General features: G+C 49.5%; 1 protein-coding gene across 1 annotated transcript; it reads left to right on the plus strand.

The window, feature by feature from the left end:
- Positions 1-9,814: 9,814 nt before the first annotated feature.
- On the plus strand, positions 9,815-60,255 carry LOC129694286 (membrane-anchored junction protein). Its single transcript, XM_055630997.1, has 11 exons — positions 9,815-9,930; positions 19,053-19,157; positions 28,799-28,844; positions 30,972-31,047; positions 33,494-33,616; positions 37,406-37,434; positions 44,822-44,910; positions 51,875-51,947; positions 54,238-54,298; positions 56,303-56,503; positions 59,938-60,255. The coding sequence occupies exons 2-10, from the start codon at positions 19,057-19,059 to the stop codon at positions 56,497-56,499; spliced, it is 795 nt and encodes a 264-aa protein (XP_055486972.1). The 5' UTR covers positions 9,815-9,930; positions 19,053-19,056; the 3' UTR covers positions 56,500-56,503; positions 59,938-60,255.
- Positions 60,256-71,842: the final 11,587 nt, after the last annotated feature.

Here is a 71,842-nt window from a genome sequence, read left to right on the forward strand (position 1 = left end):
TTTTTGTCTGAGTGAGGCTAAATGCAAACAGCATCTCATATATCGCTTGGGCAGCTTATGAATATTGATTTCTCTAACTTCAGGTAGCCCCGGCATTCCCTCTCCCTCCATCCCTCCCCCACCCAAGTTGCACCAGCTTCTCGTTCTCACCCAACAAACAGCCAACAATGGCCTGTTTCCTTTACCATTAAGGTCACTTTTTTGCATATCTTTCATTCATAGTTCTTCATCTCTGCACATCTCTCATTCCTAACCAGTCTGAAGAAGGGTCTCGACCCGAAACGTCACCCATTCCTTCTCTCCAGAGATGCTGCCTGTCCCGCTGGAGTAACTCAGCGGGACAGGCAGCATCTCTGGAGAGAAGGAATGGGTGCCGCTTCGGGTCGAGACCCTTCTTCAGACTTAAGGTGCTGTCCCACAGTGGCGACCTCATCCGCGAGTTCTGCCCTCGACTCATACTCGCATACTCCACACGAGGTCCTAGGAGGTCTTTGTAGCTCTCCTTCATGCTCGAGAGTGGTCCCCGCGTACTCGAGGCCTCAGCTAGGCCGCGGCGTGTTTTCCAACATGCTGAAAAGTCCCCGCGAGTAAAAAAAGGTCGCCATGGAAAAAAATCGATATTTTCTTTACTCGTAGGTTTAGTCGAAGTAGGTCGGTGGAGGTCGGCATGTTAGTCGTAGGTAACCGAGGGGGTAGTCGAAGGTAGTCTTCATCATAGTCAAAGGGAGGTCGAAGGAGGTCATCTTCACTCTCCACTATTCGGTGTCCAAATTTCCCGAAGTTAGTTGTAGATAGTGGAAGCTGGTCTTCAACATAGTTGAAGGAGGTCTTCAACATGTCATTTTTTGAAACTCTCCTAAACTCTTCTAAACTTGCCAATTAGGTTGCCGCAGTGGGACAGCCCCTTTAGAAAGACCTATAAAAACCCTGTGCATTTATTTACCATATCTATTCCTATGAAGATGTAGGAATTTAAATGTGCATTTAACCTATATATTGCCAAGACTCTAGTCTATTCTTTATTCTATCTGATCTGAAAAGACTCTGTGCATCTAGCCATCTACTAAAAATACCCTATTTATTCCTAAAAGACCCAGTCCGAAGAAGGGTCTCGACCCGAAACGTCACCCATTCCTTCTCTCCAGAGATGCTGCCTGACCTGCTGAGTTACTCCGGCTTTTTAAGGTTTCAACAACAGTTTATCGTCACATGTACCAGTTGAGGTATCAGTTATTTTGCGTCAATCTTCAGTTTAAACCAGCATCTGCAGTTCCTTCTTACAATAGACAATAGGTGCAGGAGTAGGCCATTTGGCCCTTCGAGCCAGCACCGCCATTCAATGTGATCATGGCTGATCATCCCCAATCAGTTCCTGCCTTCTCCCCATATCCCCTGACTCCGCTATCTTTAAGAGCCCTATCTAGCTCTCTCTTGAAAGCATCCACAGAACCGGCCTCCACCGCCCTCCGAGGCAGAGAATCCCACAGACTCACCACTCTCTGTGAGAAAAAGTGTTTCCTCGTCTCCGTTCTAAATGGCTTACCCCTTATTCTTAAACTGTGTGTGTGGCCCCTGGTTCTGGACTCCCCCAACATCGGGAACATGTTTCCTGCCTCTAGCGTGTCCAAGCCCTTAACAATCTTATATGTTTCAATGAGATACCCTCTCATCCTTCTAAACTCCAGAGTGTACACATCCACCCTATCTATTCACTTGAGGAAGACAGCGAGAGAGAGAGAGTGCGAGAGAGAGAGAGAGAGAGAGAGAGGAGAGAGAGAGAGAGAGAGAGTGAGAGAGAGAGAGAGAGAGAGAGAGAGAGAGAGAGAGAGAGAGAGAGAGAGAGAGAGCGAGAGAGAGAGAGAGAGAGAGAGAGAGAGAGAGAGAGAGAGAGAGGGAGAGAGAGAGAGAGAGAGAGAGAGAGAGAGAGAGAGAGGAGAGAGAGAGAGAGAGGAGAGAGAGAGAGAGAGAGAGAGAGAGAGAGAGAGAGAGAGAGAGCGAGAGAGAGAGAGAGAGAGAGAGAGAGAGAGAGAGAGAGGAGAGAGAGAGAGAGAGAGAGAGAGAGAGAGAGAGAGAGAGAGAGAGAGGGGAAAAATCAAATGTTGTCGGAAAGAAACTGAAAAAAGTCCAGAGGCCCAGAAGCGTCTCATTTACGAAAAGTCTCAGTGCGGGCGGGAGAGGAGAGGCGGGGTAGAAAATCCCAGGGTGGTGAGACCGAGGTGAAAACAGGTCTCCGCGCTGCTACCGAATGCAGAAGGACGTCAGAGGCAGCTGGAGTTAAGATACCTACCCACACACATCCTGTTTTGGTCGGCTTTCCAGTAAGCCTTCTCTCGGTGAGAGAGTCTTCGGGCGCTTAGGAAACATCAGCATCGCACTCGTTTTTAAAATTCCATCCTCACACAAACAGGATGTTTATACAGATCTGAAAAGTGTAGGTAAAAGTGTTGGTTTAAAAACAATAAATATGAACAGCACCTTGCACACCAAAGACGTACATGTACGCGGGTAAATTGGCCTGGGAAATGTAAAAATAGTCCCTAGTGTGTGTAGGATGGTGTTAGTGTGCGGGGATCGCTGGTCGGCACGGACCCGATGGGCCGAAGGGCCTGTTTCCGTGCTGTATCTCCAAACTATACGAAAATAAACACCTCCTATTTCACTCTGGCAGCTTACAAACACAGTGGTGGAGGAAGGAACTGCAGGTGCTGGTTCAATAACAAGATGGAAGCAGGAAAAGGGTAGCAGGGAAGATTTACCAGGGTGTTGCCAGGACTAGAGGGTGTGAGCTACGGGGAGAGGTTGAGCAGGGCTGGGTCTCGATTCCTTCGAGTGCAGGAGGATGAGGGGCGATCTTATAGAGGTGTACAAAATCATGAGAGGAATAGATCGGGTAGACGCACAGAGTCTCTTGCCCAGAGTAGGGGAATCGAGGACCAGAGGACATAGGTTCAAAGTGAAGGGGGAGAAGATTTAATAGGAATCCTTTTCACACAGAGGGTGGTGAGTGTATGGAACATGCTGCCAGAGGAGGTAGTTGAGGCTGGGACTGTCCCAATTTTTAAGAAACATTTGGGCAGGTACATGGATAGGACAGGTTTGGAATGATATTGGCCAAGCGCAGGAAAGTGGGACTAGCGTAGCTGGGACATTGTTGGCCGGTGTGGGCATGTTGGACCGAAGGGCCTGTTTCCACACTGTATCACTCTATAACATATGGTAGGTTTAAGGTGGTTTAATAGGTACCTGAGGGGCAATGTTTTCACACAGAGGGTGATGAGTGTATGGAACGAGCTGCCACAGGAGATAGTTGCGTATAACAAGTATATTGGGTGTAACAACAGTCAAACGGTATTTGAACACGTACAATGTGTAGGAAGGAACTGCAGATGCTGGTTTAAACCAAACATTGACTCGAAAAGCTGGGGTAACTCAGCGGGGCAGGCAGCAACTCTGGAGATAAGTCTGAAGAAGGGGCTCCAGCTTTTTGTGTCCATCTTCCGTGACCACCCAGCAGTTTGAATATTGATTCCTCTAGCTTCAAGTGACCCTTGCACCCCCTCTCTCTCCGTCCCTCCTTCACACAAGTCGTGGTATTAGTTTCAAAGCCATCTTTCAAGTTCAAGTGAGTTTATTGTCATGTGTCCCTGTATAGGACAATGAAATTCAGCACACAGAACATAGTAGGCATTTACTACAGAACAGATCAGTGTGTCCATATACCATAATATAAATATATATACACATGAATACATAAACTGATAAAGTGCAAATAACAGAAAATGGGTTATTAATGTTCAGAGTTTTGTCCGAGCCAGGTTTAACAGCCTGATGGCTGTGGGGAAGTAGCTATTCCTGAACCTGGACGTTGCAGTCTTCAGGCTCCTGTACCTTCTACCTGCAGGTAGCAGGGAGATGAGTGTGTGGCCAGGATGGTGTGTGGGTCTTTGATGATACTGCCGGCCTTTTTGAGGCAGCGACTGCGATAAATCCCCTCGATGGAAGGAAGGTCAGAGCCGATGATGGACTGGGCAGTGTTTACTACTTTTTGTAGTCTCTTCCTCTCCAGGGCGCTCAAGTTGCCGAACCAAGCCACGATGCAACCGGTCAGCATGCTCTCTACTGTGAACCTGTAGAAGTTAGAGAGAGTCTTCCTTGACAAACCAACTCTCCGTAATCTTCTCAGGAAGTAGAGGCGCTGAAGAGGGCTGGTTAGGGAAAAGGGAAACGAGAGATGTAGACGGTGATGTGGCGAAAAGCGGGTGTTGCAGTACTCTCGTGCTAATCCCAAGCCAGCCTGTAGAAGGGTCTCGACCCGAAACGTCACCCATTCCTTCTCTCCAGAGATGCTGCCTGAACCGCTGAGTTATGTCCCACTTAGGAAACATGAATGGAAACCTCTGGAGACTTTGCGCCCCACCCAAGGTTTCCGTGAGGTTCCCGGAGGTTTTTGTCAGTCTCCCAACCTGCTTCCACTACCTGCAACCTCCGGCAACCACCTGCAACCTCCGGGAACCGCAGGTGGGACAGGGGCATTACTCCAGCATTTTGCATCTATCTCCACCTTGACCAATAAGTAACAATGGCCTGTTTCCTTTATCATCAGTACTCTTTGCATATTTCTCATTCACCTGTTCTATATCTCTCCATATCACTGAAGGGCATGGATAAGGTGACTGCAGATTTGTTATTTCCTACTAGCCAATTGTAGAGAATGACTCCGCTCATTACCGTGACATTTTGGGTCAGGATCCTTCTCCAGACTTGGCTCTAGAGTCATAGAGTCAGGCGACAAGCCTTTGTTCTTGTATGACGACACAGAAGGCTCTTTCTTATCCATTTAACCTTGTGATAGCTCACCCATTCACTCCCTCTGTGATCTTTCGGGTCGGGACCCTTCTTAAGCCTCCGTTATCGGCTTGGCTTCTCAATGGTCCTTCTATAAGGTTGCCTCCTGTCCAATTCACCTTTACTTTAGACTTCAGAGATACGGGGCGGAAACAGGCCCTTCAGCCCACCATGTCCGCCCTGACCATCGATCAAGAGACAAGAGTGTTTTATTGTCATGTGTCCCAGATAGAACAATGAAATTCTTCCTTGCAGTAGCAAAACAGAATATGTAAACATAGTACACTGTAAACAATATGATAAATGAGAAAAAAAAAGTTCAATGTGTGTATATATAGACACATACAAACACACACACACACATATATACACAGTGCCCTCCATAATGTTTGGGACAAAGACCCATCATTTATTTATTTGCCTCTGTACTCCACAATTTGAGATTTGTAATAGAACAAAAATCACATGTGGTTAAAGTGCACATTGTCAGATTTTAGTAAAGGTCATTTTTATACATTTTGGTTTCACCATGCACCTGCTGTAATTTCCACACGGTGAAAGCAAATGTATAAAAATAGCCTTTATTAAAACGTGACAATGTGCACTTTAACCACATGTGATTTTTGTTTTTCAATTAAATAAATGATGGGTCTTTGTCCCAAACATTATGGAGGGCACTGAATGCAGTTCAGAGCTAATTTGAGGTGGTAGTGGGTAGGGAAGAAGCTGCTCCTGAACCTGGATGTTACAGTTTTCAGGCTCCTGCACTGTCTTCCCGATGGCAAGGGTGAAATAAGGTGCGCCAGAGTACCTGGAGAAAACCCACATGGTCCCAGGGAGATTGTACAAACTCCGTACAGCCAGCACCCGTAGTCGGGATCGAACCCGGGTCTCTGGTGCTGTGAGGCAGCGACTCTACCACTGTGCCACTGTGCAGCCCACATGGCGGACTTTGGATTTTGCCTATGTAGTTGATGCACTACAAGTTCAAGTTCAGGTTCATAGGCAAGTTCGGTATTCCGACTGCACATGCCCAGGACATAGGTCACAAGCGAAAAACACTTGGCAGCCGTGCCGGAGCATGGACATAGACCTGCGCCTCATCCGCAGCCAGGATCGATCCCGGGTCTGCCGAACCGCAATCGCTGTCGAACCGCCACTGGGCCATCCCCGTCCCCACCCGAGTGCCCCCCCCCACCTCCCGGTCCAGGGGCGGCCAGAGACGTCGGGAGTCAGACGGGAGCGGCACCCCCAGGCCCACAGCCAGCGCGGAGAAGCAGCGCTAACTCCACAGCTCCGGGCTGGTGTCCCGTCAGTCCAGGCAGGGCTGTAGGTTAACCTGGCGAGACAGGCAGAATTTTTATCGCTTGTGTCCTTTGACAACTCCCATGATTCCTTGCGTTTTTCGGAATACCGAACTCGCTTATTGCCACATGCACCAATTAAGGTCCAGTGATATTTGGGTTACCATACAAATAAAAGAACGCAATACACAATAAATTGAACATAAACATCCACCACAGTGGAATCCACCATTCCCCACTGTGATGGAAGGCAATAAAGTTCAGTCATCTTCCTCCTTTGTTCACCCGTGGTGGTCGGGGCCTTGAACCCTCTGCAGTTCGCTGCTGCCGACGGTCCGATGTTCGAGCCTTCTCGTCGGGATGAAGGAAACTCTGGCGTCAGGACGGATTGGAACACGAGCTCCCGAGTCGGCCTCTCCTTACCGGAGACCGCGGGCTTCACGGTGTTAAAGTCCGCAGGCCCTGCGATTGGAGCACTTCCACAGCAATCCTCGGCAAAGGATCGCTCACTCCGCGATGGTAAGCCGCGCCGCGCTTGCGTCTTGAAGCTCCGGGCCGGTCTCCAAGTCCACAGGCACTTCCAGAGCACTGAGAACTATATTCTGCACTCTGTATCTTCCCCTTTACTCTGCTTATCCTAGCGAGCTGATTGCATATATGTACGGTATACCCGATAAGTTTGGATAGCACACAATACAAATCTTTTCTCTGTACCTCAATAAACCTAATCCTTCTTCAGACCTGAAACATCACCTGTCCATGCTCTCTAGAGATGCTGCCTGACCCGCTGAATTACTCCAGCACCTTTTTTTTGTAAACCAGCATCTGCAGTTCATTGTGTTCCACTGTACATACATTAATTACGTTACGTGGAGCGGCACGGTGGTACAGCGGTAGTGATGCTGCCTCCCAGCGCCAGGGACCCGGGTTCGATCCCGACCACGGCACAAGGGACAATTTTACATTTATACCAAGCCAATTAACGTACAAACCTGTATGTCTTTGGAGTGTGGGAGGAAACCGAAGATCTCGGAGAAAATCCACACAGGTCACGGGGAGAACGTACAAACTCCGTACAGACAGCGCCCGTAGTTGCGATGGAACCCGGATCCCTGGCGGCGTGAGGCAGCAACTCTATCCGCTGCATCACGCATCTGCTGAAATGCCACTGTCCTGAAACATCCTCTCTCCACAGATGCTGCCTGCTCGGCTGAATAATCCCAGCATCTTCACATGTCCACAAGTCGCAGGAGTAGAATTAGGCCATTCGGCCCATCGAGCCCACCGTCATTCAATCATGGCTGATCTCTGCCTCCTAATCCCATTTTCCTGCCTTCTCCCCACAACACCCTTGACACCCGTTCTAATCAAGAATTTGTCTATCACTGCCTTAAAAATATCCACTGACTTGGCCTCCACAGCCGTCTGTGGCAATGAGTTCCACAGATTCACCACCCTCTGACTAAAGAAATTCCTCCTCACACCTTTCAAAAAGAGCGCCCTTTAATTCTGAGGCTGTGCCCTCTGGTCCTAGACTCTCCCATCAGTGGAAACATCCTCTCCACATCCACTCTATCCAAGCCCTTTCATTATTCCCCTTCCCCCACCCTCCCCCCTCCCTTCATCTTCCCTCCCCCCTCCCTTCATCCTCCCTCCCCCTCCCTTCCCCCAACCTTGCCCCCCCTCCCTTCCCCCACCCTTCCTTCTCCCATCCCCCTCCCTTCCCCCACCCTTCCCCTCCCTTCCCCCACCTTCCCCCCCCTCCCTTCCCCCACCTTTCCCCACCCCTTCCCCCACCATTCCCCCTCCCATCCCCCACTTTTCCCCCTCCCTCCCCCCCCACCCCCTCCCTTCCCCCTCCCTTCCTTTTTTTTTTTTTGGGTTTTTTTTTTTTTTTTTGTTTGTATTTTTTTTTTTTTTTTTTTTTTTTTGTTTGTTTTTTTTTTTTTTTTTTTTTTTTTTTTTTTTTTTTTGTTTTTTTTTTTTTTTTTTTTTTTTATTTTTTTTTTTTCCCACCTTTCCCCCTCCCTTCCCCCACCCTTCCTTCTCCCATCCCCCTCCCTTCCCCCACCCTTCCCCTCCCTTCCCCCACCTTTCCCCCTCCCTTCCCCCTCCCTTCCCCCACCTTTCCCCCTCCCTTCCCCCTCCTTCCTTTCCCCCCCACCCTACCTCGCCCACCCTTCCCCCCTCCCTTTCCCCCTCCCATCCCCCCTCCCTTCCCCCTCCCTTTCCCCCACCTTCCCCCACCCTTTCCCCCTCCCCCCCCCCCCACCTTTCCCCCTCCCTTCCCCCTCCTTTCCCCCCCTACTACCTCCCCCACCCTTCCCCCCTCCTTTCCCCCTCCCATCCCCCTCCCTTCCCCCTCCCTTCCCCCTCCCTTCCCCCACCTTTCCCCCTCCCTTCCCCCTCCTTTCCCCCACCCACCTACCTCGCCCACCCTTCCCCCCTCCTTCCCCCCTCCTTTCCCCCCCCTCCCCCCCCTTCCCCCTCCCTTCCCCCTCCCTTCCCCCTCCCTTCCCCCACCTTCCCCCCTCCCCTCCCCTCCTTTTCCCCCACCCATCCCCCACCCCTTCCCCCACCCTTTCCCCCTCCCCCCTCCCTTCCCCCACCCTTCCCCCCCCCACCCTTCCCCCCCCCTTCCCCCACCCTTCTCCCTTCCCCCACCCTCCCCCCTCCTTCCCCCCTCCCTCCCTTCCCCCTCCCTTCCCCCCACCCTTCCCCCACCCTTCCCCCCCCACCCTTCCCCCACCCTTCTCCCTTCCCCCCCCCTTCCCCCCTCCCCTTCCCCCCTCCCTTCCCCCACCCTTCCCCCACCCTTCCCCCACCCTTCTCCCTTCCCTTCCCCCTTTCCCCCCCCTTCCCCCTCCCTTCCCCCACCCTTCCCCCCCCTTCTCCCTTCCCCCTCCCTTCCCCCCCCTTCCCCCCCCTTCCCTTCCCCCTTCCCCCCTTCCCCCTCCCTTCCCCCCACCCTTCCCCCACCCTTCCCCCACCCTTCTCCCCCCTTCCCCTTCCCTTCCCCCTCCCTTCCCCCTCCCTTCCCCCTCCCTTCCCCCACCCTTCCCCCACCCTCCCTTCCCCCTCCCTTCCCCCCCCTCCTTCCCCCTCCCTTCCCCCTCCCTTCCCCCCTCCCTTCCCCCTCCTTCCCCCTCCCTTCCCCCCACCCTTCCCCCTCCCTTCCCCCACCCTTCCCCCTCCCTTCCCCCACCCTTCCCCCTCCCTTCCCCCCACCCTCCCCCCTCCCTTCTCCCATCCCCCCCACCCTGCCCCCTCCCTGAGAGCTCTGGGGGAGGGGGGGGGGCGTTGCCCAGTGACGGGGCGGGGCCTATGGGCGGGGGCGTGGCCCGAAGGTGGAGCCAGTGACGTAATTAAGCGGGATCCAAACAAGGGGGCGGGGGTCAATGACGTAGACCATCCGTGGGGCGGGATCAATAGGGGCGGGGTCAGTGACGTAGGGGCGGGATCAATAAGGGCGGGGTCAATGACGTAGGGGCGGGATCAATAAGGGCGGGGTCAGTGATGTTGAACGCCAATGGGGGCGGGTAATCGTGTCGGTGACGCGTGTGGGCGGAGATCAGTGACGTCAGCGGGGGGGCGGGGTAATCGTGTCGGTGACGCGTGTGGGCGGAGTTCAGTGACGTCAGCGGGCAGGGGGGGGGTGGGGGCACGTGGCCCTCGGCGGGATCACGACGACGACGACAAAATGGCGGCTTTGGGCTGAGCCTCCACTGACTGAAACCAGCTGTCTGTCCCCCAGCATCCCTCAACCCGGCCCCGGGGCAGGGTAAATGCCCCCTCCCTCCCGTGTAGTGAGGGGTAAATGTGGACCTGGGGGTAAATGTGGACCTGGGGGTAAATGTGGACCTGGGGTAAATGGGGCCCTGGGGGTAAATGTGAACCTGGGGGTAAATGTGGCCCTGGGGGTAAATGCCCCCTCCCTCCGTGTAGTGAGGGGTAAATGTGGACCTGGGGGTAAATGTGGCCCTGAGGGGTAAATGTGGCCCTGGGGGTAAATGTGGCCCTGGGGGTAAATGTGGACATGGGGGTAAATGTGGCCCTGGGGGTAAATGCCCCCTCCCTCCCTCCCCTGTAGTGAGGGGTAAATGTGGCCTGGGGGTAAATGTGGACCTGGGGGTAAATGTGGACTGGGGGTAAATGTGGACCTGGGGGTAAATGGGGACCTGGGGGGTAAATGGGGACCTGGGGGTAAATGTGGCCCTGGGGGTAAATGTGGCCCTGGGGGTAAATGTGGACCTGGGGGTAAATGTGGACCTGGGGGTAAATGTGGACCTGGGGGTAAATGGGGACCTGGGGGGTAAATGGGGACCTGGGGGTAAATGTGGCCCTGGGGGTAAATGTGGCCCTGGGGGTAAATGTGGCCCTGGGGGTAAATGTGGACCTGGGGGTAAATGGGGACCTGGGGGGGTAAATGGGGACCTGGGGGTAAATGCCCCCTCCCTCCCCTGTAGTGAGGGGTAAAATGTGGCCCTGGGGGTAAATAGGGACCTGGGGGTAAATGTGGACCTGGGGGTAAATGTGGCCCTGGGGGTAAATAGGGACCTGGGGGTAAATGTGGCCCTGGGGGTAAATGTGGCCCTGGGGGTAAATGTGGACCTGGGGGTAAATGTGGACCTGGGGGTAAATGGGGACCTGGGGGTAAATGTGGACCTGGGGGGGTAAATGTGGCCCTGGGGGTAAATGTGGCCCTGGGGGTAAATGTGGACCTGGGGGTAAATGTGGCCCTGGGGGTAAATGTGGGCCCTGGGGGTAAATGTGGACCTGGGGGTAAATGTGGACCTGGGGGTAAATGTGGACCTGGGGGTAAATGGGGACCTGGGGGTAAATGTGGACCTGGGGGTAAATGTGGACCTGGGGGTAAATGTGGCCCTGGGGGGTAACTGTGGACCTGGGGGTAAATGTGGACCTGGGGGTAAATGTGGCCCTGGGGGTAAATGTGGCCCTGGGGGTATATAGGGACCTGGGGGGGTAAATGTGGTCCTGGGGGGTAAATGTGGACCTGGGGGTAAATGTGGCCCTGGGGGTAAATGTGGACCTGGGGGTAAATAGGGACCTGTGGGTAAATGTGGCCCTGGGGGTAAATAGGGACCTGTGGGTAAATGTGGCCCTGGGGGTAAATGTGGACCTGGGGGTAAATAGGGACCTGTGGGTAAATGTGGCCCTGGGGGTAAATAGGGACATGGAGGTAAATGTGGACCTGGGGGTAAATAGGTACCTGGGGGTAAATGTGGAACTGGGGTAAATGTGGCCCTGAGGGTAAACGTGGCCCTGGGGGTAAATGTGGACCTGGGGGTAAATGTGGAACTGAGGGTAAATGTGGAACTGAGGGTAAATGTGGAACTGAGGGTAAATGTGGCCCTGAGGGTAAATGTGGACCTGGGGGGTAACTGTGGACCTGGGGGTAAACGTGGCCCTGGGGAGGTAAATGTGGCCCTGGGGGTAAATGCCCCCTCCCTCCCCTGTAGTGAGGGGTAAATGTGGCCCTGGGGATAAATAGGGACCTGGGGGGTAAATGTGGACTGGGGGTAAATGTGGCCCTGGGGGGTAAATGTGGCCCTGGGGGTAAATGTGGCCCTGGGGGTAAATGTGGCCCTGGGGGTAAATGTGGCCCTGGGGGTAAATAGGGACCTGAGGGTAATGTGGCTCTGGGGGTAAATAGGGACCTGGGGGGTAAATAGGGACCTGGGGGTAAATGTGGACCTGGGGGGTAAATAGGGACCTGGGGGGGGGTAAATGTGGCCCTGGGGGTAAATGTGGCCCTGAGGGTAAATGTGGCCCTGGGGGGGGTAAATAGGGACCTGAGGGTAATGTGGCTCTGGGGGTAAATAGGGACCTGGGGGTAAATAGGGACCTGGGGGGTAAATGTGGCCCTGGGGGTAAATGTGGCCCTGAGGGGTAAATGTGGACCTGGGGGGTAAATGTGGCCCTGGGGGTAAATAGGGACCTGAGGGTAAATGTGGCCCTGGGGGTAAATGTGGCCCTGGGGGGTAAATGTGGCCCTGGGGGTAAATAGGGACCTGAGGGTAAATGTGGCCCTGGGGGTAAATGTGGCCGTGGGGGTAAATGTGGACCTGGGGGTAAATAGGGACTTGAGGGTAAATGTGGCCCTGAGGGTAAATAGGGACCTGGGGGGTAAATAGGGACCTGGGGGTAAATAGGGACCTGGGGGTAAATGTGGACCTGGGGGTAAATGTGGCCCTGGGTGTAAATGTGGCCCTGGGTGTAAATGTGGCCCTGGGGGTAAATGTGGACCTGGGGGTAAATAGGGACCTGGGGGTAAATAGGGACTTGGGGGTAAATGTGGACCTGGGGGTAAATAGGGACCTGGGGGGTAAATAGGGACTTGGGGGTAAATGTGGACCTGGGGGTAAATGTGGACCTGAGGGTAAATAGGGACTTGGGGGTAAATGTGGACCTGGGGGGGGTAAATGTGGACCTGGGGGGTAAATGTAGACCTGAGGGTAAATTTGGACCTGAGGGTAAATGTAGACCTGGGGGTAAATTTGGACCTGAGGGTAAATGTGGCCCTGGGGGTAAATGTAGACCTGGGGGTAAATGTGGCCCTGGGGGGTAAATAGGGACCTGGGGGTAAATGTGGCCCTGGGGGTAAATGTGGCCCTGGGGGTAAATGTGGACCTGGGGGTAAATGTGGCCCTGGGGGTAAATAGGGACCTGGGGGTAAATGTGGCCCTGGGGGTAAATGTAGACTGGGGGGTAAATGTGGCCCTGGGGGTAAATGTGGCCCTGGGGGTAAATAGGGACCTGGGGGTAAATGTGGCCCTGGGGGTAAATGTAGACCTGGGGGTAAATGTGGCCCTGGGGGTAAATAGGGACCTGGGGGTAAATGTGGCCCTGGGGGTAAATGTGGCCCTGGGGGTAAATGTGGACCTGGGGGGTAAATGTGGCCATGGGGGGTAAATGTGGCCCTGGGGGTAAATGTGGACCTGGGGGGTAAATGTGGCCCTGGGGGTAAATGTGGACCTGGGGGGTAAATGTGGCCCTGGGGGTAAATGTGGACCTGGGGGGTAAATGTGGCCCTGGGGGGTAAATGTGGACCTGGGGGGTAAATGTGGCCCTGGGGGTAAATGTGGACCTGGGGGGTAAATGTGGACCTGGGGGTAAATAGGGACCTGGGGGTAAATGTGGACCTGGGGGGTAAATAGGGACCTGGGGGTAAATGGGGCCCTGGGGGTAAATGGGGACCTGGGGGTAAATGTGGACCTGGGGGTAAATGTGGACCTGGGGGTAAATAGGGACCTGGGGGTAAATGTGGACCTGGGGGTAAATAGGGACCTGGGGGTAAATGTGGACCTGGGGGTAAATAGGGACCTGGGGGTAAATGTGGCCCTGAGGGTAAATGTGGACCTGGGGGGTAAATAGGGACCTGAGGGTAAATGTGGCCCTGGGGGTAAATGTGGACCTGGGGGTAAATAGGGACCTGAGGGTAAATGTGGCCCTGGGGGTAAATGTGGACCTGGGGGTAAATAGGGCCCTGGGGGGTAAATAGGGACATGGGGGTAAATGTGGCCCTGGGGGTAAATGTGGACCTGGGGGGTAAATGGGGACCTGGGGGTAAATGTGGCCCTGGGGGTAAATGTGGCCCTGGGGGTAAATGTGGCCCTGGGGGTAAATGTGGACCTGGGGGTAAATAGGGACCTGAGGGTAAATGTGGAACTGGGGGTAAATGTGGACCTGGGGGTAAATGTGGACCTGAGGGTAAATAGGGGCCTGGGGGGTAAATAGGGACCTGAGGGTAAATGTGGAACTGGGGTAAATGTGGAACTGAGGGGTAAATAGGGACCTGAGGGTAAATGTGGAACTGGGGGGTAAATGGGGACCTGAGGGTAAGTGTGGAACTGGGGGTAAATGTGGAACTGAGGGGTAAATAGGGACCTGAGGGTAAATGTGGAACTGCGGGTAAATGTGGAACTGAGGGGTAAATAGGGACCTGAGGGTAAGTGGGGAACTGGGGGTAAATGTGGAACTGAGGGGTAAATAGGGACCTGAGGGTAAATGTGGAACTGGGGGTAAATGTGGAACTGAGGGGTAAATAGGGACCTGAGGGTAAATGTGGAACTGGGGGTAAATGTGGAACTGAGGGGGGTAAATAGGGACCTGAGGGTAAATGTGGAACTGAGGGGTAAATAGGGACCTGAGGGTAAGTGTGGAACTGGGGGTAAATGTGGAACTGAGGGGTAAATAGGGACCTGGGGGTAAATGTGGCCCTGAGGGTAAATGTGGACCTGGGGGTAAATGTGGACCTGGGGGTAAATGTGGCCCTGGGTGTAAATGTGGCCCTGGGTGTAAATGTGGCCCTGGGGGTAAATGTGGACCTGGGGGTAAATAGGGACCTGGGGGGTAAATAGGGACTTGGGGGTAAATGTGGACCTGGGGGTAAATAGGGACCTGGGGGGTAAATAGGGACTTGGGGGTAAATGTGGACCTGGGGGTAAATGTGGACCTGAGGGTAAATAGGGACTTGGGGGTAAATGTGGACCTGGGGGTAAATGTGGACCTGGGGGTAAATGTAGACCTGAGGGTAAATTTGGACCTGAGGGTAAATGTAGACCTGGGGGTAAATTTGGACCTGAGGGTAAATGTGGTCCTGGGGGTAAATGTAGACCTGGGGGTAAATGTGGCCCTGGGGGTAAATAGGGACCTGGGGGTAAATGTGGCCCTGGGGGTAAATGTGGCCCTGGGGGTAAATGTGGACCTGGGGGTAAATGTGGCCCTGGGGGTAAATAGGGACCTGGGGGTAAATGTGGCCCTGGGGGTAAATGTAGACCTGGGGGTAAATGTGGCCCTGGGGGTAAATGTGGCCCTGGGGGTAAATAGGGACCTGGGGGTAAATGTGGCCCTGGGGGTAAATGTAGACCTGGGGGTAAATGTGGCCCTGGGGGTAAATAGGGACCTGGGGGTAAATGTGGCCCTGGGGGTAAATGTGGCCCTGGGGGTAAATGTGGACCTGGGGGGGTAAATGTGGCCATGGGGGGTAAATGTGGCCCTGGGGGTAAATGTGGACCTGGGGGGGTAAATGTGGCCCTGGGGGTAAATGTGGACCTGGGGGGGTAAATGTGGCCCTGGGGGTAAATGTGGACCTGGGGGGGTAAATGTGGCCCTGGGGGGTAAATGTGGACCTGGGGGGTAAATGTGGCCCTGGGGGTAAATGTGGACCTGGGGGGTAAATGTGGACCCTGGGGTAAATAGGGACCTGGGGGTAAATGTGGACTGGGGGTAAATAGGGACCTGGGGGTAAATGGGGCCCTGGGGGTAAATGGGGACCTGGGGGTAAATGTGGACCTGGGGGTAAATGTGGACCTGGGGGTAAATAGGGACCTGGGGGGTAAATGTGGACCTGGGGGTAAATAGGGACCTGGGGGTAAATGTGGACCTGGGGGTAAATAGGGACCTGGGGGTAAATGTGGCCCTGAGGGTAAATGTGGACCTGGGGGTAAATAGGGACCTGAGGGTAAATGTGGCCCTGGGGGTAAATGTGGACCTGGGGGGTAAATAGGGACCTGAGGGTAAATGTGGCCCTGGGGGTAAATGTGGACCTGGGGGTAAATAGGGCCCTGGGGGGTAAATAGGGACATGGGGGTAAATGTGGCCCTGGGGGTAAATGTGGACCTGGGGGGTAACTGTGGACCTGGGGGTAAATGTGGCCCTGGGGGTAAATGTGGCCCTGGGGGTAAATGTGGCCCTGGGGGTAAATGTGGACCTGGGGGTAAATAGGGACCTGAGGGTAAATGTGGAACTGGGGGTAAATGTGGACCTGGGGGGTAAATGTGGACCTGAGGGTAAATAGGGGCCTGGGGGTAAATAGGGACCTGAGGGTAAATGTGGAACTGGGGGTAAATGTGGAACTGAGGGGTAAATAGGGACCTGAGGGTAAATGTGGAACTGAGGGGTAAATGTGGAACTGAGGGGTAAGTAGGGACCTGAGGGTAAATGTGGAACTGGGGGTAAATGTGGAACTGAGGGGTAAATAGGGACCTGAGGGTAAATGTGGAACTGGGGGTAAATGTGGAACTGGGGGTAAATAGGGACCTGAGGGTAAGTGTGGAACTGGGGGTAAATGTGGAACTGAGGGGTAAATAGGGACCTGAGGGTAAATGTGGAACTGGGGGTAAATGTGGAACTGAGGGGTAAATAGGGACCTGAGGGTAAATGTGGAACTGGGGGTAAATGTGGAACTGGGGGGTAAATAGGGACCTGAGGGTAAATGTGGAACTGGGGGGTAAATAGGGACCTGAGGGTAAGTGTGGAACTGGGGGTAAATGTGGAACTGAGGGGTAAATAGGGACCTGGGGGTAAATGTGGCCCTGAGGGGAAATGTGGACCTGGGGGTAAATGTGGCCCTGGGGGTAAATGTGGACCTGGGGGGTAAATGTGGCACTGGGGGTAAATGTGGCCCTGGGGGTAAATGTGGCCCTGGGGGTAAATGTGGACCTGGGGGTAAATGTGGCACTGGGGGTAAATGTGGACCTGGGGGTAAATGTGGCACTGGGGGTAAATGTGGACCTGGGGGTAAATGTGGCACTGGGGGTAAATGTGGACCTGGGGGTAAATGTGGCACTGGGGGTAAATGTGGACCTGGGGGTAAATGTGGACCTGGGGGTAAATGGGGACCCTGGGATAATGAGTAAATAGGGCCCTGGGGGGAAATGTGGCCCTGGGATAGTGAGGAGTAAATGCCCTCCCCTTGGGTGGTGGTGGGGAGGGGTGGAAATGGGGATGTGAGGGATAAATGGGGACCTGAGGGATAAGAGCCCTGGGGTGTAAATGGAGCCCAGGGGGGTAAATGGGGAACTGAGGGGTAAATATGGTTGGGGTTATTGAGGGGTAAATGGGGCCCTCTGGTAGAACAGACCCTGGTGGTGGGTGGGAACACTCTTGGCCCTGTGATAGGTCTGTGCTCTGTCATGGCTGGTACATTGAGCCGGTTAGACAAACGTCGGTAGGACAGTGTGGGCAATGGGGTAAGGGTTGGCATGTCGACTGAGTCTTGCGCAGGGCTGGCAAACCTTGGCTGCTATGGCCGTGCTTAACTGTGGCGTTAACTCTGAGAGTGTGGGACCAGAGGGCAGAGCCTCAGAAGAAAAGGACGTTCCTTTTCTGAATGGGGATGGGGGAGGAATTTCTTTTGCCAGAGGGTGGTGAATCTGGAATTCATTGCCACAGACGGCTGTGGGAGGCCAAGTCATTGCGGAGATTCATGAGTTCTTGATTAGTACGGGTGTCAAAGCTACCGGAGAGAAAGCAGGAGAATGGAGTTGAGAGGGAAAAATAGATTAGCCATGATCTATATGTTGTGTATTAATGATTTGGATGAGGGGATTGAAGGCTTTGTGGCCAGGTTTGTGGATGATACGAAAATTGATGGAGGGGCAGGTAGTGTAGAAAAAGCAGGGACTCTGCAGAAGGACTTGGACAGGTTGGGAGAGTGGGCGGAGAAGTGGCAGATGGAATATAGTGTAGCAAAGTGTGGAGTCATGCATTTTGGTAGTAGGAATAAAGGCGTAGACTATTTTCTAAATGGAGAGAGAATCCAGAAATCAGAGCTGCAAAGGGACTTGGGATTCCCAAAACGTTAATCTGCAAGTCGAATCGGTAGTAAAGAAATCAAAAGCAATGCTAGCATTTACATACTTCAAGGGGGCTTGTATTAAAAAACCGGGATGTAAGCGGAGGCTCTACAAGGCGCTGGTCAGGCCGCATTTGGAATATTGTGAGCAATTTTGGGCACCATATCTGAGGAAGTATGTGCTGGCACTGGAGAGGGTCCAGAGGAGGTTTACAAGAATGATCCCAGGAATAAGTAGGTTAACCTATGATGAGGGTACACAAAAATGCTGGAGAAACTCAGCGGGTGCAGCAGCATCTATGGAGCGAAGGAGATAGGCAACGTTTCGGCCGAAACGTTGCCTACCTCCTTCGCTCCATAGATGCTGCTGAATGGCAGTGCTGGATCGAATGGTCTACTCCTGCGCCTATCGTCTATTGTCTTGTCAGATACGATAGAGCTGTTTGACAAACGTTTAGATAGACACATGGATATGCAGGGAATGGAGGGATATGGATCACGTGCAGGCAGAGCAGATCAGTTTAGCTTGGTATCAGTTCAGCATGGACATTGTGGGCTGAAGGGCCTGTGCTGTTCTGTTCCATGTTCTATAAGACTGGGCATGATGAGCCTTATGTAGGCTTGTGGCAAAAAGCCGTAGGCACGGTGGTGCAGCGGTAGACTTGTTGCCTCACAGCACCAGAGGCCCGGGTTCGATCCTGACTATGGGTGCTGTCGGTGTGGAGTTTTTGTACGTTCGCCCTGTGACCTGCGTGGGTTTTCTCCAGGTGCTCCGGTTTCCTCCCACACACCCAAAGACGTGCAGGTTTGTAGCATAATTGCCATCTGTAAATTGTCCCTTGTGGGTGGGAGAGTTCTAGTATACGGGGTGATCGCTGGTCGGTGCGGACTGGGTGGGACGAAGGGCCTGTGGCCCTTGTGTCTAAAGGGATCGGGGTATGGAGAGAAGGCAGGTATAGGATACTGAGTTGGATGATCAGCCATGATCATATTGAATGGCAGTGCAGGCTCGAAGGGCCGAATGGCCTACTCCTGCACCTATTTTCTATGTTTCTAGGGTGGTGGGTGTATGGAACGAACTGCCTGAGGAGGTAGATGAGGCTGGGACTACCCTAACATTTAAGTAACAGACAGGTACGTGGATAGGACGGGTTGGACGGATATGGGCCAAACACGGGAAGGTGGGATTAGGGCAGCTGGGATATATTGGTTGGTGTGGTCAAGTTGGGCCGAAGGGCTAGTTTACATGCTGTATCACTCTATGTCTCTACCAGTGGATGATTCCTGTCTCCTACCTGTTGCAGCCCAATGGCTCTGAAAGCCTTCACATACCCTCTGCCTGAGACACGGTTCATCCATGCGGGGCGGACTGTTTACAAGCTCAAGCTGCGTTACAGCCACCACATCAGGTAAGCTCACTGTAAGCCACCAGCTCTGCCTGATTCTAGAAAAATAGGTGCGGGAGTAAGCTACTCTGCCCTTCGAGCCAGCACCGCCATTCAATATAATCATTGCTGATCATCCAGAATCAGTACGCCGTTCCTGCTTTCTCCCGATATCCCTTGATTCCGTTAGCCCTAAGAGCTATATCCCTTGAAAACATCCAGTGAATTGGCCTCCACTGCTGTCTGTGGCAGAGAATTCCACAGATTCACAATTCCCTGGGTGAAAAAGGTTTTTCCTCACCACAATAATGGTGTTGAAGAGGTGTTTAGAGAGCCGCATGGATGTGGAGGGATAAGGATCAGGTACAACACAGGCAGAGGAGATTAGTGTAACCTGTTCCTGTGCTGTACTGGTGGTTACACAAAAAAGCTGGAGAAACTCAGCGGGTGCAGCAGCATCTATGGAGCGAAGGAAATAGGCAACGTTTCGGGCCGAAACCCTTCTTCAGACTCCGGCGAAGGAAATAGGCAACGTTTCGGGCCGAAACCCTTCTTCAGACCGTGCTGTACTGTTCTGATTGCTCCTGTGCTGATTCTCCTGTGCTGTACTGTTCTGATTGCTTATCAAGATAGAATTACAGGAATTACCCGATTCTCACCTATCTGTCTGGCCCTTATTTGATCACAATCTGCACCAGATAAACATGAACTACTGGAAACTCACGGAACTGATGGTAAAGTTCACACTGTTTTTCTCTCTCCCACAGTTATCTGGACTATATGTCCTACCACCCTCTACTGCTAAAGATAACATCAACTACTTTCAATGTTTCTGTCTCTGATGCATGTGATCCCAAGATAAGGCTTTCCATTCTAGGTCATCTAAGATAGAGTCGTAGAGTGGAAACAGGCCCTTTGGCCCAACTTGCCCACACCGGCCAACATGTCCCAGCTACACTGGTCCCACCTGCCCGTGTTTGGTTCATATCCCTCCAAACCTGTCCTATCCACACCGGAAATTGGAGGAACAGCACCTCATATTCCGCCTGGGCAGCTTGCATCCTGATGGCATGAATGTTGAATTCTCCCAATTTTGCTAGCCCTTGCTGTCTCCTCCCCTTCCTTATAACCTCGAGCTGTCTCCTCCCATCCCCCCGCCCTCGGGCTCCTCCTCCTCCCCTTTTTCCTTTCTTCTCCTCTCCCACCCCCCATCAGTCTGAAGAAGGGTTTCGGCCCGAAACGTCGCCTATTTCCTTCGCTCCATAGATGCTGCTGCACCCGCTGAGTTTCTCCAGCAATTTTGTGTACCCTGTCCTATCCATGTACCTGTTTCTTAAATGTAACTGTTTCTTAAATGTTGGGATAGTCCCAGCCTCAACTATCACCTCTGGCAGCTCGTACCATACACCCACCGTACTTTGTGTAAAGAAATTACCCCTCAGATTCCTAAAAAATCTTTTTCCCTTCCCCCTAAACCTATGACCTTTGGTCCTCGATTCACCTACTCTGGGCAAGAGACTCAGTGCGTCTACCCGTTCCAGTCCTCTCATGATGTCCTCTTTCTTTATCTCCCACCCTGCTGTCTGTTTATTTATTGTGTGTATATATATATATATGGTCTATGGTATATAGACACAGTGAACTTTTATCTCCTGTTCTGTATTATGTTCACATATTCTGTTGTGCTGCAGCAAGCAAGAATTTCATTGTCCTATCTGGGACACATGACAATAAAACTCTCTTGACGCTTGACTAGATGGATCCCTTATGCATGTGGCCTCTCTGTGCCATAGTTCTACTTTTAGTTCACATTATAGGAGTAGAATTAGGCCCATCGGGTCCACTCCTCCACTCAATCGTGGCTGATCAAAACTCCTTAGATTCTGGAGTAGTTCCAGAGGATTGGCGGGTAGCAAACGTAACCCCACTTTTTAAGAAGGGAGGGAGAGAGAAAACGGGGAATTACAGACCAGTTAGCCTAACATCGGTAGTGGGGAAACTGCTAGAGTCAGTTATTAAAGATGGGATAGCAGCACATTTAGAAAGTGGTGAAATCATTGGACAAAGTCAGCATGGATTTACGAAAGGTAAATCATGTCTGACGAATCTTATAGAATTTTTCGAGGATGTAACTAGTAGCGTGGGATAGGGGGAGAACCAGTGGATGTGGTGTATCTGGACTTCAGAAGGCTTTCGACAAGGTCCCACATAAGAGATTAGTATACAAACTTAAAGCACATGGCATTGGGGGTTCAGTATTGATGTGGATAGAGAACTGGCTGGCAAACAGGAAGCAAAGAGTAGGAGTAAACGGGTCCTTTTCACAATGGCAGGCAGTGACTAGTGGGGTACCGCAAGGCTCAGTACTGGGACCCCAGCTATTTACAATATATATTAATGATCTGGATGAGGGAATTGAAGGCAATATCTCCAAGTTTGCGGATGACACTAAGCTGGGGGGCAGTGTTAGGTGTGAGGAGGATGCTAGGAGACTGCAAAGTGACTTGGATAGGCTGGGTGAGTGGGCAAATGTTTGGCAGATGCAGTTTAATGTGGATAAATGTGAGGTTATCCATTTTGGTGGCAAAAACGGGAAAGCAGATTATTATCTAAACGGTGGCCGATTGGGAAAGGGGGAGATGCAGCGAGACCTGGGTGTCATGGTACACCAGTCATTGAAGGTAGGCATGCAGGTGCAGCAGGCAGTAAAGAAAGCGAATGGCATGTTGGCTTTCATAGCAAGAGGATTTGAGTATAGGAGCAGGGAGGTTCTACTGCAGTTGTATAGGGTCTTGGTGAGACCACACCTGGAGAATTGCGTGCAGTTTTGGTCTCCAAATCTGAGGAAGGACATTATTGCCATAGAGGGAGTGCAGAGAAGGTTCACCAGACTGATTCCTGGGATGTCAGGACTGTCTTATGAAGAAAGACTGGATAGACTTGGTTTATACTCTCTAGAGTTTAGGAGATTGAGAGGGGATCTTATAGAAACTTACAAAATTCTTAAGGGGTTGGACAGGCTAGATGCAGGAAGATTGTTTCCGATGTTGGGGAAGTCCAGGACAAGGGGTCACAGCTTAAGGATAAGGGGGAAATCCTTTAAAACCGAGATGAGGAGAACTTTTTTCACACAGAGAGTGGTGAATCTCTGGAACTCTCTGCCACAGAGGGTAGTTGAGGCCAGTTCATTGGCTATATTTAAGAGGGAGTTAGATGTGGCCCTTGTGGCCAAGGGGATCAGAGGGTATGGAGAAAAAAGGCAGGTACGGGATACTGAGTTGGATGATCAGCCATGATCATATTAAATGGCGGTGCAGGCTCGAAGGGCCGAATGGCCTACTCCTGCACCTAATTTCTATGTTTCTATGTTTCTATGATCTCTGCCTCCTCGTCCCATTTTCCTGCCTTCTCCCCATAACCCTTGACACCCGTTCTAATCAAGGATTTGTTTACCTCTGCCTTTAAAAATATCCACTGACTTCAGATTCAGATTCAATTTTAATTGTCATTGTCAGTGTACAGTACAGAGACAACAAAATGCATTTAGCATCTCCCTGGAAGAGCGACATTGCAAATGATTTGAATAAATAATAATAAGTGTCCGGGGGGGGGTGGTGATTGGCAGTCACCGAGGTACGTTGTTGAGTAGAGTGACAGCCGCCGGGAAGAAGCTGTTCCTCGACCTGCTGGTTCGCAAACGGAGAGACCTGTAGCGCCTCCCGGATGGTAGGAGGGTAAACAGTCCATGGTTGGGGTGAGAGCAGTCCTTAGCGATGCTGAGCGCCCTCCGTAGACAATGCTTGCCTTGGCCTCCACAGCCCTCTGTGGAAATGAGTTCCACAGATTCACCACCCTCTGACTAAAGATTAGTTTATATTATAGTCACATGCACTGAGGTACAGTCTGGATCGAACCCGGGTCACTGTTGTCGTGTGGCAGCAACTCTACCAGCCTCTGTGCCATCTTAAATATTCAATTCAATGACACTTTTCCTCTCAGGATACTTTCTTATCCATGTACCTGTTCAAATGGCTTTTAAATGTTAAACGTTATCCAGATATAAGTGAGGCAGAGGTCGGTGGGTGAGTTTTGATAGGCAAATGTTTGGACAAAGGCCAGAGATGAAACGAGAAGAATATGTTTAAAATTTAATTTTTTTTAATTTCATGACCAAAGCTGGAAGGTGGGTAGGAAGCTGGAAGAGAGGAGAGGCACGACAAAACCGAGCGAGACATAGTCATACAGAACCAAAACGCTGGAGTAACTCAGCGGGACAAGCAGCATCTCAGGAGAAAAGGAATGGGTGATGTTTTGAGTCTAGACCCTTCGTCAGACTGATGTCAGGGGAGTGGGCGGTGCATAGATAAGGAAGTGTAAGGTGTGAAAATAGGACAAAGAGAATGAATGTCAAGGAAAATGTAGAATCGATAATTGTTAGTTGGGAGAAGCTAACAGCAAAGCAAACATAAAATATAGTCGGAGACTGTCAGACTCTTCGGAGAACTGGGAAGGGGAAGGACATGGAGAGGGAGGGATAGCAAGGGCTACTTGAAGTTAGAGAAGTGTATGTTCATACCGCTGGGGTGTAAGTTGCACAGGCGAAATATGAGGTGCTGTCCCTCCAATTTAGGTTAATTGACGGTATCAGTGTAAATTGTCCCTGGTGTGTGTGGGGTAGTGTTAATGTGCGGGGATCGCTGGTTGGCGCGAACCCGGTGGGCCGAAGGGCCTGTTTCTGCGCTGTATCTCTAAACTAAAAACAAAACTGTATCTCCAATCAAATAAACTAAGTAGCACAACAGATAATTAAGGTAAACAGATACATTTGTGTCTATCTTGGGTTTAAAGCAGCATTTGCAGTTTGCATGTACTCGGTAGCCACCATAATAAACAACAAAAATATGTTCAATAGTAAAAAACAAGCAACATAATGCAAAGGCAAAAAAAAAACAAGTCCCTAGTGAAATGAAGGTAGTTTGGAGTTTACTTGGAGTTCATCGTGTTCAATAGCCTGATGGTTGTTGGGAAGAAGCTGTTCCTGAACCTGGAGGTCACGGTTTTCAGGCTCCTATAATCAATACAATACAATCTGTTTTATTCGTCACATTGCACATAAAGTGCAAGTGAAATGAATTTGTCAGCAGCGGTACAATGATAAAAAACACACAATACACAATAAAAATTTAACACAAACATCCACCACAGCATTCATCACTGTGGTGGAAGGCACAAAATATGGCCAGTCCTCCTCCATTTCCTCCCGTGGCCGGGACCAGAGTCCAGAGTCAGTCCAGGATTGGCTCTTCCTCACCGGAGACTGCGGCTTTAGGTTGGTGTAGGCCGCAGGCCGGCGGTCGAAGATTTAAAGTCCCCGCCGCAGCCAGAAGCACCGCAGACCGCAGGGCCGGCTGTCGAAGCTCTCCTCTAGGGGTGATGGTAAGTCCACGCCGGGTCCGCGGTAGAAGTTGGCCGCGGGCCGGCGGTGGAAGCTCCTTCTTCTCCCGGGTCCCCCACGCGGGATCCCGGGCTGTAGACGCCGCGCCAGCTGAAACTGTGCAGACCACGTTTTTTCAGGCTGCCGGCTGCCGCGGGCCGGCTAAACGGAGCGTTCCCCTCCGGCTCGCCCCAGCGTGGGCTCGCCCGCTCCATGCCGAGAGTCCGCTGAAGCTCCGGGCGCATCTCCGGGAAAGGCCGCCCGATCCTCGTTGTTAGGCCACGGGGGAGGCGACCTGGAAAAAGTCGCCTCTCCATGGAGGAGGCGACCGAAACGGTTTCTCCCTTACCCCACCACACCACCACCCACACAAGACACACAAAGAAACATTAAAAACATACTTTAATACATACTAAAAAAACAAAAAAAGTTGATAAAAACGGACACGCTGCTGACGTGGCGCCGGCTTGCAGCGCCCCCACCTCCTGTACCTTCTTCCTAATGGTAGGAGTGAAATGAGAGCGTGGCCAGGATGGTGTGGGTCGCTGCCTTTTTGAGGCAGTATCACCTGTAGATCCCTTCGATGTTGAGGAGGTTAGTACACCTGATGGACGGGGCAGTGTCCACCTCTCTCTCTAATCTCCTTCGTTCCTAAGCCTTCGAGTTGCCGGACCAGGCCGCCAATGTAACCAGTCAATGTGCTCTCTACTGTACAATCAATAATCAACCTTTCTTGTCATCTTGCAAAGCAACAGTTGCACAGTGCAAAATGAGAAGACGTTTCCCAGGGAATACCGGAGCATCGCACATGAAACTTAAACATTTCACACATAATAACAGTAAAAACTATCCAGTCCCTGATGAAACAGTATAAATAGTTAAAAGCAGGTAAAACAGCAACATTAAAATACTGTAAAAACAGTCATTAAAATGTCCAGGGCAGCTGATTTAAGTGGCCAGTGCCAGAGTTATTAAATTGTCAGTGCAAAGCTGCAGAATCAGGTGGAGTGACTGTTTAGCAGCCTCACAGCCTGTGGCAGGAAGCTGTTTAGCAGTCTGGTAGTCCCGGCTTTGATGCTACGTTATCTCTTGCCTGATGGCAGGAGATTCAGGTGTGTGTGGAGGGGGTGCAGTTTGTCCTTAGCTATTCCCAGAGCTTTTTTCAGACAGCGGCTCTGGAACAGTTCTTGTACCGAGGGTAGGGAGATACACCTGCAGATGAGAGTATTTTTCAATATTCCAAAACTTGGAAGGAACTAGATGCATTGATGGGCTTTCTATACGAATGCATCAGTGTGTTAGGTTCAGGACAGATTGTCAAATATATGTAGGAAGGAACTGCAGATGCTGGTTTAAACCGTAGACACAAAAAGCTGGAGTAACTCAGCAGGACAGGCAGCATCTCTGGATAGAAAGAATGGGTGACATTTCAGGTCGAGACCCTTCTTCAGACATGTCAAATATATGCATGCCCCAGAGTATAGTTTACTTTCGTTTAGAGTTACACAGCGGGTAAACAGGCCCTTCGGCCCACCGAGTCCGCACAATCCAGCAAACCCTGTACATTAACACTATCTTACACACACAGGGGACAATTTACACTTAAGCAAAGCCAATTAACATACAAACATGTATGTCTTTCGAGTGCGGGTGGAAACCGAAGATCTCGGGTCACGGGGAGAACGTACAAACTCCGTACAGACAGCACCCGTAGCCAGGATCGAACCCGTAAAGGCAGTAGCTGTGCCGCTGTGCCACCGTATTGCGATGGTGTGTAGGATGCGAGGGCAGGATAACATAGGACTAGTGTGAACGGTGATCGTTGGTCGATGTGGGCCTGTTTCCATGCTGCGTCTCTGAACTAAACTAACGTCATGCCACTAAAACACAACCGTTTACATATGGTGCGTGGGAGTTAACGCAATGCATCGCATGTTACTCATCTGAGGCAGAGGTTAGACAGTTTGACCACCATTCTCATATTCTTTTGTACCTTTTGTACATAATGCAAATCTAACCTGGTCTGATTCGGAACCATTGTTTGCCGAGTGACTCATCCCAATTGTAGAGACATTAATTTAGACTTTAGAGATACACCGTGTGAACAGGCCCTTTGGCCCAACGAGTCCAAGCTGACAAGCGATCATCCCATACACTAGCACTATCCCGCACACACTAGGGCCAATTTACAATTTAACCTAAGCTAATTAACCAACAAATCTTCACTTATTTGGGATGTGGAAGAAAATCGGAGCAGCTGGAGAAAACCCACGTGGTCACGGGGAGAAACAGGAACATAGAAAAAAGGTGCAGAATTAGGCCATTCGGCCCTTCGAGCCAGCACCGCCATTCAATATGATCATGGCTGATCATCCTAAATCAGTACCCCGTTCCAAGAGCTAAATCCAACTCTCTCTTGAAAACATCCAGTGAATCGGCCTCCACTGCCTTCTGTGGCAGAGAATTCCACAGATTCGCAACTCTCTGGGTGAATTTTTTTTTCATCTTCTCAGTCCTAATTGGCCGACCCCTTATTCTTAAACCGTGTGTGACCCCTGGTTCTGGACTTCCCCAAAATCGGGACGATTTTTTTCCCTGTATCCAGTATGTCCAATCTCTCAAGAATTCTTTATGGTTCTATAAGATCATCTTCTAAATTCTAGTGAATACAAGCAGTGACGGACTGGGTCTAAAAACATTGGTTGCCAGGAGACAAAGGGGGCCCACCCACAACTACAATGCTATCATTTAACAGGGGCCCACTTGCCACCACTTGCTATCACTGAATTCATCAGGGGCCCACTTGCCATCGGGCAAGCAGACACCCTGGCCAGTCCGCCACTGAATACAAGCCCAGCCCAGGGAGAACATGCAAAGTCCGTACAGTCAACAGCCGTAGTCAGGATCGAACCCAGGTCTCTGGCGCTGTAAGGCAGTAAGTCTACCGCTGAGCCACTGTGTCGCACAAAACATAGAGTCATACAGCACCTTCAGCACAACTCAACCACGCCAACCAAGACACCCGATCCAAACTAGTCCCATTTAGTTGAGTTTATTAAGTTTGTCAAGTGTATTGAGATATAGTGAAAAGCTTTTTGTTGCGCGCTATCCAGTCAGCGAAAGACTATACATGATTACAATCAAGCTGTTCACAGTGTATAGATACAGGCTAACGGGTATAACATTTAGTACAAGATAAAGTCTGATTTGGAAAAATGCTACTATACCAACGCTTAAAATGTGGATTAGTAATATGTTGGACACGGCACACCTGGAAGAAATGAGACTCCTCCTAATAGACAAACAAGTCCAATTCTTAACGAGTTGGTCTCCATTTATTGATTTCTTGGATTCATGTGGTGCAACAGTATCGTAAAAAATAAAGGTTTCAGGTATGGAAAGTGATCAATAATATGAAAACTCATCTCCCTGCGGCGATTTGATAATCTCCCTCCTGCTTTCTTTTCTTGCTTATTTCTTTTCCTCACTATCTCTTTTTCCTCCTTTTTATTCACTCACACTAGACTTTCCTCTATTCTTTACTATCTCTTTCTTTCTTATTTCTCTCTTTAAAAAATGTTTTTAAAAAAATGATGTTGTACAGAGAATGTATTATGTTAACATAATTTTGGGAACCTGTAAAAAGGCACCACTGTATTGTACTCACATCTAATATTTTTTTTTTTTTTAATGTCTGATTAAAGATAGTTCGAAGCTCTCCAATGAGGTAGATGGGAGGTCAGGAGGTCCAGTTGCTGTTAGAACGGGTCAGTTGTGTGATAACAACCGGGAAGAAACTGTCCCTGAATGTGGAGGTGTGTGTCAGTTTGTGTGACAGTCTGGGCTGTGTCCACGACTCTGCAATTCCTTGCGGTATTGGACGGAGCTGTTCCCAAACCGTGCTGAGGTGCATCCCGATAAAATCATTTCTGCCGCGTATCTGTAGAAGTTGGTGAGGGTTGTTGGGGACATGCTGAACCTCCTAAGCCTTCTGAGGAAGTAGTAGTGTTGGTGTGCTTTCTTGGCTATTGCTTTTATGTGGCTAGTCCAGGATTAATAGCTGGTGATGTTATTCCGAAGTACCTGTAACTTTCAAATCTCACTATTAGCCCATATCCCTCTAAAACGTCCCTATCCATGTGCCCGTCCCAAATAGATCTATTGACTTTACATGGGATTCGACGTGGGGACATTTGGAAGCACATTGTCAAAGCCTTTTTTGTTTTTTCAGGGAAGACTTGGGATTCAACAGAGAGCTCGTCAGGAAAGAGTTGCAGGTAGGTTCAAATGTTTTTGAAAACAGTTCATTCAATTGGTATTTAAGTCGAGAGCGTCTTATGGGGAAGAACAATGGAGGACCCGGCGGGGGGGGGGGGGGGGGGGCTGCCGTGAGGGAGGGGGGGGGCAGGGGAAGAACAATGGACAGGGGGGAGAACAAAAGACATGGGGACCCGTCTTGGGGCAACCACTGTGGGGGGATGGGGGACAAAGGGAGGAGTCAGTGTACCCGGTAACTTTGTCACTGCCCTTTATGCGGCGACTATTTGCATACCTTGGGTAAGCAAGCAAAGAATTCCACTGTGCCTTGTCATATCTGACAATAAAGTATTCCGTTCCAGACGCCATACGTCCCAGATAGAACAATTAAATTATTCCTTGCAGCAGCACAGCAGAATATGTAGATATAGTACACTGTAAACAACTGGTCCTGAACCTGGACATTACAATTTTCAGGCTCCTGTACCTTCTTACTGGTTAAATAGAAGAATTCCTGAACCAAGTGGGAAGGTGGAAATGTTGGTGTCAGTTATGAGCCAGCCGCACTGATTATAAAGCCACATTAACCAGCCTGGGTACGGTAGTCAAACCCCTATCCTTGAAAGGTGTTAGATGACCAAATTGATGTTCCTGCTGAGGCCTCCTGGCCATCAGCGAGACCAAATGTAGACTCAGCGACCATTTTGTTGAACACTTTCTGTTTAGTTCAGTTTAGTTTACCGAGGTGCAGGGAAAAGCTTTTGTTGCATGCTATCCAGTCATCAGAAAGACAACACATGATTACATTCGAGAATTACATGATTATCCCCACACTGACCTTTCTGTCCTGGGCCTCCTCCATTGTCAGAGTGAGGCCCAGTGCAAATTGGAGGAACAGCACCTCATATTTCGCTTGGACAGCTCATACCCCAGCGGTATGAACATTGACTTCTCTAACTTCAAGTAGCCCTTGCTTTCCCTCTCACTCCATCCCCTCCCCCTTGCCAGTTTTCCGACCGACTACATTTTATATCTGTACCGTCCACTCCCCTAACGTCAGTCTGAAGAAGGGTCTCGACCCGAAACGTCACCCATTCCTTCTCTCCAGAGATGCTGCCTGTCCCGCTGAGTTACTCCAGCATTTTCTGCCTATCCCAGCATCTGCAGTTCATTATGTCTCATGGAAACATAGAAAATAGGTGCAGGCGAAGGCCATTCGGCCCTTTGAGTCAGCACCGCCATTCAATATGATCATGGCTGATCAACCAGAATCAGTACCCCATTCCTGCTTTCTCCCCATGATTCCGTTAGCCCTAAGAGCTAAATCTAACTCTCTCTTTAGAAACATAGAAACATAGAAATTAGGTGCAGGAGTAGGCCATTCGGCCCTTCGAGCCTGCACCGCCATTCAATATGATCATGGATGATCATCCAACTCAGTATCCCGTACCTGCCTTCTCTCCATACCCCCTGATCCCCTTAGCCACAAGGGCTACATCTAACTCCCTCTTAAATATAGCCAATGAACTGGCCTCAACTACCCTCTGTGCCAGAGAGTTCCAGAGATTCACCACTCTCTGTGTGAAAAAAGTTCTTCTCATCTCGGTTTTAAAGGATTTCCCCTTTATCCTTAAGCTGTGACCCCTTGTCCTGGACTTCCCTAACATCAGGAACAATCTTTAAAACATCCATTGAAGTCAAGTCAAGCCAAGTCAAGTCAAGTTTATTTGTCACATACACATACGATACGAATTGGCCTCCACTGCTTTCTGTGGCAGAGAATTCCACAGATTCACAACTTTCTGGGTGAAAACGTTTTTCCTCATCTCAGTCCTAAATGGCCGACCCCTTATTCTTAAACTGTGTGACCCCTGGTCCTGGACTCCCCCCAACATCGGGAACAGTTTTCCTGCCTCCAGCCTGTCTAAACCCTTAAGAATTTTATATGTTTCTATAAGATATCCTCTCATCCTTCTAAATTCCAGTGAATACAAGCCCAGCCCAGGGAGAACGCTGCAACGTCCGTCCTGTCAGCAACTGTCGTCAGGATTAATTCCAGGGCAGCAACTCTACCTGATTCTGGACTCCCCCAACATTGGGGAAAGATTTCCTGCATTCTCATCTTAATTAACGTTGCTTTGTTACAGGATTGTATCCGTGCAGTGCTTGGAAATCTGGACAATCTACAGCCGTTTACCACCGTTCATTTCACCATCTTCCCGTGTATCCTTTTCTGCTTGTCCCAACTTCTGTGAGGATAATGCCGTCCACCTTAGAACTTAGAGATACTGTACAGCGTGAAATCCCCACTATCATGGGCTCCAGCTTTCCTTGATCATTGTGGCTGCCTGCATATCTTTCATTCTTTTGTTCTGCGACCATTCTCCTTTCCCGTGACTCTCGGACTGAAGAAGGATCCCGACATGAAACGTCACCTATTGCTATTGTCCAGAGATGCTGCCTGACCCGCTGAGTTATTCAATCTTTTTGTGTCCATCTTCAATTCAATTCTTACTTGCAGCAGCGCAACAGGCCTGCAAACCCTGTAGTGAAAGACACCAAAGTCCAAAATTGTTAGTGCCACCAAGACAGTTTATACATTACATTTTGTGTTGTGTAATTTTTTTCTTTTAGACTTTAGAGATACAGCGCGGAAGCAGGCACTTTGGCCCACCAAGTCTGCGCCGATCAGCGATCACCCCGTACGCTAGCACTATCCTACACTCTAGTGCCAATTTTACAATTTGCAGAAACCAATGGGGCAGCAGTGGTAGAGTTGCTGCCGCTCAGCGCCCGAGGCCCGGGTTCGATCCTGACCACAGGTGCTGTCTGCATGGAGTTTGTACGTTCTCCCCGTGACCACGTGGGTTTTCTCCAGGTTTTCCCGTTTCCGCCAACACTCCAAAGACGTACAGGTATGTAGGTTAATTGGCTTTGGTAAAAATTGTAAATTGTCCCCAGTGTGTGGGATAGTGCTAGTGTGTACACGGAGGGTGGGAGATTGCAACCTTTGCGTGGTCCACCCTGTTTCGACTAATGCAATGAACCCGACGTGCACAAACAAGATCAGATAGAACGTTGACCTACAACATTAGGCTGTGCACGCCATACGGAAGAAGAGGTAGTGTATACACGATGATCGCTGGTCAGCATGGACCTGTTGGGCCGAAGGGCCTGTTTCCATGCTGTATCTCTGAAGTCTAAAAGTAAAAACTACGCAACACTAACTAAACCGAAGTACAAACTGGCTTGGTTGCACTAACGATTTGGGGTTTTTTGCAACAATAGTGTTTTTTTTTTTAACTTTATTGATTTTGTTTTGTTTCTCATGGTATCTTTCACTACTGAATTTGCGGCCTGTTGTGCTGCTGCAAGTAAGAATTTCATTGAAGATATGTACAAAAAGCTGGAGTAACTCAGTGGGTCAGGCAGCATCTCTGGAGAAAAGGAATAGGTGAAATGTTGGGTCGAGATCTGAGACTTCAGACTGAGAGTCGGGAGAGGGAAACGAGAGATGTAGAGGGTACATTGAACAACCCTATGCCGGCGGCACGGTGGCACAGCGGTAGAGTTGCTGCCTTACAGCGCTTTCAGCGCCAGAGACCCAGGTTCGATCCTGACTGTGGGTGTTGTCTGTATGGAGGTTGTACATTCTTCCCGTGACCTGCGTGGATTTTCTCCGAGATCTTCTGTTTCCTCCCACACCCCAAAGACGTGCAGGTTTATAGGTTGATAGTCTTTTATAAATGTAAATTGTCCCTCGTTTGTGTAGGATAGTGTTAATGTGCGGGGATCGCTGTTCGATGCGGACTCGGTGGGTCAAAGCTGTATCTCTAAACTAAACTCAGTTTCCCCGCTGTATCTCTAAGCTAAACTAAACTGAACTAAACAACTGAATGAATGATATGCGCACAGCAACGGTGATGAAGGAAAGGTGGAGCCCACAATGGTCCATTGTGGGCTGCGGAGAAGGTGATAATGAGTGGATACAAACGGCGAAGCAGGAGGAAAGTGAAACTGATACGAGGACTAGGGTGGGGGGAGGGATGGAGAGAGAGAGGGTGCAAGGGCTACTTGAAGTTAAAGAAATCAATATTCATACCACTGCCCAAGCGAAATATGATGTGCTGTTCCTCCAATTTGCATTTTAGTTTAGCTTAGGTTAGAGACCCACCGGGTCCGTGCCGATCACCGATCCCCACACATTAACACCATCCTACACCCACTAGGGACAATTTTTACATTTACCGAAGCCAATTAACCTACAAACCTGTACGTCTTTGGAGTGTGGGAGGAAACCGAAGATCTCGGAGTAAACATACGCAGGTCACGGGGAGAACGTACAAGCTCTGTACAGGCAGCACCCGTAGTCGGGATCAAACCCGGGTCTCCGGCGCTGTAAGGCAGCAACTCTACCGCTGCGCCACCGTGACTCTGACAGGGGAGGGGGCTCGAGACAGAAACGTCAGTATGGGAAGGGGAATTAAAGTGCTTGGCAACTGGGAGATGGCGTAGGCCAAGGCATTTAAACACCCTTGACTCTCTAGACTTGGTTAGTAGTTTAGTCCCATCTACCTAGATTCAGTGAAATGCTTTATTTTGCATGCAATCAAACCTGTAAGTGTCACATAAGAGATCGTATATTCTCCTTCACTCCTTGACCCACAAGATAAAAGTAAATGGGAAAGAATATCAGAACTGCGGTTTAAACAAGGAGACAGAGTTCTTACTTCATATCCATACGTGTGCACCTTGTATGTAGAACTGAGATTGGATCAGCAACATTCACCAGGTAGGTACCTTGCATTCAAATGCAGAATCTTACAAAAATGACGCAGAGGGAGTACAACACCATGTGACTCCACAAAATGCTGGAGTAACTCAGCGGGACAGGCAGCATCTCTGGAGAGAAGGAATGGGTGATCATGAGGTCTGAAGAAGGGTCTCGCCCTGAAACGTCACCCATTCCTTCCCTCCAGAGATGCTGCCTGACCCGCTGAGTTACTCCAGCATTTTATGACTATCTTCGGTTTAAACCAGCATCTGCAGTCCCTTCCTACACCTTATGAGTTGGGGCAGCATGGTAGCGCAGCGGTAGAGTTGCAGCCTTACAGCGCTGGACCCCCCGGTTCAATCCCGACTACCGGTGCTGTCTGTACGGAGTTTGTACATTCTCCCCGTGACCCGCGTGGGTTTTCTCCGGGTGTTTAGATTTTAGTTTAGAGAAACAGCATGGAAACGGGCCCTTCAGCCCAACGAGTCAGCGCAGACTAATGATCCACGCACACAAACACTATCCCACACACACTAGGGACAGTTTTAGTCAGGATCGAACCCGGGTCTGTGGTGCTGTGAGACGCTGCGCCACCGTACTCTTCTCATCTCGGTCCTTAAAGATTTCCCCCTTATCCTTAAACTGTGTGACCCCTTGTTCTGGACTTCCCTAACATCGGGAACAATCTTCCTGCATCTAGCCTGTCCAACCCCTTAAGAATTTTGTACGTTTCTATAAGATCCCCACTCAACCTTCTAAATTCTAGCGAGTACCATATAACCATATAACAATTACAGCACGGAAACAGGCCATCTCGGCCCTACAAGTCCATGCCGAACAAATTTCTTTCCCCTTAGTCCCACCTGCCTGCACTCGTACCATAACCCTCCATTCCCTTCTCATCCATATGCCTATCCAATTTATTTTTAAATGATACTAATGAACCTGCCTCCACCACTTCCACTGGGAGGTCATTCCACACCGCCACCACTCTCTGCGTAAAGAAGTTCCCCCTCATATTACCCCTAAACTTCTGTCCCTTAATTCTGAAGTCATGTCCTCTTGTTTGAATCTTCCCTATTCTCAAAGGGAAAAGCTTGTCCACATCAACTCTGTCTATCCCTCTCATCATTTTAAAGACCTCTATCAGGTCCCCCCTTAACCTTCTGCGCTCCAGAGAATAAAGACCCAACTTATTCAACCTATCTCTGTAACTTAGTTGTTGAAACCCAGGCAACATTCTAGTAAATCTCCTCTGTACTCTCTCTATTTTGTTGACATCCTTCCTATAATTGGGCGACCAAAATTGTACACCATACTCCAGATTTGGTCTCACCAATGCCTTGTACAATTTTAACATTACATCCCAGCTTCTATACTCAATGCTCTGATTTATAAAGGCTAGCATACCAAAAGCTTTCTTTACCACCCTATCTATATGAGATTCCACCTTCAAGGAACTATGCACGGTTATACCCAGGTCCTCTGTTCAACTGTATTCTTCAATTCCCTACCATTTACCACGTACGTCCTATTTTGATTTGTCCTGCCAAGGTGTAGCACCTCACATTTATGAGCATTAAACTACATATGCCATCTTTCAGCCCATTTTTTCCAAATGGCCTAAATCACTCTGTAGACTTTGGAAATCCTCTTCATTATCCACAACACCCCCTATCTTGGTATCATCTGCATACTTACAAGCCAAGGAGTACAAGCCAAGTCTATCCAGTCTTTCTTCATATGAAAGTCCTGACAACCCAGGAATCAGTCTGGTGAACCTCCTCTGTACTCTCTCTATGGCAAGAATGTCCTTTCTCAGATTAGGAGACCAAAACTGTACGCAATACACCAGGCATGGTCTCACCAAGACCCTCTACAACTGCAGTAGAACCTCCCTGCTCCTATACTCAAATCCTTTTGCTATGAATGCTAACATACCATTCGCTTTCTTCACTGCCTGCTGCACCTGCATGCTTACTTTCAATGACTGGTGTACCATGACACCCAGGTCTCGTTGCATCTCCCCTTTTCCTAATCGGCCACCATTCAGATAATAGTCTACTTTCCTGTTTTGCCACCAAAGTGGATAATCTCACATTTATCCACATTATACTGCTTCTGCCATGCATTTGCTCACTCACCCAGCCTATCCAACCTCCTATTGCAACCTCCTAGCATCCTCCTCACAGCTAACACTGCCCCCCAGCTTCGTGTCATCCGCAAACTTGGGGATGTTGTATTCAATTCCCGCGTCCAAATCATTAATATATATTGTAAATAGCTGGGGTCCCAGCACTGAGCCTTGCGGTACCCCACTAGTCACTGCCTGCCATTCTAAAAAGGACCCGTTTACTCTTACTCTTTGCTTCCTGTTTGCCAGCCAGTTCTCTATCCACATCAATACTGAACCCCCAATTCCATGTGCTTTAAGTTTGTATACTAATCTCTTATGTGGGACCTTGTCGAATGCCTTCTGAAAGTCCAGATATAACACATCCACTGGTTCTCCCTTATCCACTCTACTAGTTACATCCTCGAAAAATTCTATAAGATTCGTCAGACATGATTTACCCTTCGTAAGGCGCCGAAAAGGTGAGATAGAATAATGTCAAGATGCCCTTGTAATGTGTTTGACTTGTATTAACCATCTGTTGTTGGATAGGATTGACAAAAGCAAAAGTATGTTGCATTCAATTCCCTTGTCCAAATCATTAATATAGGCGAGGGAATTGAATGCAACATCTCCAAGTGTGGCCTTACCAGTACCTTATAGAGCCTCAACATTACAGTCCCTGTATGGCACAGATTGCCTGTGGAGACCTGGTGGGATAATTGGTGCTGTTTATAGACACAGACAGAGTTGTCTAGACGGATGATGCCCAAGTCTGAAGATCTTTCCACACTTCCTCTATCGCTTCTGTGCAACATTTTCTTCTAGCGTAGAGCTCCTCCTTAGGCTGGCTGAGAATATCTGGAAGGTTGCAGCCTCTTCATAAGTTCACAAGTCCGAAGAGAAGAATTAGACCATCAAGCCTACTCCGCCATTCAATCATGGTTGATCTATCTCTCCCTCTCAACCCCTTTCTCCTGCCTTCTCCCCATATCCCCCTGACACCCGTACTAATCAAGGATCTGTCAATCTCTACCTTAAACATATCCATTCACATGGCCTCCACAGCCGTCTGTGGCAATGAATTCCACAGATTCACCACCCTCTGACTGAAGAAATTCCTCCTCATCTCCTTTCTAAAGTTGTCCTTTTATTCTGAGACTGTGTCTTCTGCTCTTAGACTCTCCCACTAGTGCAAACATCCTCGCCACATCCACTCTATCCAGGCCTTTCACTATTCGATAGGTTTCAATCTTCTCATCCCATCTGCTTCTTCTTGTGTATGGCGTGCACAGCCTATAGTTGTAGGACCACTTGTTCTATTTGATCTTATTTGATTGTGCACGCCGGGTTGATTGCATTCGTCGAAACAGGGCGGACCACGTGAAGGTTGCAATCTTCCACAACGAGGCAGATGGTAGTTCAGGACTGCTCTCTGGTTACTTTTCCGGGATCTTTGGTTTTCTCCCACACTCCAACGATGCGAGTGATCGCTGGTCGTTGTGGACTCGGTGGGCCAAAGGTCCTGTTTCCGCGCTGTATCTCTAAACTAAACTAAAATAAACACTCATTGCAGCTAAAGCCGTCTAATCCAGACAGCATTCGGTTGAAACCAGTTCAACTGTTTCAGAACATCTTTCTTTTTAACAAGTTGCGGATGAGTCATTAACTGATTATCATTTATTTTCTTTCAGTTAAAGAAGGGAGCCCTTTCATTGACAGTGTAAGTACTGACAGTTTTTTCCAATGTTCCACAAAAGGCCGTGATAATTGGTTCCTTGAAGGTCGAGTCGCAGGCAGATCGGGTGGTCAAAAAGGCTTTCAGCACATTGGCCTTCATCAGTCAAGAGTATTGAGTATAGACGTTGGGAGGTCACGTTGCAGTTGTATAAGACGTTGGTGAGACCGCATTTAGAGTATTGTGTTCAGTTGTGGGCACCGTGTTATAGGAAAGATGTTGTCAAGCTAGAAAGGGTACAGAAAAAGATTTACACGGATGTTGCCAGGGCTAGAGGGCGTGAGCTACAGGGAGAGGTTGAGCAGGCTGGGTCTCTATGAGGGGTGATCTTATTGAGTTGTATAAAATCTTAATAGATCGGGTAGACGCACAGAGTCTCTTGCCCAGAGTAGGTGAATCGAGGACCAGAGGTCATAGGTTTAAGGTGAAGAGGAAAAGATTTAATAGGAATCTGAGGGGTAACTTTTTCACACAAAGGATGGTGGGTGTATGGTACGAGCTGCCGGAGGGGGTAGTTGAGGCTGGGACTATCCAAACGTTTAAGAAATAGTTAAACAGGTACATGGATAGGACGGGTTTGGAGGGATATGGACCAAATACGGGCAGGTGGGACTAGTGTAGCTGGGACATGTTGGCCGGTGTGGGCAAGTTGGGCCGAAGGGCCTGTCTCCACACTGTGTCACTCTAAGACTCCAATTGCTTTCACCAGCATAAGTACTAAGTGACTCATTTGTGGCATAGATTGTGGGTGGCACGATGGGAGGAAACTGGAGCATCCAGAGGAAAGCATGCGGTCACAGGAAGGACGTGCGGACCACACACACACACGCACGCACGCACACACACACACGCACGCACGCACGCACGCGCACACACACACACACACACACACAGCACCCAAGGTTGGGATTGAACCTGTGTCTCTGGCACTGTGCGACAGCAGCTCTACCAGCCGGAGGTAAACGGAACGGCAACGCAGCAGGTAGAACTGCTGCCTCACAGCGCCAGAGGCCCGGCTTTGAACCCGACTTCGGGTGCTGTCTGTGTATATGTGGAGTGTTAATCTGTTGGGGATGGGAGGGAGAATATGTCGGGATATTGCATGTGCCAATATATAATATGGTTAATGCAAGGTTTAGTTTAGTTTTAGTAGAGGGTTTAGTTTTAGGGCTTTATTCTTTGGAGCACAGAAGGTTAAGGGGGGACTTGATAGAGGTTTTTTAAAATGATGAGAGGGATAGACAGAGTTGACGTGGAAAAGCTTTTCCCACTGAGAGTAGGGAAGATTCAAACAAGAGGACATGACTTGAGAATTAAGGGACTGAAGTTTAGGGGTAACATGAGGGGGAACTTCTTTACTCAGAGAGTGGTAGCTGTGTGGAATGAGCTTCCAGTGAAGGTGGTGGAGGCAGGTTCGTTTTTATCATTTAAAAATAAATTGGATAGTTATATGGACGGGAAGGGAATGGAGGGTTATGGTCTGAGCGCAGGTATATGGGACTAGGGGGAGAATATGTGTTCGGCACGGACTAGAAGGGTCGAGATGGCCTGTTTCCGTGCTGTAATTGTTATATGGTTATATTATATAGAGATACAGCGTGGAAACAGGCCCTTCGGCCCACCGAGTCCGCACCGACCAGCGTTCCCCGCACATTAACGCTATCCTACACACACACTGGGGACAATTTGCACTTATACCAGACCAGTTAACATATAAACCCTGTGCGTCTTTGGAATCTGCGAGGAAACTGAAGATCTCGGAGAAAACCCACGAGATCTCGGGGAGAACGTACAAACTCCGTGCAGACCGCACCCGTACCTGGGATCGAACCCGGGGCTCTGGTGCTGCAGACGCGGTAAAGCAGCAACTCTACCGCTGCGCCACCGTGCCGCCCTGGAATGATTCCGCCATGGGAGGTACAGTGGCACAGCGGGTAGAGCTGCTGCCCCAGAGCATCGGAGACCCGGGTTCAATCCTGACCTTGGGCGCTGTCTCTGTGTGTGTGTGCGTGTGTGTATGTGTGCGCGCATGTGTGGAGTTTGCATCTTCTCCCTGTGACCGCGAGGGTTTCCTCCGGGCGCTCCGGTTTCCTTTCACATCCCAAAGAACTGCCGGTTTGCAGGTTAATTGGCTTGAATAAAAATGACCCCTACTGCGTCGGGAGTGAATGAGAAAGAGGAATAGCATAGAACTAGTGTGAACGGGTGATCGATGGTCGGCATGGACTCAGTGGACAGAAGTCCCTGTGTACACTCTGTATCTCGAAACCAAACTAAGATCATGTTCATAAGTGTTTAAGAAGGAACTGCAGATACTGGAAAATCGAAGGTAGACAAAAATGCTGGAGAAACTCAGCGGGTGCAGCGGCATCTATGGAGCGAAGGAGATAGGCAACGTTATGGGCCACAAGCCTACATAAGGCTCGTCATGCCCAGTCTTATAGAACATGGAACAGAACAGCACAGGCCCTTCAGCCCACAATGTCCATGCCGAACTGATACCAAGCTAAACTGATCTGCTCTGCCTGCACGTGATCCATATCCCTCCATTCCCTGCATATCCATGTGTCTATCTAAACGTTTGTCAAACAGCACTATCGTATCTGACAAGACAATAGACGATAGGCGCAGGAGTAGACCATTCGATCAAGCACTGCCATTCAGCAGCATCTATGGAGCGAAGGAGGTAGGAAACGTTTTGGGCCAAAACGCTGCCTATCTCCTTCGCTCCATAGATGCTGCTGCACCTGCTGAGTTTCTCCAGCATTTTTGTGTACCTTCATGTTCATAAGTCATTGAAGTACATTTGGGCCATTCGGCCCAACGAGTTTGTTCTGCCATTTGATCATGGCTGATATCTTTCCCTCTCAACCCCATTCTCCTGCCTTCCCCTTGTAAATTCGTCTCACCATTACCTATCAATCTCCATTTTAAAAACACTCCAAAATACCTTGGCCTCCACCACCATCTGTGGCAACGAACTCCACAGATTCACCACCCTCAGGCTAAAGAGATTCCTCCACATCTCCTTTCTGGAGGTACATCCTTTTATTCTGAGGCTGTGCACCCCTGGTCCTAGTGGAAACATCCTCTCCACATTCACTCCATCCAGACCTCTCATTATTCGGTTGGCTTGTTTAGCTAAATCTCTCTAAACTACACTGTATCTCCAAACTAAACTAAGGCCAAGATTCAGTTCCCCTCCAAAACGGGAAAAGCAATTTTCTTCTCGGTCCTGTGACTGTGGATCCCCCCCCCCCCCCCCCCCCCCCCCCCCCCCCCCCCCCCCCCCCCCCCCCCCCATTAGAATGGTTTACTACAATCACAAGGTCACAAGTTATAGTAGAATTAGGCCATTCGGCCCATCAAGCCTACTCCGCCATTTAATCATGGCTGATCTCTGCCTCCTCATCCCATTTTCCCGCCTTTATCCCCATTACCCCTCACACCCGTTCTAATCAAGAATTTGTCTTTCTCTGAGACTTAAAATTATCCACTGACTTGGCCTCCACAGCCCTCTGTGGCAATGAGTTCCACAGATTAATTACCATCTGATTAAAGAAGTTCCTCCTCACCTCCTATTTTAAAAGACCGCCCTTTAATTCTGCGGCTGTGACCTCTGGTCCTAGACTCTTCCACCAGTAGAAACATCCTCTCCACATCCACTCTATCCAGGCCTTTCATTATTCTGTACGTTTCAATGAGGTCCCCCTTCTGAACTCCAGCGAGTACAGGCCCAGTGCCGTCAAACGCTCACCATACGTTAACCCACTCATTCCTTGGATCATTCCTCCTCTGGAGATCCTGTCACCTCCCATCCCTCAGCCTTCTGGCTCCTCCTCCTCCTTTTTCCTTCCTCCTCCTTTTTCCTTTCTTTTCCTAAGGGGGACCGCATTGAATTCCTTACAAAATTCTTAAGGGGTTGGACAGGCTAGATGCAGGAAGATTGTTCCCGATGTTAGGGAAGTCCAGGACAAGGGGTCACAGCTTAAGGATAAGGGAGAAATCCTATAAAACCGAGATGAGAAAAACATTTTTCACACAGAGAGTGGTGAATCTCTGGAACTCTCTGCCACAGAAGGTAGTTGAGGCCACAGTTCATTGGCTATATTTAAGAGGGAGTTAGATGCGGCCCTTGTGGCTAAGGGGATCAGGGGGTATGGAGAGAAGGCAGGTACGGGATACTGAGTTGGATGATCAGCCATGATCATATTGAATGGCGGTGCAGGCTCGAAGGGCCGAATGGCCTACTCCTGCACCTAATTTCTATGTTTCTCCTCGCCCCCCACCCTGCATCAGTCTGAAGAAGGGTTTCGGCCCGAAACGTTGCCTATTTCCTTCGCTCCATAGATGCTGCTGCACCCGCTGAGTTTCTCCAGCATTTTTGTGTACCTTCGATTTTCCAGCATCTGCAGTTCCTTCTTAAACACTCCTCTGGACACTCTCCAGAGCCAGCACATCCTTCCTCGGATATGGGGCCCAAATCTGCTCACAGTACTCCAAATGCGGCCTTGTAGAGCCTCAGCATTACAGCTCTGCTTTTTGTATTCCAGCCCTCTTGATATAAATGAGTTTGCCTTCCTGACTACCGATTCAACTTGCAGATTAACATTTTGGGAGTCCTGCACCAGCAGGCCCAAGTCCCTTTGCATCTTCGATTTCTGGATTCTCTCTCCATTTAGAAAATAATCTACGCCTGTATTCTTTAATTACGGGACAGATTGCTGCAAGAGATAGTGGAAGTGGCTGAGTTGGGAAACAGACATGCAAAATTAAGCACTCTCGTTTTCCACTATGCACTGGGTTACTGGCACCTCTACGATTCCTGGTTCCCTGGAGAGTTTAGGTCAACCACAACCACGCTGAAACAAAAACCAAGCCCGCTCAGCCTCCACTTTCTGTGAATTAACATCGAGGGCATGGGGATTAACAATGAGAGCATGACGGGGAGGGGAGGGGGGGGGGGGGAGTGGCGCAGCGGGTAGAGCTGCTGCCTCACAGCGCCAGCGAACTGGCTTCAATCCTGACCACGGGCGCTGTCCGTACGTTCTCCCTGTGACTGAGTGGGTTTTCTCCGGGTGCTCCGGTTTCCTCCCACACCTCAAGGTTAGTGGGTCCATTGGCTTCGGTAAAATATGTAAAATTGTCCCTATTCAGTAGGGCATTAATGCTGCATCATTTGGCACCAATAAACCAGTGTGTCGGATAGTGCTGGTGTGCCTGGATCGCTGGTCGGCACCGACTCGGTGGGCCAAAGCATGGGCGGAAATCCTGGGGGGAGGGACCCATGTTTTGAGAGGTGGAGGACAATAGACTATAGACAATAGGTGCAGGAGTTGAGGCCATTTGGCCCTTCGAGCGAGCACCGCCATTCAATGTGATCATGGCTGATCATCCACAATCAGTACCCCGTTCCTGCCTTCTCCCCATAACCCCTGACTCCGCTATCTTTAAGAGCCCTATCTAGCTCTCTCTTGAAAGCATCCAGAGAACCTGCCTCCACCGCCCTCTGAGGCAGAGAATTCCACAGACTCACCACTCTCTGTGAGAAAAAGTATTTCCTCGTCTCCGTTCTAAATGGCTTACTCCTTATTCGTAAACTGTGTGGCCCCTAACCCCCATCATGTTTTGTGACCTGGGTGCTACAGCCAGTCCCAGGTCAGCTCGCCTGCCCCAGGTCTTGCTGTAGCACCCAGGTTGCCTGCGTGCCCCATGACTGGCTGTAGTTCCCAGGTCACGAAAACGAATTGAATAAAAATATGCCTGCGGGCCGGATGATTTCGGGTTAAGGGCCGGATCCGGCCCGTGGGCCGTAGGTTGCCGACCCCTGCCCTAGATGTTAGGCCCCCTTGTGTTAAAAGCGATTTCCGCCCATGCAGCCGAAGGGCCTATTTCTGCGCTGTATCTCTAAAGTCTAAAGGGAATGTTTAAGCACATTGGTTTCTCCCATGAACCCATGGAATGCATGTGGTGAATGCAGAGGGAGAGGTTGGGCAGGCTAGGACCTTATTTGGTTTCCTCCCACATCCCAAAGATGTGCGGGTTTGTAGGTTAACTGGCCGTCAGGAAATTGCCCCTCAGTGTGATACAAATGTGGGATTACATTATCAAGCTAATGTGAACGGGTGATCGATGGTCGGCGTGGACTCAGTGGGCTGATGCTCCTGTTCCCAAACTGTGTCTTACATTCAACGAATTGCTCAATCCTACCCCTTCTGGTTGTTGGAGTATCTCTCTGTACTTTTCACCCTGTTTACGTTACACCATTTTGGACATCGTGGTGGTACAGCGGTAGAATTGCTGCCTCACAGCGCAATGAGACCCGATTCGATCCTGACCACGGGCGCTGTCTGTACGGAGCTTGCACGTTCTTCCTGTGACCTGCGTGGGTTTTCTCCGGGTGCTCCGGTTTCCTCCCAAACACCAAAGGGCTTCAGTAAAATTGTATCTTGTCCCTAGTACGCGTAGGATACAGGGACCGCTGGTCGGTGCGGACTGAGTGGGCCGAAGGGCCTCTCTAACACTAAACTAAATCAAAGTCTGTCTGTTTATTATTTTTGTCTTGTTTCTTGTTTCTATGTAGTTTTTTATTTATTTGTTTGTCGGGGGTGTGTGTGTGGGGGGGGGGGGGGGGACTTTAAAATCTTTCCCCTGCACGGGAGACCCGACCTTTTCTTTGTCGGGTCTCCGTTGTCGTTGGGGCTGCAACGTGGAGCGGCCTCCAACAGGAACGACCTGGGGCTCCAGTCGTGGAGCTGCGGTCCTACTCACCTTCGTGGAACTGGCTGAGTCCGAGCGGGTGGAGCGGTGGTGGAGCGCTGCTGCGATCCGACCCCCGGAGATTCGGAGGCTGCAGCTGCGGGTCTGGCGGACGGCAGCACCGGGAGCCCGCGGGTCCCTGGATGGGAGACCGCTTTTCGGGGCTTCCGCGGCGGTGACTTCTCCCGCCCGAGTTGCGGGAGAAATCTGAGCACCTGGAGCGGGGCCTTACATCACCGCCCCGCGCGGCTTGGAATGGCCGCGGGAATTTGCGAGCGCACGCCGGGGCTCTAACATCAAGACCCGGTGCGCGGCCTTGCATCACCCGGCGTGGCTTTAATGGCCGTGGGACAATCACCATCGCCAGCCGGGGGGCTTTGACTTTGACTCTGACAACGGGGGGGAGTGCAGGGGAGAGATAAGTTTATTTGGCTTTCCATCAAAGCGATGTGATGGATGTTTGTGTAAATTGTGTTGTGTCTCGGGTCTATTTCGTTTTGTAATGTATGGCTGCAGAAACGACATTTCGTTTGGACCTCAACGGGACAAATACATTTATTGTGTGTATGTGCAGAGGCTGCTCGGTGGCTGAACGGTTGCTTTCAACTTGCAGGGTTTTGTGGGGAAGATGACGAGGGAGACCGTGGTCGCGGTAGCAGAAAGAGCATCGGAGAAGCCACAGTTACATCCCACTGGGAAAAGGTCAGTGACACGGAAACTAGAGCGGAGATGTAGGCCGTCCAAAACAGACACAAGATGCTGGAGTAACTCATTTAATAGGAATGTGAGGGGTAACTTTTTCACACCAAGGTCGGTGGGTGTATGGAACAAGCTGCCAGAGGAGGTAGTTGAGCTAGGTAACATCCAACAGGTACATGGATAGGACAGGTTTGGAGGGATACGGGCCAAATGCAAGCAGGTGAGATAAGTGTAGCGGGGTTGGTTGGTGTGGGCAAGTTGGGCCTGTTTCCATGCTGTTTGTCCGAATGGCTCTATGACTCCATTCCCTCCACAGATGATGTCTCACTCGCTGACAATAGACACAAAATGGTGTAACAGCGGGATATCTGGACCGAAGGAATGGGTGGCGTTTTAGGCCAAGACCCGACCCGAAACGTCACCAACTCCTTCTCTCCAGAGATGCTGCCTGTCCTGCTGAGTTACTCCAGTATTTAGTGTCCTTCCTACACATTTTGCCTGACTCGCTGAGTTCCTCCAACACTTTGTGTTCTGCTTATGTGGATTTGCTCACATGTCAATCTTTGAGGTTTTCGAGCTATTTAGGAAAGATTGAAAGATGCCATTTCTGCTTGCTGTGGCACCTAAGAAAAGGGAACATACTCCGAAACGTCAAACCGGGCCTTTCAGGAGAAGTTAGAAAAGAGTTTCAATTTTTATTTTACCCTCTGAGATTTCTAATCAAAAGTGTAACCACAACTAGCTATGTTTTCGAGAGAGAGTTAGATATCATGTTATTAGCAGAGATATTGTCAAGCTTGAAAGGGTTCAGAGAAGATTTACGAGGATGTTGCCAGGACTAGAGGGTGTGAGCTATAGGGCGAGGTTGAGCAGGCTGGGACTCTATTCCTTGGAGTGCGGAAGGATGGGGTGATCTTACAGAGGGGTATAAAATCATGAGAGGAATAGATTCACAAAGTTTCTTGCCCAGAGTGGGGGAATCGAGGACCAGAGGACATTAGTTCAAGATGAAGGGGAAAAGATTTAATAGGAATCTGAGGGGTAACTTTTTCACACAGAGGGTGGCGGGTGTATGGAACAAGCTGCCAGAGGAGGTAGTTGAGGCTGGGACTATCCCAATGTTTAAGAAACATTTAGACAGGTACATGAATAGGACAGGTTTGGAGGGGTATGGGTCAAACTCAGGCAGGTGGGACTAGTGTAGCTGGGACATGTTGGCCGGTGTGGGCAAGTTGGGCCGAAGGGCCTGTTTCCACACTGTATCACTCTACTATATAGAGAAAGCAGGAACGGGGTACTGATTTTGGATGATCAGCCATGATCCTATTGAATGGCGGTGCTGGTTCGAAGGGCCAAATGACCTACTCCTGCAGCTATTCTCTATGTTTCTAAGTGCCTGAGTATCACCTCAGGCTCGGGAATGAAGGAGGCCACAAAATGGTGGACACTGCCTGGTCCACCATGTTACTGACCTCCCCACCATCGAAGGGATCTACAGATGGTGCAGCCTCAAACAGGCATCCAGCATCATCAAAGGTCATTCCAGCCACCCACCACTCTCCCCATGCATCTCCTTCCCTCTCATCTTAAAGCTTTGCCCTCTCGATAGACGAAACATGCCCTTCGACCCAACTCATCCATGCCGACCAAGATACCCCATCTAACTAGTCCCATTTGCCTGCGTTTAGACCTAATCCCTCTAAACCTTTCCCATCCAGGTACCTGCCTAAGCCTCGGCTCTGTCCAGGGACCCCGACAGTCCTTTCAGGTGAGGCAGAGGTTCACTTGCATCTCCTCAAACCTCATTTGCTATATCTGCTGTTCAAGATGTGGACTCATATACATCGGCGAGATCAAACGTAGATTGGGCGATCGTTTCGCTGAACACCTTCACTCAGCCCGCCCGGACCTACCTGATCTCCTGGTTACTAAACACTTTAATTCCCCCTCCCATTCCCACACTGACCTTTCTGTCCTGGGTCTCCTCCATTGTCAGAGTGAGGCCAAACGTAAATTGGAGGAACAGCGCCTCATATTGCGTTTGGGCAGCTTACAGCTCAGTATGAATATTGATTTCTCTAACTTCAAGTAGCTCCCTTCTCTCTCCGTCCCTACGCCACCCAAGTCGCACCAGCTTCTCGTTCTCACCCAACAAACAGCCAACAATGGCCTGTTTCCTTTATCACCGTGACTTTTTTTGCATAACCTTCATTCATTGTTCTTTATCTCTCCACATCATCGTCTATATCTCTCGTTTCCCTTTTCACTGGCTTGTCTGAAGAAGGATCTCGAATTAAAACGCAACCCTTCTCTCCAGAGATGCTGCCTGTCCCGTTGAGTTACTACAGCTTTATGTGTCCACGTCTCTCTTACTTTTATATACCACTGTCCTCGATTCACCTACTCTAGGCTGCAGACAATACATTGGAGTGAAGTTCATTCATTGTGATCATGGCTGATCGTCTCCAATCAATAACCCGTGCCTGCCTTCTCCCCATATCCCTTGATTCCACTAGCCCCTAGAGCTCTATCTAACTCTCTCTTAAATCCATCCAGTGACTTGGCCTCCACTGCCCTCTGTGGCAGGGAATTCCATAAATTCACAACTCTCTGGGTGAAAAAGTTTTTTCTCACCTCAGTCTTAAATGACCTCCCCTCCTTTATTCTAAGACTGTGTGGCCCCTGGTTCTGGACTCGCCCAACATTGGGAACATTTTTCTTGCATCTAGCTTGTCCAGTCCTTTTATAATTTTATATGTTTCTAGAAGATATCCCCTCATCCTTCTAAACTCCAGTGAATACAAGCCCAGTCTTTTCAATCTTTCCTCATATGACAATCCCGCCATCCCAGGGATCAATCTCATGAACTTACGCTGCACTGCCTCAATCACAAGGATGTCCTTCCTCAAATTAGGAGACCAAAACTGTACACAATACTACAGATGTGGTCTCACCAGAGCCCTATACAACTGCAGAAGAACCTCTTTACTCCTATGTCAGGTTATCCACTTTGGTGGCAAAAACAGGAAAGCAGACTATTATCTAAATGGTGACCGATTAGGAAAAGGGGAGATGCAACCTGGGTGTCATGGTACACCAGTCATTGAAAATAGGCATGCAGGTGCAGCAGGCAGTGGAGAAAGCGAATGGTATGTTAACATTCATAGCAAAAGGATTTGAGTATAGGAGCAGGGAGGTTCTACTGTAGTTGTACAGGGTCTTGGTGAGACCACACCTGGAGTATTGCGTACAGTTTTGGTCTCCAAATCTGAGGAAGGACATTATTGCCATAAAATGAGTGCAGAGACGGTTCACCAGACTGATTCTTGGGATGTCATGACTTTCATATGAAGAAAGACGGGATAGACTCGGCTTGTACTCGCTAGAATTTAGGAGATTGAGGGGGGATCTTATAGAAACCTACAAAATTCTTAAGGGGTTGGACAGGCTAGATGCAGGAAGATTGTTCCCGATGTTGGGGAACTCCAGGACAAGGGATCACAGCTTAACGATAGAGGGGAAATCCTTTAGGACCGAGATGAGAAAAACATTTTTCACACAGAGAGTGGTGAATCTCCGGAACTCTCTGCCACAGAAGGTAGTTGAGGCCAGTTCATTGGCTATATTAAAGAGGGAGTTAGATGCGGCCCTTGTGGATAAAGAGATCAGGGAGTATGGAGAGAAGGCAGGGATGGGATACTGAGTTGGATGATCAGCCATGATCATATTGAATGGCGGTGCAGGCTCGAAGGGCCGAATGGCCTACTCCTGCACCTATTTTCTATGTTTGTATATTTCTATACTGAAATCCTCTTGTTATGAAGGCCAACATTCCATTAGCTTTCTTCACTGCCTGCTGTACCTGCACGCCAACTTTCAGTGACCGGTGTACAAGGACGCCCAGGTCTCGCTGCACCTCCCCCATACCTAACCTAACCCCATTGAGATAATAATCTTCCCCCTTGTTTTTGCCGCCAAAGTGGATAACCTCACATTTATCTATACTATACTGCATCTGCCACGCATCTGCCCACTCACTCAACCTGTCCAGGTCAACCTGCAACCTCCTAACATCCTCTTCACAGTTCACACTGCCACCCAGCTTTGTGTCATCCGCAAACTTGCTAGTGTTGCTCCTAATTCCTTCTTCCAAATCATTAATATATATGGTAAACAGTTGTGGCCCCAACACCGAGCCTTGTGGCACTCCACTCGCCACTGCCTGCCATTGCGAAAAGGACCCATTCACTCCTACTCTTTGCTTCCTGTCTGCCAACCAATTTTCTATCCATGTCAACACCCTATCCCCACTACTTTGTGCTCTAGTTTTAGACACCAGTCTCCCATGCGGGACCTTATCAAAGGCTTTCTGAAAGTCTAGATACACTACATCCACTGGTACCCCTTCATCCATTTTACTTGTCACATCCTCAAAAAAATTCCATAAGATTAGTCAAGCATGATTTCCCTTTCATAAATCTCACTAGTGTATATTTGTAATCATGTATTTTTCAATTGTAATCATGTATTGTCTTTCTGCTGACTGGTTAGCACACAATATAAAGCTTTTCACTGTACCTCAGTACACGTGACATTAAACTAAACTCAACTAATAATAATAATAATAGGTAGACAAAATTGCTGGAGAAACTCAGCGGATGCGGCAGCATCTATGGAGCAAAGGAAATGGGCAACGTTTCGGGCCGAAACCCTTCTTCAGACTGAAGGAAGGTTTTGGCCCGAAAAGTTGCCTATTTCCTTCGCTCCATCGATGCTGCTGCACCCGCTGAGTTTCTCCTGCATTTTTGTGTACCAACAGAATATGTAATCATAGTACAGGTTAAACAATATGATAAACCAGAGAGATTGAGTTCAGTGTGTATATACACATCCTCACAAATACACATATATATAGGTCATATATATATCTACTGTCTATGTACACACACACACATTTGCGTAGTTTTGGAGCAGTGTTATTGTTAATCTCACTAGTCTATATTACTCAGTCTGAGCTTCCGGTCTGGGTTGGGGTCAGGTTCATTTCACAAGTTGGTGAAGTCTGAAGTCTGAAGAAGGGTTTCGGCCCGAAACGTTGCCTTTTTCCTTCGCTCCATAGATGCTGCTGCACCCGCTGAGTTTCTCCAGCTTTTTTGTCTACCTTCGATTTTCCAGCATCTGCAGTTCCTTCTTAAACACCGTTTCACAAGTTACTCAGTCTGTATATTGGAGTGGTGTAATTATTCATCTCACTCGGCCCCGGGTCACCGTTTCTCTGAGATTTGGTGTGAGGTTACAGTCTTATTAATCTCACTAGTCCAGGGTCACTGATTCCCTGACTCTTGGTGTGAGGTTATTGTTAATCATCACTAGTCGATAGTTACTTAGTATGAGCTTTGGAGTGGTGTTATTTTTAAACTCACTAGTCTAAAGTCTCTATTACTCTGATGTTCAACAAAGAACTGCAGGTGCTGGAAAATCGAAGGTAGACAAAATTGCTGAAACCCTTCTTCAGGCTGATGCAGGGGGGGGTAGGCGGGAAGAAGAAAGGAAGAGGAGGAACCAGAGGGCTGAGGGAGAGCTGAGAAGGGGAGGAGACAGCAAGGGCTACCGGAACTGGGAGAAGTCAATGTTCATGCCACTCGGGTGCAGACTGCCCAAGCGGAATATGAGGTGCTGCTCCTCCAGTTTCCAAACGTCCTCATTCTGGCCATGGAGGAGGCCCAGGACAGAAAGGTCGGATTGGGAATGGGGGGGGAGTTGAAGTGCTGAGCCACCGGGAGATCGGGTTGGTTATTGCGGACCGAGCGGAGGTGTTGGGCGAAGCGATCGCCAAACCTACGCTTGGTCTCACCGATGTGGAGCAGTTGACACCTAGAGCAGCGGATGCAATAGATGAGGTTGGAGGAGGTGCAGGTGAACCTCTGCCGCACCTGGAACGACTGCTTGGGTCCTTGGATGGAGTCGAGGGGGGAGGTAAAGCGACACGTGTAGCATCACTTGCGGTTGCAGGGGAAAGTGCCTGGGGAGGGGTTGGTGCGGGTGGGAAGGGAAGAATTATCACTCTGAGTTTTGGATTGAAGTTATCATTAATCTCTGAGCTTTGTGTAGGATTAGATCCGTCCGCCATAACCGATATCCATTAAAAACAAGTCGTTATAATAACGAGGGTTAGAAACATAAAAACATAGAAAATACTCGCAGGAGTAGGCCATTCGGCCCTTCGAGCCTGCACCACCATTCAATATGATCATGGCTGATCATCCAACTCAGTATCCCATCCCTGCCTTCTCTCCATACCCCCTGATCCCTTTAGCCACAAGGGCCACATCTAACTCCCTCTTAAATATAGCCAATGAACTGTGGCCTCAACTACCTTCTGTGGCAGTGAATTCCACAGATTCACCACTGTCTGTGTGAAAAATGTTTTTCTCATCTCGGTCCTAAAAGATTTCCCCCTTATCCTTAAACTGTGACCCCTAGTTCTGGACTTCCCCAACATCGGGAACAATCTTCCTGCATCTAGCCTGTCCAACCCCTTAAGAATTTTGTAAGTTTCTATAAGATCCCCCCTCAATTCTAAATTCTAGCGAGTACAAGCCGAGTCTATCCAGTCTTTCTTCATATGAAAGTCCTGTCATCCCAGGAATCAGTCTGGTGAACCTTCTCTGTATTCCCTCTGTGGCAAGGGTTAAATGTGCTTCACGAGCTTGCCCCTTGGGGAAGGGGGAGAAGCACCAATCTGGCTGCTGTTAGACACAAAAATACGGAGTAACTCAGGACACAGGCAGGCAGCACCTCTAGAGAGAAGGAATGGGTGTCGTTTCGGGTCAAGACCCTTCTTCGGACCCATTCCTTCCCTCCAGAGATGCTGCCTGTCCAGCTGAGTTACAGCAGCTTTTTGTGCTTAAATCAGCATCTGCAGTTCCTTCGACACATTCTGTCTGTCTGTCGTTTATTGTTAAAGGTCGAGGAGTGGCAGTCACGTCAACAGTGACGAGAACGCGAGTGACTCAGAGACAGCCGGGAAGAAGAGCAAGGTAGGGTTGTGTTATCATTCATCTAGAACACAGATCAGTACCAGCACAGGAACAGGCCCTTCGGCCCGCAATGCCTGTGCTGAACATCATCCCAAGATGCACACATGTACACGGATAGGACAGGTTTGGAGGGATATGGACCAAGCGCAGGTAGATGGGACCAATGCGGACCAAGAGCGGAACTCGCTATCAAAACATGGGGGGGGGGACGTGTCCCCTCTGGTCCCCCCCGGGTTTTCCGCCCCTGCATGGGACTAGTGTAGCTGAGGCATGTTGGCTGGTGTGGGCAAGTTGAGCTGAAGGGCCTGTTTCCACAATATATGACTATGATGAACACACTTTTAGAGATACCCCGTGGTAACAGGCCCGCCGTGTCCGTGCCGACCAGCGATCCCCACACACTGTCACCATCCTACACACACTGGTGACAAGGATCCACCCGTAGTCAGGATCGAACCTGGATCTCTGGCGCTGTGAGGCAGAAACTCTACCGCTGCACCACCATAATTTTCTCTACCTGCACATGATCCATATCCTTCAATCCCCTGCATATCCATGTGTCTATCTAAAAGCCTCTTAAACGTTACTATCGTATCTGCCTCCACCACCACCCCTGACAGCTCGTTCTAGGCACCAACCACCCTCTGTGTAAAAAATAATCTTGTACCACACATCTCCTTTAAACTTTGCCCCTCTGTGTAAAAATTAATCTTGTACCGCACATCTCCTTTAAACTTTGCCCCGTCTCACCTTTACCTTTCTATGTACCTGTTCAAATGTGTTTTAAATGTTGTTATAGTCACTGCCTCAACTACCTCTTGTGGCAGCTTGGTCCATACACCCACCACCCTCTGAATGAAATGTTTCCCCTCAGGTTCCTATTAAATCTTTCACCCCCTCACCCTAAGCCTATGACCTCTGGTTCTCGATTGCCCTACTCTGGGCAAGAGACCCTGTGTATTCACCTCATGATCTTAGACACTGGGAAAGTTCATTCCACATCCTCCTGCGCTCCAAGGAATAGAGTCCCAGCCTGCTCAACCTCTCCCAATAGCTCAGGCCTGGTGAACCTTCCCAGGCATCAGTCTGGTCTCTGTGCTCCCTCTATGGCAAGAATGTCTTTCCTCAGATTAGGAGACCAAAACTGTATGCAATACTCCAGGTGTGGTCTCACCAAGACCCTGTACAACTGCAGTAGAGCCTCCCTGCTCTTATATCCCTGCTCTTGTATCAGCATGTCTTCCCAAATAGTCGCCTGTTCATGTCCCTCTGCTGCCACCTTCAGGTGTACGTGGAACGGTACAACAAGGTCCCTCTGGCCCTCTGCGCCATTTAGTTCCGAAACACAGGCGGGAAACAGGCCCTTCGGCCCACCGAGTCCATGCCAACCATCGATCACCCGTTCACACTAGTTCTATGTTATCCCACTTTCTCATCCACTCCCTACACACTACGACCAGGACTCTATTCCTTGGAGCGCAGGAGGATGCGGGGTGATCTTATAGAGGTGCACACAATCATGAGAGGAATAGATCGGGTAGACGCACAGAGTCTCTTGCCCAGAGGAGGGGAATCGAGGACCAGAGGACATAGGTTTCAGGTGAAGGGGGAAAGATTTGATAGGAATCTGAGGGGTAACTTATCCCGCAGAGAGTGGTGGGTGTATGGAACAAGTTGAGGCAGGGACTATAACAGAGGTACACAAAAATGCTGGAGAAACTCAGCGGGTGCAGCAGCATCTATGGAGCGAAGGAAATAGGTAACGTTTCAGCCTGAAGAAGGGTTTCGGCCTGTAACGTTACCTATTTCCTTCGCTCCATAGATGCTGCTGCACCCGCTGAGTTTCTCCAGCATTTTTGTGTACCTTCGATTTTCCAGCATCTGCAGTTCCTTCTTGAACACTATAACAGAGGTTGTCTGTTGCCCATTGTGTATGTCCGATCTTTATTTATTCTCTCTGTGTCCCTCTGGATCCATATCTGAGGAAGGATGTGCTGGTGCTGGAGAGGATCCAGAGGAGGTTTACCAGAATTATCCCTGGGATGAGTGGCTGTTCATGTGAGGAGCATTTGATAACACTAGGCCTGTACTCCCTGGAGTATACTCAATACTGATTGATGAAGGCCAAAGTGCCAAATGCCTTTTTGACCACCTTATGATGCCACTTTGAATGAACAGTGTACCTGCGCTCCATTGATCTCTCTGCTCAATGTCGGAGAACCATGCAAAAGGATTCTCCGTTGCAATGTAACGACAAATTAACGTCTAAAATGTTTTATTTCACGTACAGAAAGAGAGAAAGCGAGCTGCTGTCCGAGTTGACAAGGCACGTGGCAAGCTGTGTATCGCAGGTGATTCCGATCGGTGTACACTATCCCTGGTCCACCGAGGATCTGTTTGGAGTTTTGTGAGCAGTTTTGGGCACCACATCCGAGGAAAGATGTGTTGGCTCTGGAGAGATGACCCAGAGGAGGTTTACAAGAATGATGTGCAGGAAGGAACTGCAGATGCTGGTTTAAACCGAAGATAGACGCAAAAAGCTGGAGTAACTCAGCGGGACGGGCAGCATCTCTGGAGAGAAGTAACGGGTGACGTTTTTGGGTCGAGACCCCTTCTTTACAAGAATGATCCCAGGAATGAGTGTGTTAACCTAGGATTAGCGTTTGACGGCACTGGGCCTGTACTCGCTGGAGTTCAGAAGAATGAGAGGGGGGGACCTCATAGAAACTTACCGAATAGTGAAAGGCGTGGATAGAGTGGATGTGGAGAGGATGTTTCCACTAGTGGGAGAGTGTAGGACTAGAGGGCACAGCCTCAGAATTAAAGGATGTATTTTTTGGAAGTGGATGAGGAGAAATTTCTTTTGTCACAGGGTGGTGAATCTGTGGAACTCATTGCCACAAAAGGCGGTGGAGGCCAAGTCAGTGGATATTTTTAAGGCAGAGATAGATAGGTTCTTGATTAGTACGGGTGTCTGGGGTTATGGGGAGAAGGTAGGAGAATGGGGTTAGGAGGGAGAGGTAGATTGAATGGCGGAGTAGACTTGATGGGCCGAATGGACGAATTCTGCTCTTGTCACTTATGACCTAATTGAAACGTACCGAATAGTGAAAGGCCTGGATAGAGTGGATGTGGAGAGGATTTCACTAGTGGGTGAGTCTAGGACTAGAGACCTCAGAATAAAAGGATGAGATGGAATTTCTTCAGTCAGGGTGGTGAATCTGTGGAATTCATTTCCACAGAAGGCTGTGGAGGCCAAGTCAGAGGATATTTTTAAGACAGTTTGACAGATTCTTGATTAGTACGGGTGTCGGGGTTATGGGGAGAAGGGAGGCGAATGGGGTTGAGAGGGAGGATAAGATCAGCCGTGATTGGATGGCAGAGTAGACTTGATGGGCCGAATGGCCCAATTCTGCTGCTATAACATAAGGAGGTCCTGCTCCTGCTCCTGGAAGAAACATCTGCTGGAAGAAACATCTGCTGGAAGAAACATCTGCTGGAAGAAACATCCGCTCCTGGAAGAAACCCACTTGGTCTCAGGAAGAACCTACAAACCTGCACTGGACCTGTCTTTGAAGAGTGGGAGGAAACCAGAGCACCCGGTGAAAACCCACGCAGTCACGGGGAGAACATACAAACTCCGTACAGACAGCACCCGTAGTCAGGATCGAACCCGGGTCTCTGGCGCTGTGAGGCAGCAGCTCTACTGCTGCACCACCGTGCCGCAAATTAATCTTAATTTAAAGCAGTCCACGCTGTTGTAAAATCATCTACCAGTCCGTGCCCGAGCAAACCAGTTGCCATTAAGCTTTAAAGGTAGACAAAAATGCTGGAGAAACTCAGCGGGTGAGGCAGCATCTATGGAGCGAAGGACATAGGTAACGTTTCGGGTCGAAACGTTGCCTATTTCCTTCGCTCCAGAGATGCTGACTCACCCGCTGAGTTTCTCCAGCATTTTTGTCCACCTTCGATTTTCCCAGCATCTGCAGTTCTGTCCTAGACATTAAACTTTAGTTTAGTTTCGAGATACAGCGCGGAAATAATCCCTTTGGGCCACCGAGTCATCGCCGACCAGCGATCCCCGCACACTAACACTATCCTACACACAAACACACACTAGGGACAATTTATACATTTACACCAAGCCAATTAAGCCACAAACCTGTACGTCTTTGGAGTGTGGTAGGAAACCGAAGATCTCGGAGAAAAACCCACACAGGTCATGCATGGGGAGAAGGTAAATCAGCACCCGTAATCGGGATCGAACCCGGGGCTTTGGTGCTGCGAGGCATTGACTCTACCGCTGTGCCGCCCAATTCCACTATTCCAGGATCTTTCTTTCCTTTTCCCACAAGGCAAGATGACCAGCCCCGGCTCTGACCATCACCGACCCTATCACAGCCCCGGGTCTGACCACCACCAACACCAAAACAGCCCTGGGTCTGACTATCACCGACCCCATCACAGCCCTGGCTCTGACCACCAACGACACGACACCGAAACAGCCCCGGCTCACCAGAGGCAGCGGGAGGAGGAATCTTCAAGTTTCTGAGCAGGTTTGGCGATTGATTGATTTATTCATTGATCGATTGAAAGATACAGCATTGGAAACAAACAGGCCCTTCGGCCCATCGTGTCCACACCGACCCTCGATTTACTAGAACGAGAGGTTTACGAGAACGATCCCATTCATGAGTGGGTTAACGTATGATGAGCGTTTGACGGCACTGGGTCCGTACTCGCTGGAGTTTAGAAGGGGGGACCTCGTTGAGATGTACCGAAGATGATACCTGATTGCCATCGAGTTATCCATAGTGCACAGATGCAGGATGAATGGAATAACGATCAGTGCAAGATAAAGTCCGATCAATGATATTGTGAGGGTCTCCAATGATGTAGACCATTGTTCTAGTTGGTGATAGGATGGTTCCGTTGCCTGATAACAGTCGCATGCTATCTAGTCTGGCTGCATTTGGAGTTTGTGAACAGTTTTGGGCCCCATATCTGAGGAAGGATGTGCTGGCTCTGGAGAGGGTCCAGAGGAGGTTTACAAGAACGATCCCAGGAATGAGTGGGTTAACATACGATGAGCGTTTGTCGGCGCTGGGCCTGTACTCGCTGGAGTTTAGAAGGATGAGGGGAGAACCCTCATTGAAACGTACGGAATAGTGAGAGGTGTAGAAAGAGTGGATGTGGAGAGGATGTTTCCACTAGTGGGAGAGTCTAGATCCAGAGGTCACAGCCTCAGAATTAAAGGACGTTCCTTTAGGAAGGAGATGAGGAGGAATTTCTTTCGACAGAGGGCGGTGAATCTGTGGAATTCTTTGCCACAGACGGCTGTGGAGGCCACAAGTCAGTGGATATATTTAAGGCAGAGATAGATAGATTCTTGATTATACAATACACAATACAATACAATACAAATTTATTATCATTTGTGCCCCAGTGAGACTCAAACGAAATGTTGTTTCCACAGCCATACAAACAAAGACACTGTCTTAGAGACATACACATAATTAAATTCACACAAACATCCATCACAGTGAAGCCACTGTGATGGAAGGCAAGTCTTTTCTCTCCCCTGTTCTCCGTGTCTCTCCCGATGTCCAAGCCCCAGGCGGGCGATGATGAGTCCCACGGCCATTTTAGGCCGCGCGGGGCGATTTACGGCCCCGCTCCCGGTCTGAAAGTCCAAGGTTGGAACCCCCACGGGCGATGGTGAGTCCCACGGCCATGAAGCCGTGCCGGGTGATGTACTGTCCCGGTCCGGGTTGTTCCAACCCCGTGACACCGGCTGGAGAAGTCGCGTTGCGGGAGCTCCGGGAAGCGGTCTCTCTCTCTCCTCCCAGACCCGCGAGCTCCCGATGTCACAGTCCACCGGACCTGCGGCTGCGTTGCTGGAGCCTCCGAGCCCCAGGAGTCGAGTCGCAGCAGCGAGTCACCGCCGCTCCCCACGCTCCGAGGCCGGCCACCCCCGACGATGGTGAGTCCGCAGATCCGCAGCTCCGCAGTCTCCCGAGCCCCCGGCTCGTTCAGGCTGGAGGCCGCTCCACGGTGCTAGGCCCCAACGACAGCCGAGACCCGACAGGGAAAAAGTCGGGTCTCCCGGACAGGGAAGAGATTTAAACAGTTTCCCCCGCCCCCCACATTTACACATTTAAAAATACTATTAAAAAACACCAAACACTACATTTAACTAGACAAAAAATAAAAAAAAGACAGACAGGCTGTAGGGGCCGCTGCAACAGGTGAGTCACGCCGCCAACTGTGCGGGTGTCAGAGGTTATGGGGAGAAGGCAGGAGAATGGGGTTAGGAGGGAGAGATGGATCAGCCGTGGTTGAATGGCAAAAGAGACTTGATGGGCCGAAAGGCCTAATTCTGCTCCTATTATGACCTTATGATCACCCATACACACTATCCCACTTTCTCATCCAGTGTAGTGCAGCAAGGTACAGTAGATTTGTGTCGTGTGCTCTCCAGTCAGCGGAAAGACAATATACAGTTACAATCGATTCATCCACAGTGCACAGATACATGATAAAGGAAATAACATTTAGTGCAAGATAAAGTCCAGTAAAGTCAGACACCCTGCACCCTTTGTGTGAAACGGTTACCCCTCAGGTTACTAGTAAATCTTTCCCCCTTCACCTTAAACCTGTCCTCTGGTCCTCCATTCCCCTACTCTAGGCAAGAGACTCTGTGCATCTACCCGATCTATTCCTCTCATGATGTTGTACACCTCTATAAGATCGCCCCTCATCCTCCTGCGCTCCAGGGAATAGAGACCCAGCCTGCTCAACATCTCCCAAGAGCTCACACCCTTGAGTCCCTCGTGAATCTTCTCTGCAACAAGGGGCTCCAACGAGGTAGATGGCGGGTGTAGGAAGGAACTGCAGATGCTGGTTTCAACCTGAAGACAGACACAAAATGCTGGAGTAACACAGCGGGACGGGCAGCATCTCTAGAGAGAAGGAATGGGTAACGTTTCGGGCGCGACCCTTCTCCAGACTGGTTTGGGAAAAGGGAGACGAGAGATATAGACGATGATGTGGAGAGATAAAGAACAATGGATGAAAGATGTGCAAAAAAGTGATATGATAAAGGAATAACAGGCCGTTGTTAGCTGTTTGTTGGGTGAGAACAAGAAGCTGGTGCAACTTGGGTGGGGGAGGGATGGAGGGATGGAGAGAGAGGGAATGCCGGGGCTACCTGAAGTGGGATAAGTCAATGTTTGTACCACTGGGGTGTAAGCTGCCCAAGCAAAATATGAGGTGTTGTTCCTCCAATTTGCGTTTGGCCTCACTCTGACAATGGAGGAGACCCAGGACAGAAAGGTCAGTGTGAGAATGGGAAGAAGAATTAAAGTGTTTAGCAACCGGGAGATCAGGTGGGTCCAGGCCTCTAGTTGTTGGTGGGATGGTTCAGTTGCCTGATAACAGCTGGGCGATGGCTGGGTCGGTGCAGGCCCGGTTAGGCCGAAGGACCTGTTTCCCGTCGTATAAACCAAAGACCCTACAGCGAGCAAGATAGTCCACTCGACAAAAAAGACATAGTACGGTCACGGGCAGATTCATGAGTGATTTTCGGCCCCATTTGCGTAACCGGCTTCCGTCTCCGCACCAAAGATCCCGTGGGATACTAGTGCGGAGACGGGAGACGGAAGCCGGTTACGGAAATATCCTCGTAAAAAATCAAAGTTATTTGGTAAACATCTTCTCATTTTCAGAATTTTAATTTATTAACACAAACTGTTCCCCTGCAACGTTGATTACACTGCGGGTCGGGTCGGGTCGGGTCCGGTTACTGAAATGGATGAAAAAAAGGCCCACGTTCCGCTCTGTTGCGTACTACACGTCAGCCCATTGCATTTAGCAGGAGTGGTCTATCTTGCTCCGCTATAGGATCTTTGGTATAAACTGTCTAAACTGCCAGATGTTGAAGGCACCTCGTTAATTGCTAACTGGGTTTTTGCTGCTCTTCTCCTTGCAGCGTCTTTGTTCCCTTCTCCCTGTTTTTTGGCACAAGGCGATCACGCTAAACCTCTGTCGCCTCGAGGGAAAAGGAGCGACCTATCCGAGGGACTTAAAGTATTAGTCTCAACGGCGAGACAGTCTGGTCTGCTACTTCATTCCAGTCCCCTTTGGAAATTGCCGCAATTATAACTTGCGGTATTGGAATTGGAATGCCACCGATGTAGCGGCCGTCTCTGCCACCATGTTTGATGTTGTCGACGTGAGTGTTTCCCGGGCAGCTGTTTTACCCGAGGTTTATTCTCTCTTATCTATTTTGCTGCGGACATTGGGAAGATGGGGGAACTGATGCAGCACTCCACTCATTCCCCCCCTCCTTCCCACCTTTCCTTTACAACCCAGAACTAACTCCCACATCACCAACCACCCCCTGCCACCCTAAACCGCCTTTGATCCAGTAGATGTTTGTGCTCTTCCCTCTGTACAAGGAGCGCTGGAGATTGGTGAGGGGGGTGGACAGATTTAATCCAGCCCTCCTCTGATTTCACACAGACACCCCCCACCCTCCCCTCCCCTCCCCTTCCCACTTAGTTTACTATCCTGGACTTGCACCTACAAGATAAACCATCCACTAAGCCATAAGCTAAGCCTTTACTCTGGAGATGGGAGGTGGACAAGTAGCCTGGCTCTCTGACCCAAGGAATACTGGAGTCCCAAGTTAGGATTGTCCAAGGTGAAGCCAGCTCTCCCGCCAGGGCCTTGGCTGAGAATCGAACCAGCCGCACGCTCAACCGCCATTGGTGAAGCGGACGCTAATGTAGCCGTGTGTTAGGACGATCCCTGGCACATTGCCTCGCTCCGCTGAATCTGTCCGCTCTTGGAATTACGTTCCCCGTTAAAGTTGCACGCAGTTGTACCGTTTGTTGAATGCTGAATAAAAGTTTGGAGGATCTAACGGTGGCGTATAAACTCATGAGAGGAAGAGATCGGGTAGAAACAATTAACGCGGTGCCGTCTAGTTCGGGCACGCTGGAGATGTGGCGGGGAAAGTGGTCCTTTGGCCCTACGGGTTGGCGCCGACCAGCCATCGCCCGGCTGTTATCAGGCAACTGAACCATCCTACCAACAACTGGAGAGCAGCCCTGACCTCCCATCTATCTCATTGGAGACCCTCGTGAGCGGAGAAGATTTACGAGGATGTTGCCAGGACTCGAGGGCCTGAGCTATAGGGAGAGGTTGAGCAGGTTAGAACTTTATTCCTTAGAGCGCAGGAGGATGAGGGGTGATCATATAGGGGTGTACAAAATCATGAGAGGAATAAATCGGGTAGAGTCTCTTGCCCAAAGTAGGGGAATCGAGGACCAGAGGACATAGGTCATCAGGAAAGGCTTGGGAGTATAGATATGTTTTTAGTCTTGACTTAAAGGAGTCGATGGAGGGGGCGGTTCTGATGGGAAGGGGGGATGCTGCTCCACAGTCTAGGGGCTGCAACCGCAAAGGCACGGTCGATCGCCCCTGAGCTTATGCTTAGACTGGTCCTCCAAAATATTCCAAATGGAATTTAAACTGGAGGTGGTGGAGGGAGGACTTAAGCCGGAAAGGGTTATTGGGAAGAAAGAGCTACTTTATTGGTGGGTGTATGGAACAAGCTGCTGTAGGAGGTAGTTGAGGCTGGGACTATCCCAATGTATAAGAAACAGACAGGTACATGGATACGACAGGTTTGGAGGGATATGGACCAAACGCAGGCAGGTGGGACTAGCGTAGCTGGGACATGTTGGCAGGTTGGGCCGAAGGGCCTGTTTCCACACTGTATCACTCTGTAACCCACCCGGAGAGGGAAGCCGCTGAGCCAGACCCCCCCCCGAGAACCGGCGAGGAGGGAGTCTGTGTCGGGACAGAGGGCCGGTGAGCAGACTGGCTGCGGGAGGGAGAGCACGGCTTCGATGGGGGAGTGGGCTGCTGGAGGCCCTGATGCTCGGTTGGGCCTAGTGCCGCTCCCATGGCCGAGAAAGTGAACCACACGCAGCCTACCGCAATGGAGGACACGCTGGGCCAGGCCGATCCTGCACCATCGCCATGACAACGGGGCCTTCGTGGTCAGGCCAGGATCCCTGCATTTGAAAATTGTGCCAAAACCTGGTGACTATATACAGTGTAGGAACTTCTACCAGGTTATAGGGCAATTGAAAAGATTCTAAAGGTTAAGGTGTAAGAATGAACTGCAAATACTGGTTCACACCGAAGATAGACACAAAATGCTGGAGTAACTCGGTGGGACATCCAGAAAGAATGGACGGGTGGTGTTTTGGGTCGAAACTCTGTGAGGTAACAACTCTACCGCTGCACCACCCCTTTTTAGGAAACATAGAAATTAGGTGCAAGAGTAGGCCATTCAGCCCTTCGAGCCTGCACCGCCATTCAATATGATCATGGCTGATCATCCAACTCAGTATCCTGTACCTGCCTTCTCTCCATACCCTCTGATCCCCTTAGCCACAAGGGCCACATCTAACTCCCTCTTAAATATAGCCAATGAACTGGCCTCGACTACCCTCTGCGGCAGAGAGTTCCAGAGATTCACCACTCTCTGTGTGAAAAAAGTTCTTCTCATCTTCTTGAATTTTTTGAAGAGGTTACTAGGGAAATTGACGAGGGTAAAGCAGTGGATGTTGTCTATATGGACTTTAGTAAGGCCTTTGACAAGGTTCCTCATGGAAGGTTGGTTAAGAAGGTTCAACTGTTGGGTATAAATGCAGGAATAGCAAGATGGGTTCAACAGTGGCTGAATGGGAGAAGCCAGAGGGTAATGGTGGATGGCTGTTTATCGGGTTGGAGGCAGGTGACTAGTGGGGTGCCTCAGGGATCTGTGTTGGGTCCTTTGTTGTTTGTCATGTTCATCAATGATCTGGATGAAGGTGTGGTAAATTGGATTAGTAAGTATGCAGATGATACCAAGATAGGGGGGGTTGTGGATAATGAAGAGGATTTCCAAAGTCTACAGAGTGATTTAGGCCATTTGGAAAAATGGGCTGAAAGATGGCAGATGGAGTTTAATGCTGATAAATGTGAGGTGCTACACCTTGGCAGGACAAATCAAAATAGGACGTACATGGTAAATGGTAGGGAATTGAAGAATACAGTTGAACAGAGGGATCTGGGTATAACCGTGCATAGTTCCTTGAAGGTGGAATCTCATATAGATAGGGTGGTAAAGAAAGCTTTTGGTATGCTAGCCTTTATAAATCAGAGCATTGAGTATAGAAGCTGGGATGTAATGTTAAAATTGTACAAGGCATTGGTGAGACCAAATCTGGAGTATGGGGTACAATTTTGGTCGCCAAATTATAGGAAGGATGTCAACAAAATAGAGAGAGTACAGAGGAGATTTACTAGAATGTTGCCTGGGTTTCAACAACTAAGTTACAGAGATAGGTTGAATAAGTTAGGTCTTTATTCTCTGGAGCGCAGAAGGTTAAGGGGGGACCTGATAGAGGTCTGTAAAATGATGAGAGGGATAGACAGAGTTGATGTGGACAAGCTTTTCCCTTTGAGAATAGGGAAGATTCAAACAAGAGGACATGACTTCAGAATTAAGGGACAGAAGTTTAGGGGTAATATGAGGGGGAACTTCTTTACGCAGAGAGTGGTGGCGGTGTGGAATGAGCTCCCAGTGGAAGTGGTGGAGGCAGGTTCATTGGTATCATTTAAAAATAAATTGGATAGGCATATGGATGGGAAGGGAATGGAGGGTTATGGTACGAGTGCAGGCAGGTGGGACTAAGGGGAAAAAAATTTGTTCGGCATGGACTTGTAGGGCCGAGATGGCCTGTTTCCGTGCTGTAATTGTTATATGGTTATATCTCGGTTTTAAAGGATTTTCCCCTTATCCTTAAGCTGTGACCCCTTGTCCTGGACTTCCCCAACATCGGGAGCAATCTTCCTGCATCTAGCCTGTCCAACCCCTTAAGAATTTTGTAAGTTTCTATAAGATCCCCTCTCAATCTCCTAAATTCTAGAGAGTATAAACCAAGTCTATCCATTCTTTCTTCATAAGACAGTCCTGACATCCCAGGAATCAGTCTGGTGAACCTTCTCTGCACTCCCTCTATGGCAATAATGTCCTTCCTCAGATTTGGAGACCAAAACTGTACACAATACTCCAGGTGTGGTCTCACCAAGACCCTGTACAACTGCAGTAGAACCTCCCTGCTCCTATACTCAAATCCTTTTGCTATGAATGCTAACATACCATTCGCTTTCTTCACTGCCTGCTGCACCTGCATGCCTACTTTCAATGACTGGTGTACCATGACACCCAGGTCTCGCTGCATCTCCCCTTTTCCTAGTCGGCCACCATTTAGATAATAGTCTGCTTTCCTGTTTTTGCCACCAAAATGGATAACCTCACATTTGGAGACCCTCAGACAATCTTCAATCAGACTTTACCTTGCTCTAAACCTTACCTTATTCCCTTTATCCTGTATCTGTGCACTGGTCTGGGAGAAAGTGTGAAGGGGATGTGGGGGCTTTTGAGAGGGTGCAGAGGAGGTTTACCAGAATGCTATTTGGATTAGAGGGGGATTAGCTACAAGAGGAGGCTGGACAGACTTTTCTCTGGAGCGTCAGAGGTTGAGGGGAGACCTGATAAATTATAAAATCATGAGAGGCGAAGATAGGGCAGACAGTCAGAACCTTTTCCCCCAGGGTGGAGATTTCAAAGACTATGGGGCATATCTTTAGACTTTAAGAGATACAACGTGGAAACAGGCCCTTCGGCCCATAACAACCTGCAGTCACCCCGTACACTAACAATATCCTACACACACTAGGGACGATTTTCACAATGTACAGGACCCAATTAACCTACAAACCTGCACGTCTTTGGAGTGTGGGAGGAAACCAGAGCACCCGGTGAAAACCCACGCAGGTCAAGGCGAGAACTCCGTACAGACAGCGCCCGTGGTCAGGATCGATCTAAGGTGAGAGGAGGTTACCGCGCAGTATCTCTAAAACTAAACTAGAGGGCATAGCTTTAAGGTGAGAGGGGGAAAGTTTAATGGAGATATGCGGGGCCTGGAATGGGCTGCCAGGGGTGGTGATGGAGGCTGATACGATAGTGGCGTTTAGTTTGCTTTTAGATAGGCATATGGATATGCAGCGAATGGAGGGATATGAATGGAGGTGCAGGCAGAGATAGGTTTAACTAGGCCTCATGTTCGGCACGGACATCGTGGGCCGAAGGGCCTGTTCCTGTGCTATCCAGTGGCAACTCTACAACGACTGCTGCAATCAGGATGATTGTGGGTGTTTTGAAGACAGTGACTGTTTCTAGGGCAAGGATTCTTAATCCTGTGACAATTATTAAGGCTGTGCTGGTTGAAACAGGAACTCAATTATCATTGAATGCTATTTGCACTAACAAAATTCCTCAAACTCTTGGACTGATTTGGACGACTTTAGACGAGTTCCTGCAGAGAAATGAAGTGAAACTTCCAGAACATAGAACAGTGTGACACAGGAACTGGGCTGCTTTGCTAGTTAGACCCACTTCTCCACAGATACTGCATTGCCTTGTCTAACTTCAGGTGAACATTGGCTTCTCTAACGTCAAGTATTGTCAGAGTGGACCTATCTCCATGCTGTGTCTCTAAATAAATATACAATAACCAAAAAACGGCAGAACCGTGAGATCTGGGAGTTTGGTTTCATAGCAAAAGGATTTGAGTATAGGAGCAGGGAGGTTCTACTGCAGTTGTACAGGGTCTTGGTGAGACCACACCTGGAGTATTGCGTACAGTTTGGTCTCCAAATCTGAGGAAGGACATTATTGCCATAGAGGGAGTACAGAGAAGGTTCACCAGACTGATTCCTGGGATGTCAGGACTGTCTTATGAAGAAAGACTGGATAGACTTGGTTTATACTCTCTAGAATTTAGGAGATTGAGAGGGGGATCTTATAGAAACTTACAAAATTCTTAAGGGGTTGGACAGGCTAGATGCAGGAAGATTGTTCCCGATGTTGGGGAAGTCCAGGACAAGAGGTCACAGCTTAAGGATAAGGGGGAAATCCTTTAAAACCGAGATGAGAACTTTTTTCACAAAGAGTGGTGAATCTCTGAAACTCTCTGCCGCAGAGGGTAGTCGAGGCCAGTTCATTGGCTATATTTAAGAGGGAGTTAGATGTGGCCCTTGTGGCTAAAGGGATCAGGGGGTATGGAGAGAAGGCAGGTATGGGATACTGAGTTGGATGATCAGCCATGATCATATTGAATGGCGGTGCAGGCTCGAAGGGCCGAATGGCCTACTCCTGCACCTAATTTCTATGTTTCTATGAGGTAGATGGGAGGTCAGGGCTCCTCTCTGGTTGGTGAGAGAACCGTTCAGTTGCCTGATAACAGCAGGGAAGAAACTGTCCCTGAATCTGGAGGTGTGTGTGTGTGCGCGTGCGTTCGTTTTCACACTTCTGTACCTCTTGCCCGATGGGAGAGGGGAGAAGAGGGAGTGACCGGGGGTGAGACTGGTCCTTGATGATGCTGCTGGCCTTGCCGAGGCAGCGGGAGGTGTAGATGGAGTCGATGGCAGGGAGGTTGGTTTGTGCGTGCGTGTGACGGTCTGGGCTGCAACTGTCTACAGTTCTCTGCAAGTTTCTTGTGGTCTTGGATGGAGCTGTTCCCAAACAGTAAGACGGAGAAATGCTGAACTGTGCTGTTGCCTTATTCGCTGTCGAGATGCAGAACCTGCTGCTTCCCCTTCCATTCAAATGTCTTCTAAAAGTCATAATTGCATCTACATCGATAGCTTCCTCTGGCAGTTCGTTCCAGATTCGGACTACCCTATGAGTAAACAAGTTGCCCCTGAGGCCTCACTTGCATCTCACACTTGCCCCTGTCACTTTAAGTCTGTGTGCTCTAGTTTTTAGAATCCTCTACCCTGGGGTAAGGACTTTGAGCGTTCTCTGTATTCATGTCGGTAACGATACACCTCCGGAAGGTCACCCACATTTTTTTGTAATCAAAAATATTTATTTAAATATTAAAATAATATTTATAAGACATCACAACAGAACCATAATGCAAGACAAACAATACGACTATGTTACAATCGTTGTCAAGGATGCATTCCACCCCCCGTGGTCCCAGAAATCCCCCCGGGCGCACGTGGACAGCGCGTGGTCCTTCGCTAGTGCCACCCGGACCTGGCGCCATTACTGGCGGATGGCCATCTTGTCCAGGCCCAGGAGCAAACCCGACCAGGACATCTTCAGCCCTCCCGACCCTCTCCCCTACGCACAGGGTGTCCAGAGGTGAGGAGGGTGGGTGTGAAGAGCAGCCAGGAGCGGCCCCTTTAGAGATATTGGAACAGAGGCCTAAAGTCACCCCTTGGCCTGCCCCCTCCAAAAAAAGTCCCAGCCTATCCAACCTCTCCCAATAACTCAAGCCCCAATGACATCCCAAGTGGATCTCCCCCCCACTCTTTCCAACGATAACAATATTCCCAATGTTGGGGGAGTCCAGAACCAGGGACCATAGAGGGAGTGCAGAGAAGGTTCACCAGACTGATTCCTGGGATGTCAGGACTGACTTATGAAGAAAGACTGGATAAGACTTGGTTTATACTCTCTAGAATTTAGGAGATTGAGAGGGGATCTTATAGAAACTTACAAAATTCTTAAGGGGTTGGACAGGCTAGATGCAGGAAGATTGTTCCCGATGTTAGGGAAGTCCAGGACAAGGGGTCACAGCTTAAGGATAAGGGGGGAATCCTTTAAAACCGAGATGAGAAGAACTTTTTTCACACAGAGAGTGGTGAATCTCTGGAACTCTCTGCCACAGAGGGTAGTTGAGGCCAGTTCATTGGCTATATTTGAGAGGGAGTTAGATGTGGCCTTGTGGCTAAGGGGATCAGGGGGTATGGAGAGAAAGCAGGTACGGGATACTGAATTGGATGATCAGCCATGATCATATTGAATGGCGGTGCAGGCTCGAAGGGCCGAATGGCCTACTCCTGCACCTAATTTCTATGTTTCTATGTAAGCCATTTAGAACGGAGACGAGGAAACACTTTTTCTCACAGGGAGTGGTGAGTCTGTGGAATTCTCTGCCTCAGAGGGCGGTGGATGCCAGTTCTCTGGATGCTTTCAAGAGAGAGCTAGATAGGGCTCTTAAAGATAGCGGAGTCAGGGGATATGGGGGAAGGCAGGAATGGGGTACTGATTGGGGATGATCACATTGAATGGCGGTGCAGGCTCGAAGGGCCGAATGGCCTACTCCTGCACCAGTTGTCTATTGACATCCTACCTCTAGCTGGGTGACAAGAAATGCACAGTGCTCTCGGTGTGTCTCGGACGTGGTGGTGAACAACACGGGACCCTTCCTGTTCACCATCGACACCTCGGACTTCAGATAAAACTCAGACTCCTTCCACCCGCAGACATCTCTAGACGACTCTGCGATTGTGGGCTGCATCAATCAGGGGAGGGAAGCTGGTGTGGTCACTGACTTTGTTGTGGTGTGGGCTGAATCACCTGCAGCTCAACAGCGACAAGACTAAGGAGTTAGTGGTGGACTTTAGGCGGAGAGGAACACCCCTGTCCCCTGTCTCCATCAATGGTGTGGATGTGCAGTTTACCAGGGAGTACAAGTACCTTGGAGTTGGTACCTGGACAGTAAACGGACTGGTCCTGGAACGCTGAGGCCCCTGTACAAGATGGGACGGAGCCGGCTGGACTTTGTGAGAAGGCCCCGCTCCTTCAACATCTGCAGTAAGATGCTGCAGATGTTCTACCAGTCGGTGGTGGCCAGTGGCCATCTTCTTCGCTGGAGTTGGATTCAAGGGGAGGTTGGTCTTGGAGGGGAGGATGTTCCTCAAACTGCGGACAATACAGCTCACCCCCCCCTCCGTGACATACACTGGTCAACCTGAGGAGCACCTTCAGCAACAGACTGGTTCCACCAAGATGCAGCACACAACCATATAACCATATAACAATTACAGCACGGAAACAGGCCATCTCGGCCCTACAAGTCCGTGCCGAACAATTTTTTTTTCCCCTTATTCCCACCTGCCTGCACTCATACCATAACCCTCCATTCCCTTCTCATCCATATGCCTATCCAATTTATTTTTAAATGATACCAATGAACCTGCCTCCACCACTTCCACTGGAAGCTCATTCCACACCGCTACCACTCTCTGAGTAAAGAAGTTCCCCCTCATATTACCCCTAAACTTCTGTCCCTTAATTCTGAAGTCATGTCCTCTTGTTTGAATCTTCCCTATTCTCAAAGGGAAAAGCTTGTCCACATCAACTCTGTCTATCCCTCTCATCATTTTAAAGACCTCTATCAAGTCCCCCCTTAACCTTCTGCGCTCCAGAGAATAAAGACCTAACTTATTCAACCTATCTCTGTAACTTAGTTGTTGAAACCCAGGCAACATTCTAGTAAATCTCCTCTGTACTCTCTCTATTTTGTTGACTGCCACAGGAGATCCTTCTTCCCTGTGGCTATCAAAGTGTACAAGTCCTCCCCCTTCCGTCGTGTATCTTGTATTTTTTATGAATGGTAGCTATGAATGGATCAATTTCCCTCCTGGGAAACATAAAGTTCCATCGTATGGTATCACCAACGGCTTGTACAGCTGCTTCGTGATGTCCTAACGTTTGTACTCAATGCCAAGAGTGGCAAGGTGGCCCAGCGGTAGAGTTGCTGCCTCACAGTGCCAGGGACCCGGGTTCGATCCCGACTATGGGTGCTGTCTGTACAGAGCTTGTACCTTCCCCCCGAGACCCACGTGTGTTTTCTTCAAGAGCTCCGGTTTCCTCCCGCACTCCAAAGACGTACAAATCTCTAGTTGGAAGGAACTGCACATGCTGGTGTAAACCAAAGATTGGCACAAAAAGCTGGTGTAACTCAGCGGGCCAGGCAGCATATCTGGAGGAAAGGAATTCCTTCTCTCCAGAGATGCTGGGATGGCACGACTTTCATATGAAGAAAGACTGGATAGACTCGGCTTGTACTCACTAGAATTTAGAAGATTGAAATAGAATTTAGAAATGTGATCATGGCTGATCATCCCCAATCAGTACCCCGTTCCTGCCTTCTCCCCATATCCCCTGACTCCGCTATCTTTAAGAGCCCTATTCTTGCAATAGAGGGAGTACAGAGAAGGTTCACCAGACTGATTCCTGGGATGGCAGGACTTTCATATGAAGAAAAACTGAATAGACTCGGCTTGTACTCGCTAGAATTTAAAAGATTAAGGGGGGATCTTATAGAAACTTACAAAATTCTTAAGGGGTTGGACAGGCTAGATGCAGGAAGATTGTTCCCGATGTTGGGGAAGTCCAGAACAAGGGGTCACACAGTTTAAGGATAAGGGGGAATTCTTTTAGGACCGAGACGAGGAAAACATTTTTCACACAGTGAGTGGTGAATCTGTGGAATTCTCTGCCACAGAAGGTAGTTGAGGCCACACAGTTCATTGGCTATATTTAAGAGGGAGTTAGATGTGGCCCTTGTGGCTAAAGGGATCAGGGGGTATGGAGAGAAGGCAGGGATGGGATACTGAGTTGGATGATCAGCCATGGTCATATTGAATGGCGGTGCAGGCTCGAAGGGCTGAATGGCCTACTCCTGCACCTATTGTCTATGTTTCTATGCTGCCTGAGCCGCTGAGTTACACCAGATGTTTGTGTCTATCTACAAGTGACCGGTAAAATTGTAAATTGTCCCTAGTGTGTGTAGGGTAGTGTTGGTTTGCGGGGATCGCTGGTTGGTGTGGACTCGATGGGCAGAAGGGGCCTGTTTCTGCACTGTATCTCTAAACTAAACTAAAAAATAAATCCCTTTCCCAATGAAGGCAAGCATTTCAAACCTTCACCACCTTGTCCATCTGAATTTTAATGAACCATGCTCCCCGATCTCTCTGTTCTACAACTCTCCAGGGCCTTACCGCTAAAGCCCTTTAACAATTACAGCACGGAAACAGGCCATCTCGGCCCTTCTAGTCCGTGCCAAACACATATTTCTCCCCTAGTCCCATCTACCTGCACTCAGACCATAACCCTCCATTCCTTTCCCGTCCATATACCTATCCACTTTATTTTTAAATGATAAAATCGAACCTGCCTCCACCACTTCCACTGGAAGCTCATTCCACACCGCTACCACTCTCTGAGTAAAGAAGTTCCCCCTCATGTTACCCCTAAACTTCTGTCCCTTAATTCTCAAGTCATGTCCACTTGTTTGAATCTTCCCTACTCTCAATGGGAAAAGCTTGTCCACGTCAACTCTGTCTATCCCTCTCATCATTTTAAATACCTCTATCAAGTCCCCCCTTAACCTTCTGCGCTCCAGAGAATAAAGGCCTAACTTGTTCAACCTTTCTCTGTAACTTAGTTGCTGAAACCCAGGCAAAATTCTAGTAAATCTCCTCTGTACTCTCTCTATTTTGTTGACATCCTTCCTATAATTGGGTGACCAGAATTGTACACCATACTCCAGAATTGGCCTCATCAATGCCTTGTACAATTTTAACATTACATCCCAACTCATACTCATTGATCACCATATACTTATTTGTTGTTAGTTTTGTTTAGAGATACAGCACGGGAACAGGCCCTTCGGCCCATCGAGTCCGCGCTGACCATCGATCACCAGTTCTATGCCATCCCACTTTCTCTATACACTAGGGGGCAATTTGCTGAGAGGCTAATTAACCTGCAAACCCGCACGTCTTTCGGACTTGGGAGGAAACCGGAGCACCCGGAGGAAAAACCCACACAGGTCACGGGGAGAACGTGCAAACTCCGCACACACAGACAGCAGCTGAGGTCAGGATCGAAGCGGGTCTCTGGCGCTGTGAGGCAGCAACTCTACCGCTGAATTTCATAATGACCCTGCCGGTAAATAAGACACTTA

This window comes from Leucoraja erinacea, unplaced genomic scaffold (assembly GCF_028641065.1).
Source record: "Leucoraja erinacea ecotype New England unplaced genomic scaffold, Leri_hhj_1 Leri_604S, whole genome shotgun sequence".
Lineage (NCBI taxonomy): Eukaryota > Metazoa > Chordata > Chondrichthyes > Rajiformes > Rajidae > Leucoraja > Leucoraja erinaceus.

Coding starts and splice junctions, on each gene's coding strand:
- LOC129694286 (XM_055630997.1), top strand. CDS start 19,057: ATGGCTCTGAAAGCCTTCACATACCCTCTGCCTGAGACACGGTTCATC. Junction 31,048..33,493: donor TCATTTCACCATCTTCCCGT/GTATCCTTTTCT, acceptor TTGACCCACAAG/ATAAAAGTAAATGGGAAAGA. Junction 51,948..54,237: donor CAGCCGGGAAGAAGAGCAAG/GTAGGGTTGTGT, acceptor TTTCACGTACAG/AAAGAGAGAAAGCGAGCTGC.